Source organism: Calidris pugnax, unplaced genomic scaffold (genome assembly GCF_001431845.1).
Source record: "Calidris pugnax isolate Ruff unplaced genomic scaffold, ASM143184v1 scaffold11, whole genome shotgun sequence".
NCBI lineage: Eukaryota > Metazoa > Chordata > Aves > Charadriiformes > Scolopacidae > Calidris > Calidris pugnax.
In genome coordinates this window covers 394,591-466,679 of record NW_015090803.1, presented here as the reverse complement: position 1 = coordinate 466,679, position 72,089 = coordinate 394,591, and the positions used below count along the sequence as shown (strand labels likewise).

The 72,089-nt window shown below is 41.4% G+C and overlaps 2 protein-coding genes and 1 long non-coding RNA gene across 4 annotated transcripts in view; all 3 read right to left on the bottom strand.

Moving 5' to 3' along the window:
• Window positions 1-22,661, bottom strand: part of LOC106885508 — a 34,968-nt gene extending 12,307 nt beyond the window's left edge. Inside the window, exons 1-7 of the long non-coding RNA XR_001411454.1 lie at window positions 21,877-22,661; window positions 17,494-17,640; window positions 16,513-16,743; window positions 15,616-15,826; window positions 13,911-14,070; window positions 10,260-10,433; window positions 1,084-1,344 (exon numbers count right to left, since the gene is read on the bottom strand). This is a non-coding gene — a long non-coding RNA (uncharacterized LOC106885508). The remainder of the gene's footprint in view (window positions 1-1,083; window positions 1,345-10,259; window positions 10,434-13,910; window positions 14,071-15,615; window positions 15,827-16,512; window positions 16,744-17,493; window positions 17,641-21,876) is intronic.
• An 8,720-nt stretch (window positions 22,662-31,381) lies between these two features.
• MRPL3 (mitochondrial ribosomal protein L3) lies at window positions 31,382-62,168 on the bottom strand. Of its 2 annotated transcripts, none has more exons than XM_014937743.1 (10): window positions 62,053-62,168; window positions 58,897-59,075; window positions 57,593-57,684; window positions 56,674-56,772; window positions 52,758-52,857; window positions 50,818-50,878; window positions 45,099-45,207; window positions 43,070-43,147; window positions 41,993-42,070; window positions 31,382-32,466 (listed from the first exon to the last, which is right to left on the bottom strand). In XM_014937743.1, exons 1-10 carry the CDS (start codon window positions 62,148-62,150, stop codon window positions 32,317-32,319), a joined length of 1,044 nt encoding a protein of 347 aa, XP_014793229.1. In that variant the 5' UTR covers window positions 62,151-62,168; the 3' UTR covers window positions 31,382-32,316. The 2 variants fall into 2 exon arrangements, with proteins under 2 accessions (XP_014793229.1, XP_014793228.1); XM_014937742.1 differs by lacking the exon at window positions 62,053-62,168 and adding an exon at window positions 60,970-61,093 and having other exon boundaries at window positions 31,907-32,466.
• Window positions 62,169-67,639: 5,471 nt separating this feature from the next.
• The window catches only part of CPNE4 (copine IV), a 235,656-nt gene continuing 231,206 nt past the window's right edge, over window positions 67,640-72,089 (bottom strand). Inside the window, exon 16 of the mRNA XM_014937914.1 lies at window positions 67,640-68,240. Coding sequence (XP_014793400.1) covers window positions 68,109-68,240 — 132 coding nt within the window. The 3' untranslated portion in view covers window positions 67,640-68,108. The remainder of the gene's footprint in view (window positions 68,241-72,089) is intronic.

Here is a 72,089-nt window from a genome sequence, read left to right as displayed (position 1 = left end):
TCAGGCTTCCCCTGCAGGCTGCCTTTTGGGAATGGTGCATTGGCCAGGAAGTGTTTTCAGAGAATATCCATGATGATTTCCTGACTTGTCAAGAAAGATTTTAAACAGTTACTCATGCAAGACAAGACTGCTAGGAACATTAAAGCCTGTCTTTGGTCTTTCCAGGCAGTCAGTAGTATGTGTCCACAGAAATTCCCTCACATGTGGAGAAGCAGAAACATGTTTTTTAAACTGATTAATCAGCAAAGATTACTGAAGTGTTGGCCGGATTGGGCAGCTGGTTAACCTCTGCAACAGCAAAGCCCAGATAAAATGCACCCTCAGCACTTGCAGGCCCATGGACACTGTGGTTCATGGGGACTGTCATCCTCCACTGCACATACATGGACATCTGCTGGACACCAGAGCCAGGCTGCAGCTTGTCACAGTGGGTCACACTGACCTATGCTGATGGACCCATCCTGTCAGTTCTGCCCAAGGATACCTCAACGTATTTGGGGTTCTCAGTGGCAATACACATATTTTTCTCTTTAGTCTGCTTCCCCGAGTCACCGTGGCTTTGAAATGTGACATTATTACAAATGAGAAGGCATACCTGCTCAGGTGATTTTCTGTATCATGTATCATATGTCCCTACAGGGAAACGGAGATAGATACATGTTTGGAAGATACTTCGATTTGTGTGAGTGAACCAGCTACTTAAACCAGGTAAGCCAAGCAGTGTGTTTTTAAGTAAATCCATGAAAATCACATTACTGAAACAGTAACATGGGTGTCAGAAAGCACATTTCAAGTCCTCACAGTCAATGGTAGTGTATGTATCTTAGTCCTTGGGAAAACAACACCAAGTCAACGTTATTAGCTGTCTCAATCAGCACAAGAAGAGCCTAAACTTATGTCTGAAAATATCCTGGTCTTATCCTTGACAAGTCCTGCCTTTCAACCATTTAAAAGTGCAGGATCTGAATATCTTAATTCCATTTCTAGGTCCCCTGGTCTATCAACATATGTGTATTCTGACAGTAGAGAGGTAAAAGATTATACAAAATCTTTCATCTTTTCTATTTGAGTAAGAGAACTTACCTGGATTGTCGTGAAGACTCTGCTGTGCACAAGGAGTCAAAGGCAGAAAATGAGTGCAGAAAAGGCTGTGTCTGTCTTTACAAGTAATGCAGTGCAGTAGGAGCAGATCTGTAGAGGGACGGAACCGTTAACCCAGGACCAAAGTCGGCACCGTCCATGAGTCAGGATGCTTTACTTTGAAAAGCTCCAGTCTGGTCCTGTCAATGGCTATTAAGGCTGTAATTCATTAGCGACTTCTCACATCTTCCAGGTTAGTTTAATCTGAAAAAAGAAAACAACAAAAAACCACTAGTTTGTGCAGTTTGTAATCATGCTGCAATGAGAACCAATGAGTGGGAAGCGAAGGTGATCAGGAGATTTGCTTTAAAAGTTCTCTAAAAATTGAACCAAACCATGAAAACCCCCACACTGGTTAAAGCAGCTCATCACGTATTACCAGTCCATACCCAGTTCTTGCATTCAGCAAAAAAAGTGAGGAAACAGAAAATTCCCAAGTTTGTTCATCACCTGTTGCAGCATCTTCTGTGTTTTCTGATGTATAAATGCAGTGGGAACCCTTCCCTTAAAGAAGTCTCCAGGAATTGTGCTGCGTACTGAAGTCCAGGAGCTTGTTGTGACAAGCAGAGACAATCTGTGATAGTGGCTTTTTAGCTTAAAAGTATGACTAATTACTAAACACTCAGGAGGTCTTACTCTGTGATATGAAAAGTGCAATTGAGGTTCACTGTTTGTTTTACAGTTTTCCCCTTTGCTTTATATTCCCATTCCTGTTTCCATCCATCTGATCTCCAAACTGAAGAGCTGAGGTTGCATTCCTACTTCACAAGACTAAAGCAACGCATATTGCACTGGTGAGCATTAAATAGCAATCTTTATATGTCCTTGAAGAAACCTGGAAAACCTATGCCTGTAAGGACATGAAAAACTGTTAAAACAGAGAAGATAAATTGTGGCTGACAAGGGGCTGTACGATGAGGCTTCTCTTTGAGGAAAGACCTAATAAATTAAAGGTGACTTACAAAAGCTTTCCTTTCAAAAGGAGATAAATTCAGAGATCTGTCTCACCAGAAGCGCGAGTATCAGGGAACTCAAAGAGCCTGCCTGCTGACGAGGGCAGAGACAACCTGTCTCCATCTTCTTGCACTGAAATGTCTTGTAATAAAACTAGGCTCTTGCCCTCATGAATTTGCTTGTGTTCTCACATTTCATGTGACCCCGCTCTCACGAGACCCTACCTGGAGCACTGGACATGGACCTGTTGGAGCAAGTCCAGAGGAGATGATCAGAGGGCTGGAGCATCTCTCCTATGAAGACAAGTGACGAGAGTTGGGGTTGTTCAGCCTGGAGAAGAGAAGGCTCTGGGGAGAGCTTACAGCCCCTTCCAGAACCTAAAGGGGGCTTACCAGAAAGATGGGAAGGCACTCTTTATCAGGGAGTGTAGCAACAGGCTGTTAACAGTTTTCAACTGAAAGAGGGTAGATTTTGATTAGATATTAAGAATAATTTTTTTTTCCCCAGTCAGATACTGGAACAGGTTGCCCAGAGAAGCTGTGGCTGCCCCATCCGTGGAAGTGAACAAGCCCGGGCTGGCTGGGGCTTTGAGCAACCTGGTCTGGTGGTAAGTGTCCGTGCCCATGGCAGGGCAGGTGGAACTAGATGATCTTTAAAGTCCCTTCCAACTCTAATAATTCTATGATTGTATGACTCCAAGATAAAAGATCCCTGGGGGAGCTGGCTGTTTCTCCAATGATGTAATTTGTGCTGTAGCAGCAGCTCCTGCAAACTGGGTGCTGCTGGGTGCTCAGGCAGCCTCACATGCAATGGGGACAGCAAAGCCAGCCTGAGCAGTGGGGTCAGTGCATACCAAGCTCGAAGGGGCTAAAAGCAGTTGAATTTTAAGATGAGCCAGCTGAGGTACAATTTTGTGTCCTCAGCCACTGGAAGGTAGGTGTCTATTTTGGTCAAAACCTGTCCCAAGCACTTAGGGTAAAGCTTGACTCCCTGCACAGCATGGCAGAGAGAGAGGGGAGGGAAGACAAGAGGAAGGCTGAGCTTGGCTGCAGGCTGGCTGGGTACCAGGGTCTGCCCCAGTGTGTGCAAGTACTTTTAAAGCAATCCTGCAGTGAATAACAGAAAAAATCAGGCCCTGCACATGTTTTATGGATCACAGAATAACATTGGTGGGAGAGAAGCTTGGGATCATCTGGTCCCACTCCAGTCCACAGCAGGGATAACCCCCAAGTCAGAGCTGATCACTCAGCACCCCATTCAGTTAGGTACTGAAAAATCTCAAAGGCTGGAGGCTCCAGCACTTGATCTCTCACATGGTGATTTTTTTTCTCTGTCCAAAGTTCTCCTTGCTGCAGCCTGTGCCCATTGATCTTAAATTTTGCAAGGATGCAGTGATTTCTCACACTCAGCTGCTCTGTCACCGCAGAGCTGCTCCTCACAGTCGGCCCCAGCTCCAGGGCTGTCCCAAGTACAGGACTTTGCATTTGTTTTTGCTGAGCTTCAGGATGTTACAGCCAGGATGTGGTCCCACGGGTCTCCAGCCAGCCTTTTTTAGAGCAGACCTCAGCTAATGAAGGCTTACCACAATCAGCAGCAGAACCATTAGGATTTGTCTCTGCCATTAGTACTTTCTCTTAAATTCAAAGCAGTTCGCTCTCTAGAGGATTAACAGAAAGATAAAAGGGATGTGAAAAAAATATAAGACTGTCCCCATCCCTTCAGTCTTTTCTTAGGTGGTAAGACCTCAGAACTATGTAGAGCTTATCTAACAAACTGGCAGCACACAGCTGCACCCTCTGCTTCAGGAGGGCCTGAAGCTGTGACCGCTGAAGCAGAGACCTCTAACATCTTGCCTGAGAGAAAACCACTTGTGCTTTGACACACAAGGAAAGTTGTCCACTCTCTGGGACCAGCCACTTGAGGGAGCCAAGATGACGTGCGCTGAGAGCCAGCAGATTATATAAGTGTTTTAGCTGGAATCACTCTCTTTTTCTAAATCTTTTGGGTCAGAAAGCTCTAAAAACTCCTGTCTCAGATTTAAATGATTTTTAATTTGGCTTTCAAAGTCTTGCACAGTTTTTGTATTTAGTCTGTCACCCTTGATAACTTTTGATGGGTTGTGTCTTGGTTTCCAACAAATTTGATAGCTGTTCAGAAGTCTTAACATTAATTTCTACAAATTGCATGAAAACAGACAGAAAATAGTAATGAAAATAGGTGAAATGGGGTCCTTTCAACAACTTCTTAGCCCACAAAATTTCCTTCACGTCCAAGCCTATTGTCTCTATTTTAAACATTAGAGACTCTACAGAGGAAAAAGTTATAGGAGAGTTGTAGGAAAGCAGTTCTATACCACAGGAAATCAGGATCCAGTTGTCAAGGAGATACTTATTTAGATATTACCCAGTGACTTTTTCAATATGGTTCCCTTCCCCCTATCACCCCCACCCCACAACTCCCTCTCCCCAAGACTCAGGTACTATTTTCTCCTATTTCATGAAATCCAACCACTATTTTAATGTTGAGCCAGCATTTTGAGAAACATTATCACTCCAAGGAAAAAGCTCAGAGACTTTGTTTAGTTTTTTAGCCCATGGAATTTACCAGACAGTGAAGATTTCTCTAGGAAGCCAAGAGGTTTCTTCAACTCTTTTGTATCCCATGAGAAATCCTGCCTGTCTTAATAAGACTTCGTACTATCTGATTCAACTGTTCCAGTCTGAAGATATCCGCATGCCAACCACCTCAATGATCCTGTGTGGGGGTGGTGGGACCTTGTACCTATGGAGATCTTGTCCCTGAAAGCTTTTGCAAAGCTTGTTAAAGGAAAATAGTAAAACATTGTAAAAGTTTTGTAAATCATTGTTCAAGTTTCAGAAATGATCACTACGAGCCTATGGAAAGTGTCAACACAACCCTTTGATTTTACTTGTAATTAATCTCCATGCATGCTGGGGAATAGCGTTAGCATTTTGGCAGCAGTGTTACATTATGAGCTCTCATTTGTGTTTCTTTTTTTTCCCCCAGGTGGATTTATTTCTTGTCCACATCAAAATGCAGAGGCTGCTCCATCCATCAGGTCCATGACATGCAAAGGCGATGCTATCAAAATGCATCTTACAGCCTGGCAAGGAAACCTCAGCGTCAGCAGAGGCATTAGCAAGTGGACAGAAACAGATGCCTGAAACAAAGTTTTCATATTAGCAGTTACTGTATCAAATAAATAAAAAAATAATAACGAATGACAGCAATGACATCATTTCTCTGCATTGAAACATAACAGGCACAAGTCCAGCCTGTGATGCCACTCAACTGTAAGAATAACCTTAGAAAGACTCCACCTGGGACTAGGGACAGGATTAGCATGTGCCAGAAGGATGATAATGAACATCGTGCCTCTTGCCCAGAACAAGCCTTTCTTCTGAATAGAATATGTCAATTTAAGAGCATTAAATCCACGCGCTTTGAAAAAAGACCTCATTTTGAATTGAGTGTATGTGTGTCTCCTCCTCTCTCTCTCCATATACCTATATATGTAAACACAAACACACAGATATTTCTTTCCTCAGCCTCATAAAAGATTGAATGGCCTTTAGGTAAAATGCCTATACATGAAACTTCATCATATACAAATCTGTCACCTCCCAGAAGTCCCAAGTATATATTGCAGGAGCTATTGCAAAGGAGTAAAAACAAGTATCAGTACCATTCACCTTCTCTTGTCTTGTCCTTGTGTTCAGGAAAAAATGTGCCTATATTTAGAAAATAGAATTAGCACTGAAGCAATTTTCACATCACTGGTCCTTCAGCCTCCTCAAATATTGTTTGTGGTATCTGCTTTCATGCAAGAGGATGGGGCCACATAAAAGCAATCACAAGGATGGAAATGTTCTCAGCAGGAGGAAAAGGGATTAGCAAAAAGCAGAGGAATAAGACTGAATGTTTTGTAGTCCTGGCCATTCATATGCCATTTGAGCTATGTAGAGTGTTAACAGATAGGTCTAAAGATAAAGAATACATTATTTATTAATTATTAGGCTTTCAAAAAAAGGACCTGAATATGTTTGCTAATAAACTACATCAGATCACATCCATAGGAAGATACATGGATATAAACTGGCTGAAGTGAACATTTACAGGTCTTTGTGAGACCATTGAGGAACTTAGAGATAAAGTTACTTTACTTCTAGGGAAAACTACATAGAACAGTTTAATAAGTTTGACAGCATCTATATGTCATCCTATTCCTGCCCATCCCCAGCTTCTCTTGGGTAGGTATGTGTAACTCCAGATTTATTTCAGAACAAGATTTCTCCAAAGGAAAATATGATCCAAGGGAAATACAACACTAGAGAAATTAAATGGAGAAAACAAGCCACTGCTAACATAGCATGAAGGCTGTCTGTTGGGATTGCATGGCCTTCCAGGCCTTTTGGATTAGCAAAACAAACTGCTGAATGCACCAGTAAAGAATTAATTTACAAGCAGGACAGCCTGGATCAACTTTCTGAGGCCACTTTCTCACCAAGTCTGCATCTATATTTGCATCCCTGTCCAGCTCTGCTGAATGGAGAGCAATTAGCAGGGGAGGCTGGAGTGATGGTGACGTGTTCTGTGGTCTGGTGTCTTTTCATGGGCCAAGGAAAGAGGTACACAGGTACCTGAAGAGGTCCAGTCTATCTCCATGCTGCTCTGTATGGCATTGGCCATGTTCAGGGTCAAGACATGGGCCTTGAACATTAGGATGATTTTTGTGGGAAGGAGGTTATATAAAAAGCATTAAGAGTTGAGGACTTCAGACCTGCCAGATATCAAAGGAATTAAGGCCAGAAAAGATGGGAGAACAAAAGTATATATCAGAATCATGTCTAAATCTTTTGCAAAGGGAAAAGCCCTGATGGAGAAGGAAACCCTCAGACCATTAAAAAGTTTGTTTGGTGATGAAGTAGGAAGGGAAAAAATTTTCTTCTCCTCAGCCCTTGATTTCAGGACATGCATTGTATATTGTTTATTTACATATTTGTCCACTGCCTTTTGCTGTTGCTTTTCTTACAAGCTCACCTTGAAAACCACGCTGTGTTAGCCTTAGGAGACAATCTGAATGCAATATTGCTGTCTTAGTTCCTACCATTAACTTCTAAAACCACTGGTCAATGTTAATTGCTATTGGCAGGCGGAAGTTGCAGAGAGGAAGTCTCTACCAGTTATATTACAAAAAAAGAAGGGAAAAAGTGACAAAGAACACCAATGGATGTTCCAGGCTGCAAGCTAAACTCAGCTCATCCTAGAGAAAAGAGGGCTTTACCTCAAGGCACAAGGTCTTAGTACAGGCTTCATATTTTTGCTCATATGATTACTTACTTGTTTTATGGCTTTTATTCCATTGTCCTCAGATGGCCAGAAACTGGCGTGAGATGTAATTGAAAGAACAACCATTACCTGTGTTTTAAAAGGAAATCCTACACAAAAAAGGGGGGTTGTTTTGAACTAACAGGTTTTTTATATTCAAAGAGAAAAGGAAAAACTTTTTTTTTTCTGTTCTACCTGTAAAATTTTATTACTTCTTGGTTTTGAAAAGGTCACATCACCTGATGCAGTAATTGCATGCAGCTGTTATGTAATTGTTCCTCATATTTCTATAAAAAGGCAGTAATTGGAAGAGTTTCTTGGATGTTATTATGTGGCAGGTACCTCCTGGGGACATCAACAATAGCTATTCATCTGGAGGCAACGGTCCCCCATGGGGAGCTCAGAGCTGCCCGCAGGAGCTGGCGTGGACCCGGGGAAGGTTTGTGCTCCGGCTCTTTGCCGTGGAAGGCAACAGCGGAGCGTGGGCAGATGAACTTAGTGGGCTCCATCTGTCTCACCAGCTCAGTGAGTCAGCTTGGAAAGCAGCACCCCCATGCAGGCACCGTTCCCCACCCCAGGACCAGAAGCAAAAGTCCTCCACGTGTAAGGGGTAAATTCTACCAGGAGCCAAGAAATCCAGAGCAGTGCAGCTCTTGCTGCTTGGTGGTGGAGGGGAGCAGAGCAGGAGGGGAAGGCTCCTCCATTGTGTGACAATGCACATGATCAGGCGTGAGCTTGCTAGGACCTACCTGCTTCTGCCTCAGGCATCCATGGAAATGCTCCAGCTTTGATACATAGAGAAGGATTCAGAGCATTTCCCCACAGCCATAGAGCAAGCAAGGCACTGGCCAACTCCTTGCAAGAGAGACTATGCCCAGACTGAGAGCTCTGATTGCAGCAGTGTGTGAACCAGAACCCAATGGCTCCTGGCTCCCTCCTCCTTCCTGCCAGACACCCTAGAAGGGTCCACAGAGGACATCTGTCTCGGCAGGATGGATCAGGAAAGGTTCAGGGCTCCCTGTTTCCTGGAACACCCACATTGGGAGTAAATGCCAATATAATAGAGGGGAAAAAGGGCCCCTCTTTATTCCCTGCCACTGGCTGCAAAGCCCTCCTAGGGCTAAAGGTATGGACCACTCTTCCTAAGCCCACAAAACTGTTAAGTCTCCAGCTTTGCCTGGGAGGGATGACAATGGCTACACAGTAATGCACACTATTTACATATTACATTTACATCAGAAAACTACCTTCAAATACAGCCTCATACTTCATAACTCAGTGTTTATGAGTTTCTGTTCATAGGGGTTGTGGAGAAGCAATACATTTCCCCCCCCCCCCCCCGTGAGGCTGCAAAGCCCTCCTAGGGCTAAAGGTATGGACCACTCTTCCTAAGCCCACAAAACTGTTAAGTCTCCAGCTTTGCCTGGGAGGGATGACAATGGCTACACAGTAATGCACACTATTTACATATTACATTTACATCAGAAAACTACCTTCAAATACAGCCTCATACTTCATAACTCAGTGTTTATGAGTTTCTGTTCATAGGGGTTGTGGAGAAGCAATTCATTCCCCCCCCCCCCCGTTGACTGAACTGGGTGTCACTAATTCCCATATCCTGCAGGTTGGCAAGAACAAAATGACTGATACATACAGGACTCCCTCCCAAAGGGAGTGAGTGCCAAAATAACTCCTGTGAGGAGCTCCCCCTCGCTGGAGTGCCACCTAATGCTAACCGCCACGCCAGAGTTAATTGCAGCAGTCAGCTGTTGCGTTTCATCTACGAGTCCCGCTCAGTTTAATTAACCTTTGGGGAATTAGCATTTTGTTGACTTACGGTACCTGCTTTGAATTCCTGGCAGCGTTATAGAAACGCTGTCTTGATTGCAGAGTGACTTGTTTCACTCAGAGGGGGGTGATGCCTAAAGGCAATGCCTTTAAAGAACGGCCCCTGGCAAGCAGCAGGTTGATCCCGGGCCAGCAGAACCTGGAAGGAACAGCCTGTACCTCTACTGGTGCCTGAGTCATGCCCTACCACGCTGGAATTGCTCATTTGCCCTCTCCATTGGGTCAGGTGCAGGTTCCTTCTCTGCCCAAAGTTTCCTGAGCATTCTTCGTGCCTGTTCATCACCTTGCATTTAGTCATTTCCAAGCATCTGCTTCCAACTGGCAGCTGCTCTGCCTGCATTTACCAAACATTTGTGTTCTGACTGAAAAATCACCAGGCAACAACCTGCTGGTTGCAAAAAACAATACCCATCACAGGCAAGTGCAACTCACTACCTTACCTGGGACAGATTTCTCCCATATGCTCTGTCTCCTGGTGCACCGAGATGTTGGTAAGTCCACGGATGTGTCTGGCCAGGAATGAGATCAAAGTTTGGCTTGTGGCTGCCCAAGAACCAGCCTGGCCTTGGGATACAGCTTTGTTCAGGTTCCTTAAATCACACTAGCAGGAAAAGCTTCACCAAAGCAGCTATGTTCAGACACTGAAGAGGACTGTACTGCCACCTTCTTCCATGCCTCACCTTTATGACCTACAGCTATAGTAGGACTGTGGCTTTTCCCCCCCTTTGCTTATCTCGGTGACATCTGAGGAACCTCTGAGAGGGAATGACAGTGGTGCTGCAGCAAGTCAGGCTGGACGGGAACTGCTGCAGCACCGGGGTGCAGGAAAGGGAGGTAAAGCTGCTGTGGCACTGGCTGGTGGCAGGCTGGAGACATCGGGAACAAGAGGGCACGAATGACTGCTCCCAGTTCTTGCTACCACTCACCTCCCACCATTCTCCATGCCAAATAAATCCCATGCTTCTCACCTGAGGATTAAACACCACCCGTCTGGACCTCTCCTTCTTCCGACCAGGCAACATCTTGTTAGGGCATCTTCAGCACGGCTCAGCACGCTCAGCAACTCCTCCTGCAGCAGGTTGACTCTGGCTTCCTACACCACCTGCTCTCTGCTTGACTTTTTCCCCCGCCTTTAGAGAGTGCTGAAAACAGAGGAAAATCAATGTGGCTTTGTCAAATAATTGTGGATTGTGTTCTGCACAGAGAACTGAAAAAGCACACTAAAGATATCCTGGATCGATAGGATTCATGCAACATTTGAGTTTCTGTTAGCTCTCATACCAACGCACCTTCATCTTTACCTTTGGCTTGGGGGACTTTAATGGGATCTACTGTAAAAACAGTTTTCTGTGGAAAGGGTAAGAAGGGTATAATCTGTGAAAAACAACAGGAAATGCTGGTTTTCCCATAATCATACATAATTATAAAAAAAATACCACTTTTCCTTCCCCACCAGACATCTATAAACTTCTTACTCAGAAGTCTGACTGTAATTTAAGAACATAAATAAGAAACACAAAAGACAAAATATAAAAAAGATGGATCCAGGTCATTTAGAAACCTAATGCACAGATATTCAGCCATTTTCCTGGTAATTTAGCAGTCACTTCAGAAGACAACGTAACATTTACACCCTTTGCAGCAGAAAAAAAGCAAAGTAGATTGCTATCAAAGGAGTTCTCTTCAGCACATTTTCTGATTGAGGTTTGGCGGGTTTTTTTATCCCCTCTCCAGGTGTATCAGTCTTGGTGTGAAACAGAATAATTACTGCTGGTTTGTAAAGAAAGGTGCTAATTTGAAGCACATTCTGGGCTCTTTTCTTGAGGATATTTAGTTGAAAACCTATTCTTTTCAACTGCATTTTTCAATATTGCTAAACTAGTCTGCCATTCAATGCAGGAGTGACTGATTTGCTGCCATGTTGTTTGAGACTACAATTACCTGACTGCTTGTGTATTCCCACTTCTTGGAAAAGTCTTTGGTAGAAAATGATATCATTTATCTCATACCAATTTCCTATTTTATGAGAAAGTGAATAAGGCTCAGTTTGACTGTTTCTGTTCTGCATTTACAAGGGATGAGGGATCAAAAGGGCCCTTGCTTCATCTTGCTGATATGTTTCCTATAAACAGAGCTAGTCGCAATTTCAGAGGCTGAATTTGCAGTAGTTACTTTGCCAGGGAAAACATTTTATCATTTGGTTGTTTTTATAAATAAACACAAGGTTTGATTCACCAGTCCACCTACACTCAGTTTTGTCAATGGAGTTACAACAGAACAGCATTAGTTTTATAAAGGGAGAATCACGCTTGTGATAGTCTATTACTAAGTAACATATTTTTTTCCCTGTCCTTCTACCTAATAATATTCTTTATTTTAGGGTATTATTCACCCCTCCCTGCCCACCTCAGTGCAGGATATTCCCCATATTAGCCAGGCTAAGAGCAGAGGTTTGCATCTTAACAAAAGCAGTGGGTCAGTTCTCTTCCAAAATCCACTGGATGAGCTGAGACATCCCAACCCATCCCCGTTTCTTAGAAAGAAGCATTTGGCTGGGCTGTTCAGGGTTTAGTTTTTCACCTAAAGATGTAAGGAAACTCCCAGCTAAGATAATAGTGCCATCTACATTAACTATGAACCTAATTCTCATCTCTCTGCGAGGAGAGACAAACCCCTGAGCTCCCTGGGAGGCTCACTGGCACTGGATCCTTCTGCTCAGGTCACTCCCTGCCCGAGCTCTCCATCCCACAGCAGGGGCCTGGCTTTCAGGAAATACCCCCCTGAACCTCAGCCATAATAAAAAAAACCTCAACCATTAGCATCAGCCTTGGCTGATGCTGCTCGGATTAAACCTCTACCTTCCTGAAACATTTTATTTATGACCTTTTTGCATTTTATTTTACATCGTCCTTCAGTTAAACAACAGCAGAGAGTATGGAAGTGAAGGCTGCTCTGGCGATGATGGATGAGGCTCCCCAAGCTCCCCCTGCTTTGCAGCCCATGAGTCATTTGCTAATTTCCTCAGCTAAAACTGACAGACAATTACCAGGCATTTCATCACAGCCAACCAGACTTTATTTTTTTTTTTCCAGAGCTCGCTGTCTATCTTTTGATAGCAACAACTAGAAAAACTGCTGCCTACCACATTGTCTCTCAAAGTTTTAATATTTTATCACTGTGGCTTTGAGTTCTAGCTCTCTTTCCTCTCCTAGGGTTAACATCATTTAAATACAATATTGTACAATACAATGCATCTTTGTACAATACATCTTGCATCTTTGCTGCTCCAAATAGTTCTCCTGTATCCGCTTCTTTACTGCACATTACTGAAAAACTATTCTGTTAACTGTCTCATGGAAATATGAGAATAAATCACATTATTGGTGGGTATTTTTCAAGGATTTTTGTAAAAGGAACTCAGTGGATCTCCCAATTCTTTATTGCGGATTATGATGTTTAATGTAAATTTAGTACTCATAGTTTAATGCAATATCTAACAAAAATCCCTGAGATTTTCCCCCATCCTCCAGCCCTTTGGCTGGACTCTCAGCTTCACTAGACAGTGTTACACTGCTTGGCAGATCAGACCAAATGCTGCAGGGTCTTTCCACCCCTCAGTAGGAAGCTCCTTGGATGCTCCAGACCTTCAGTAAAACCCTCCTTGGTGCGCGGGGTGCTAAGGGCAGCCCTGTGCTCCACAGCCTCTGGCTGTGACCACACTCCCAGGAGATCCTGACTGCCTTGTCACCGAGACCTCCTGCTCCTCAGGTACAGGGGCTGTTCTCCACTGGCAGCAAGGTGACCAAGCGTGTGCCTGGGACCAGCTTCAGAGGCTGCTGCCCTGAACTGAGCAGCCTACCTAAGCAGGGCAAGGAAAGGACCCTGTGTTCTCCCAGTAGTTGATATAGGGGAAGCTTTGTCAGCCCATGATCTACTCTAACAAAGGGTGCAAGATGTTTCATGCTCATTCAGAAAGCCCTCAGTCACCCAGTCCTTGTAAGAGCTTTTAAGAGATTTTATAATGCTTCTAAAACTGGGACATCCAAGCCAAGAGGTAGTTTTGATTCTTTTCAAACTGCTCAAATGCCCCCTTTTAAACCACATGGTCTTCCCTTGCAGAGGATGCCCCAGCTTCAGAGAAATGGTGTACCACACTGCTTTAAAAGGCAACATCCTCTTTGGTAGGACAAACAACGTACATCTGTGCAGCCAGTCGAAGCTAAAACGATCTTAGGATCTTCTGTTCCCAGGAGAGCCCCAAGAGTACTGGTGTTTAAAAGAGTTCTGGTGTTTCATTTCATCATGTTCTCTGAATGCTGCCATCTTCCTCTCAGCTTTTTAACTGTTTTCAGATGCTAAATCCCCATTATTTATACAGAATAAGTAGCGTTAGCTCCGAACACAGGAGTGGTTAGCTCTGAACACAGTTTGGGAAGAGACCACAGAGGCCTGTTAGCCATATGCTGAAAAAAAGGCAGCTGAAAAGGGCAAGTACTTTAGTCTCTTATTGCTTAAGCCTGTTTCAGGCTAAAATTTATCCCTGGCCATCTTAAAGCCATCTTTCTTTCCCCGTGTTTATTTCCCCACCTTCTAGCATAATTGCTAGAGAACAAGCATACCTCCTTGATGAAAAGGCCCTTCTTCTCAATGGCAATGTCCCCATCCCTCTGCCTGTCCTTGTGATCCCGTCTGCACCTGCATCCACTGAACTGCATCTTCAACACCAGCAATCAGAGCTGCAGAAAATACTCCAGGCTTTGGTCTCCCTATTGAAAACACCTGGAAGTTAAATCTTACTGTAAGGCATAAAATGTAGAGGAGTGCAAAAATTAACCAAAATCAGGCATACTTTAGGAGTAAAAATATGACGTTAATTAATCTAGTTTCAAAACCCACACACACCTCTTGCTCTTGGCTGGATCTTAACAGCTGGCAAGAACTCAGACGCTAGAAATGTTTCCTGTTCTTATTTACTCAACTAAAAATAGCTGTCAGTGTTAAAGCATCCTAGCACTTCATTCTAGCACTTTTGCATTCTGTATGTGTGCATATATATCTTTCTCTAAAAAAAACAAAGGTGTGTATTCATATATATAGTATATGTGTATTCATATATATTCACACATATGTAAAATGCATACAAAATATGTACATGGGCATATAAATGTGTATGCACACATACGCATACATGCACGTACATATATCAATATGTAAATAAGCACACATAAGTGCTTCACTGGTATTTTCTATGAAGTAGAACATGCAACCAAGAGCAGCCGTGCAAAGAAATTCATATATAATGCGTCTGACACCTGGAAAATTCCTTGTGGGAGAAATTATTTTTCTGTACAGTGTTCTCACTCCAACTTCTGTAACTTTAAAAAACTTGAGCTGTCGCTTAAACTACCTTAAACTAAGGTGATTCAATCATCTCCCTCCACCTGCAACTCTGAAGCAGCACTTGGTAATCGCACATGGTTTGTTCTCATAAAGTATTGATGTCACAAGCACTTATTGCTAGGGTAATCAGAGGAGGAAAGGTTACTGTCAATGTATGTGCACATTCATATGCATGACTTCTGCCTATTCTTTGTGTCTCCCCCTTTGATTCCCCAATACATCAAAAGGCTTGTGGAGGACCCAGCTGAGCAGCCACCCGTGGCGAGGAGGTGCTCTGAGATAGTTTGCCATCTTATCACAATGGCCCAGAGAAGGCAGGTGGTCTTCCCAGCTGGGCTTTCTGAAAAGGCCTGCCTGAAAATGATTGTTTAAATTTCAGTGCTCTCCGGGAAAATGTTGTGCCCTTCCTTTAATGTGTCTGGTTTTGTTAGCACGTTGTCCCAGGCTGGCAAGCGACGCCAGTGCTGTTATTTTGTACAGACTCGGTGCTCTCGTACGCCCGCTGAGCTCAAGGGGTGGCCAACGGCAGTAGGGAGGGAGCTGGATGCGTCCCCCTGGTCCTGTGTGAGCCAAACCTGGCTCTGGCTTAGAGCTGTTGAAGGAGCTGCCCTAGCTCACAGCCCTGGCAGAGTATTGCAGTGGATTTCCACCACACTTTGCCTTCATTTGTCCCTTACGTTTCTGGCCTTTGAGACACACACTGCTGAGAACACCCTCGCCCCTTCTGACCAGAATTGGGCCGCTTTACCTAGCCAGAGAAAGACAACCTCAAGCGTGATGAATCCACCCACACTCATCTCATTTTGCTGCTATCCTAGACCAAATACAGGCACAAAGATTTGGGGGGCATGAGGGTGACAGGGAGAACAAGGGAAATAGGAGGATTTCATTTCTCCATGGATAACATCAATCAGCGCAACTCACCCTTTCACATGATGTGGTCCTATGCAACCAGTTGGTCACCCCAGTGAGGTGGGGACTGCATCCTTTTCTGACTCTTTTTTTATTCCTGAAGCTTCTTTTCATCTTTATGGGGCTGTCTGCACAGTTGGGTCACTTCCATAAGGATTGCTGCTGATCCTGGCAGACTTGAAGTGGGAGTGTGACTGCACTCCAGGGTGAAAATAAACCTCGCCTTGACAAATGCAGCATAATGAAAGAAAAAAACAAAAACAAAAACAAAACCCACAATCTTGTGAATTTGGGAACTGGCATTTATTTGAAACTGATCTTGGAAACAGCTTCAAAACTACCAGTCATCAAATCCAGTAAGTTTGTGACTGTAAGTTATGAGAACAGAAAAATACTTTGTATTTCAAGAAGCTCCATTCTCTATAATGGCCAAAGGCCCCAGGAATCAGAGGGAAGGTTTTACTGACTCTCATTAGAGGAAGGCAGAGGCACTGAGCGCTGTAAGATAATATTTTCTTTATTTGCCCCAATCAAGTTATACAAACAATTTTTCTCTGCGGGAGGAAAATGTACCCATTGACTGTGAACGCAGAGTCACTATTATCAGAACCAGTGCCATTATTAGTGAGATGAATAAAAATCAAGAGCATGAAGCAGAGACATTATGCTCAGTGTTTTTTAAAGGCAGCTGTAACAACAAATGTATGGAGAGAAACTAACCAGATGGGGTTCAGAAGTACCAGAAACAAATAAGTCCTGTAGAAAAAAATGTTATTATATTTAATAAAAAAATAGTAATTTTTCAGGTTCTTTGGAGGAAACACACAATAGCCTCCAAAAGTACACCCTCACTATAAAAAAAAAAGATCTATGAAATAGTTAAGAAACAGATGGAAGCACTAATACTACCTTCATGGACGTTGTGTGGATCCATAGGGCCCTTGAATAGCAGTTTTATATACCAGAACTCACTCTCTTTCAGACCAGTGGGCATTGGCCGGGCTTTGTGCCCATTTGGGTGACGCTCTTCAGCAAAACTCAATTTTCTCTCAAACTTCTGCCCTGAGTGGGTGGGTTCCTAAAACAGGGCTGTTGGAAAGAGATCTCCTTCATCTGTGTTTCCCAGCTGGCTCCGCAATACTGGGGTCAAACACCAGTTGTAAAAAGGGAAAAAAAGAGGGCAGAAACCTATTTAGAAACACCCAGGCTCCTTAAGTGCTGCGTCTGCACCAACACCAACCCCAACCCCATCCTTTCTCAGTGACCCAATAACATTTAAAGAGTTTTCACTATATCCTTTCCAAATGTCACAACATGGCTCTAATTTTGGTTTTGATCACAATGACTTCAGCTGCCATTGAAAGATGAGATAAAATCAACCCCCACACCAAACAGGCCCAGTTCAGCACAGCTAAAACACCAGAAGGGAACATCACCCATCACAGAAGACACACCACAACCTGGCTTCCCCACATACATCTGCATACAGAGTCCTCCACTGACTATGGGTACAGATTTTAGGCATTTTCAGTGCACAGAGGTGACAGCTGCTCATTTTGGGATGGATGGCTGAAACCCTACTCTCACCTAAAGGAGCCTGGCAAAAGCTTTGTAAAGATCCTACAGAGCATTTCTTCCCTTAAGGCCCCATCTTGAGACACTTCCTCATAAGGAGAAGGTGGCTCACGATGGGAGAAGAGGAAAGGACAAAATCCTTGAGAGTACACAGAACAATGTTAATTAAGTGAGGCGCTTACTAGCGATGACAAAAGTAACAGAGAAAATTAAAGACACCTCTTCAGAGAGTTCTCTGCAGTGCAATTTCCTACTAATCAATGCAGCAAAAATGCTTTCAACATCAGGCTTTGAACACAGCCACAGTTTACCAACCTGTTGTTGTGTGTAAGGTTGCAGAGTGTGTAGAGAAGTCACTGTTCCACCACGCCAGGGCAGTGAAGAAGCACAAGTCCTCTGGGGTTTGCTTATGTGTTGATGAGCCTCTTGTTCATCTTTCTCATAAGGGTAGAAGGAAAATTTCTGCACAATGGAAAATTAGACTATTTACTCAAATGTCTACCTCTCATCTAGAGCTAATAAAAGGTCTGGCAGTGGTACAGACACAGCAAATCAAGAGTATATGTGCGGGGGCAGAGGAGGGGCAGGGATCAGTCAGCTCCATGATTTCACCCTCACAGTGGAGTAAAACTGCACCCACAGCCCACATAGCCCTGATGCACGGCCAAATCATGGTACAAGGCCCAAGTGGCCTCAGAGGGATGTCTCCTTAGGCATCACCACACTTTCCTCTCTGCTTTGTCTTGGCCCCACCTGATGCTGGTTCCTTCTCCCTTGGTGCAAACACAAGAGAGGGACCAACTCACCCCTCAGGTAGCTAAAAATCTTCCCCCAAATACCAGGGCGAGTTGATGGAGGTGGTCATCCCCAGTGACCGAGCAGACCTGCCAGCTGAATTGGGCTGCTGGGTTGCTGCGGTGGGTTAAGGTCAGCAGTGCATAGCCAAGGAGCATCTCCCTTTCCCAGAGCCACACCGGGTCCTTGCCCAACACCCTCACCTCAGGCATCCATCCTGCCAGGCACAAGCACTTTGTGTTCCCTCAGAGCTTCATTTGGGCTCTATGTAACATGCAGAGAGTTGCAACCCCCTTCAAAATCCTCCATCTGGACTCAGCGGTAAGTGCATTCTCCTGCAGGACTTCGCACCAAGCACATTTCTCAGCAGGGCCTAAATGTTACTCCTATTTACAAAGCAACCAAACTGAAAAAGGGTTTTACAAGCAACCAAGAACAAAAATATACCTACCCCAAAATGTTTATGGTTTCTGTAAAAAGAGAGAAGCTGTCTGCAGAGGTCAGCCAAGGTTTTCCAGAGGGAACTAGTGCCCCTCCATGGGGGCATGATATTTTGGTGTGCTGCAGAGAGGTGGGTGGACCATGGCACTCAACCTATGAGATCTTTCATACAGCATCCTCTGGGGATGCCTGGCTCTGCTCTGTGGGCCTGAAAACAGTCCCCACACTTGGGCTGCTCCTTTGGTCTCTGCAGACAAGTTGTGGGGACGGGCATCGCAGCATCCCCAGGGCTACCTCCACCCCCCCTCACCTGGCAGGGTTGGCTTTTACTGAGATGTTAAAAGCATTTTTGGTAATAGCAGGCACAGCACCAATTTGGACTTCTCTTTCTGCACATCCAGATTGTAAAGGCTAAATTGTATCTCGTTCCCCCTCCACCTCTCCTCTGAAAAGAAACCCAGCAATCATCAGCACAATGGCACTTTCTATTTCTGATGAGCCTGTGGAGAAAGCTAAGCTGCAGAACGAATGGAAACCCAGCACCCAGGCAGAAGAGTTTCTCTGCTTTTTTAAATATTAACTGTGCTCTGATTAATACAAGTCGATCTGTCCCCCTGATCGACAGGGGGGTGCAGCACCACACTGATGGAGCCCACGTGCTGCAGCTGCCTTCCTCTTATTTTCACCTCTTTAAAGCCTCCCACCACCTCTCTTGCAGACACTCATTTAAACTCTTGCTTAATTCACAAGTATAAAACGGGGGGGGGGTTTGGAATGGACTTAGATTGATGCTATAAATAACTCACAGCCGGTTTTATCTGACATGGGTGAAAATCAGAGAGACTGTACCCCCAGCCTCTGTATGTTAAATTGAATTCATCTATCGAGAGAGGGAGAAATAGATTATTTTTTGGGGGGGTGGAGAGAGCAGAGAAAGATGGACCAGCTTGATAAAACCAGTTCACTCTTTACTAAAGAGGCAGAGACAAACATCTGGGGCTGGAAGCTTTATCAAGGGATATTCTCACTTGAAGGCATTACTAATGTCCATCCTGAGCCTCCCAAGACACAATCTGTGGACTTCATCCCAGCTCATACAGGAATATGAGGAGCAGAATGCAAAGATCTAATTTCAACAGAGCAGGTCAGCGCTTTTTTCAAGACTGCCTTAAATTTCTTATATCTAAGTACCTAAATAAACAGCCAAATAATTTGAAATACCTAGCAAATGAGAAATCCATAGTTGGAAAATAAGCAAAACTGATTATAGGAGTCTAAATTTAGGCACTTATTTTTAAAATATTAGTCACTACAAGCAGAACATGAAGCCCAGTCAGGCTCTTGTTTTTTTTTTTTTAAGCTTTCTGTTTCATTTTCTTCAGTTTTTTCATTCTCCTGGTTTGCTTCATTGACATGGGTTTAACTGTAACTACCCAGAACCCGGAGAATGCAGCTCTTCCATAGAGGCCACCAGCCTTTGGGATCCTCCTTCACGGATCAGAGGTTCAGCCCAGTTAGTTCCACTGAGAGGGGCCAGCAGGGAGGCACAGTTCCCCAGGCTCCTCTCCTGCAGACTGTAGCTCTGCCAGGCAAAGACCACCCCAGAGGTACAGCAGTGGAAGCAAAGGAGAAAGCCAGTTTGCAACTGGAATCCTTAAGGCCTTTGGTAACGTAAGCAGCAATTGTTACTGTTACTCAGCTGCTGTTATTAATGGCAGTAAGTAGCAATATTAGACCCTGAATAAGGATTTCCAGAAACAACCCTCAACAAACAGCCAGCAGATAAGTCAAATTAGCATAAAAGGAAGAGGTATCCTCTTTTCTCTAAGGGAAGTCCATTCAATCTAAGTAACAAAAGCCATATGAAAAGTGAGTATTTGAAAGTATACAGGGGCCACCTTCTCCACCTTGTTTTGCACCTTAATTAGACAGTGATGTGTAGGATGGTAAGAAGAAAAGAGTGGTGATTATTAAGATTTGGTGTGACAGTGAAACTTGCAAATACAGCTTGTCTCCTGCTCTCTCATTTTCTTGGCTTGGACACTTGTGGGACTGTGGGACTCGGATTGGATATAGATTTCATTTAACAAGATACTTCATATGCTGTTTGGATTTCACAATGTTTGTGCGAACATGAGACTAATTAAAGTGAAAGACAGCAAGAAGCTGCTAACAGTTTCCTTTTTTAAAAAGAAAATAATTATTAACTTCTTATTTTTACTTTCTGGTTCTTTCAAAGATTAAAATAAATCTCTTTATATAAGTCTATAGCAGCTTCAATGATATGGCTTTGCTAAAGCATCAAAAAAATCTATCAGCTTTTCCTTGTGTCTAAGAGGTTGCATCTCTCCCTGCTCTGCTGAAGGAATTTGGGGTCCAGGGCATGAACACAGAGACCAGCACAAGCCATCTTAGCACAGGTAACGCAGGCTGAGCTGTTCCGCCATGCCCACAGGGAGCTCCAGCCTCCAGTCTGGCCTGGAGCTGCTGCACAGCCAAGATAGTTTGGTTGCCTCCTACCTGTTCAACGGCCCCAGTAAATAAGATGGTGTTTGGCTGGTGTAATTTGCTAGAGAGCCTTCAGACAACCTCCAGGGCTGTGGGAGGCCTTTGTGGGCTGCAAGAAAGGGAAACAGCTCTGGGCTGGGGGCAGAGTTGCCAGCACTCCCCATGAAGTCAATAACTGGCAGCAGCTTCACTGCAGCTCATACCAGCTCCTGTGTGTCCCTACTGAATCACCACACTCTGAAGCACCAGGCAAGACACAACTCAGCTCAAGGGGTAAAATGGAGGTGAGGAAAATTTTCCAACAAGCACTCAAGGTTCCTACTGTCGCTGCCAGTGGCGCACACCCCGTACTTAGGTGACTGAAAACTTTTCCACACTGAAGAATAGCTTGGTCTGCCTTCCTGAATAGTAATTGTAAGCCCCTTAGGACTCGCTTGGCTTTGTTGCTTTGCAGCCTGCGCCACTGCAACTCATTTGAAAACTGTGCTACATCACCCCAGAACACAAAGGAGAGCTGAACTCCATCTGGCCATGCAAAGTACATACATAAGGTCTCCTGCTTTTGTTAGTAATGTATTACCAGCGAGAGAAGCTCGTTCTTTCTTTCTCATAAAGGCCTGGCTACTTTATAGATGGATGAACTTATTGAAAACCCAAGCACCTAAGCCCATAGTTCAAATTAATATTGTAGCCTACGGCATTCTGCCATTACTGCAGAATGTAAGAGCAGAAACTACTTGCAGGAAGGTAGAAAAGTATTGAATTTTTTAACATTAGAGCTAGGTAATTTTCTTAGATAAAACCAAAACTTTACCAGGGTTGATTTTTTTTCCCAGCCCAGGTTTTTTTCCAGCCTGCATTTAACTCAAATTCTCTCTTGCATATGTACTTTGGGGGGCATAATTACTGTCATTTAGGGCATAGACTTTTCCAAGGCACTCAGCATCAGCTTACCTGTGTTCCCATGGGAACCAATGAACATTTACTGACCAAACAGAAACAAAGCAATGCTGCAAACTTTCCTGAGATGCAGCACACGGACATCCATGTCTCTCATTGCATCTCTAAAATGACTCCTACAAGTAAACCTGCAAAACAGGAAACAAAAGGGGCCAACATGTTCAGCTGTCCACTGGGAATGAGACCAAGCAGATGCTGTTATATACATTAACCTTAGTAACCTGAGTATGGGGAGCTGCTGGGGAACAAAATGCAGATTTCTACAACTTGATATAATGCTCACTGCATTGGCAGAGCCCTCAGACCAGAGTTATATTTAGGTCCAAAGGCTTCCCTGTGCCAGAGCAGGGATGTGACAAAGAGCTGGGACATGATATTGGGCTCTGCAGAACTCACTGGAGGTTGCAGCACTGGGATCTGTTTTGAGGTTGGAGGAACAACCCTGCTGTCACCTCCCAGTGACAGGAAAACATTTGACTGGAGAGGAGCACACATTCTCCAGAGCTGGAAGCACAAATGGCCCTGCAGTCCTCCAGAACAAGCCATGTCTTACAATCACTGCCCTCTCAGTCACCCTCACTCATCCCAGTCCTCCAGGTGAAGAGCTGCCTTGGCAAAGCCTGCCCTCCATTTCTCTGGAGTTTTTGTTGCTGTGGAGATGGTACACCCACATCCACTCCTTTCATGCAGGTTCCCTTGGGTCAGGCTTCTCAGCAGAACATGCAAAAATGTATATTTCTATATTCAGGGATTTAAAAAAAAAAAAGCATGGCTTTGCACTGAAATGGCATGAAATTTAGAAGCTATATCTATACAGGCCAGATCTTAGTTAACTTTCAGTATTTCATTACTTAATCTGTGAACCTATAAAATCTGGAGCCAGACTTTATGGGATCTGATGTATAGACTAACCAACCTTGGAGAATTTTAAGTTTTGGTATCGAATACTTGCACCCATAAAGAGCAAAAATGGTCAGATCCTGCCCTACTGTTCCCTATTTTAAATGCAAAGGAAAACTGAACAAAGCAGAGAGGAAAAGCAGGTTAATGTGAAATAAAATCTATCTTCCATCTCTCTGTAACGAAGGAGCCAAGCATCCTCTGTTTCTCACAGGAGACTGGTGGACTTCCACATGCAGAACCCAAGCACCGTTGCTGTCACACCAAATCTGCAGTGCCTGATAACAGATGATCAGGGCTTACAGAGCTGGCTGGTAGTTACACTGAGGTACTGAAGGGAAAAAAAAAAAGAAAAGAAGAAAAAATAAAAAGGGAGAGAAGAAAACCTAGCTGTTATTAAGATATTATCACCTTATAGGATTTTGTCTGTCAACAGCTTTCTGGAGATGTTAACATAATCTGTGCTGTGTAAGAACCGCCGGGAAGGCACAGATGTGATCAGTCACAGAGCCTGTCAGACACATGCTAAATTTCAAGTGAATCTGTAGAAGTATCAAAAGTGGGACTATGATACCTAATGTCACACAGACACCAAGCACCAGAGGTGTAGTTACATCTAGGCCTGATCCTGCATTTCTTCTCTACTCAAAAATTTCTCTGTAGCTATTTTTGGATACATACAAGATGCAGAATGAAGTCTTGTCTCTATTCAACTCCTTCCACAAAACTTTCTCTTCCTCCACCCATCTAACAAATTGCATCTTTTTTATCTGTTGTTGGCTGTTGCGGTAAGTTTACTGGCCACAACACACCAAGAAGTCACTGGCAGTAATTAAGTTTGTTTTTAAATGACTGACAACCACTGCCACAGGGAGGCAAACAGAGACAAATGAGAGGAGGACAGAGGGGCAGAGGCCGATGGACACCTCAGCACAGACCATCCTCACATTGTGCTCAGCTTTTAAAATGGGATGTCTGTAGGTCCTGCTGGCCCTGTACCAAAATACTCTCGGTGCTGAGAGTGCACAGCAAGCAGGGGACTACTTTAAGACAGCTAATAGCAATCACCAAGGACAGGGCCTAAATTTAAATCCTGCCCTTAATCAAGGAATGAAAGCCTTGCTGCGGGTGACTGGCACGTACTTTCCTCACAAAATAACTCGGTGCGTGGATTCCCCCTCTGAAGATTATGTGCCTGAATTTCTCTTTTCCAGAGAGTTGCTTATCTTTTCATCTGGCTTAAAGCAGGCCCACTGAGGGCATGGTGGCATCTTTATTCCGTCATCTTCCTCCAGCCTTGCCCTTCTGAGAGTTTATCTATCCGATTCTGTCAAGTCATCCTCTCAGACGGTGCCCAGGCCGATTCTTTCGACGCAGGCCTTAGTTACAAACACTTTTCCTAGATTTACTACCCAAGTCCATCTTGGCTTTACAGTCCCTTCCCTTCCTTCCACCAACCTGCAGCACGAAGCCAGGTTTCTCTCCTGTCAGCTGAACAACTCCTCTGCATGGTCCTTCCCTGGCCCTCGGTGTCTCCTTCCTCAGTGTCTCCTCACCACAGCGCTTCCTCAGTGCCCGCCGTGCTGGGCCCCTCACACACCTTGCTCCTCACTCCCTCTCCAGCAGCTTTTGTGGTTGTACACTCCATGCAGCACAGCTGTAACGACGTGCCCAGTCCTCAGCTGAGACATATTTGCTCTCTTCTCCTCCAAAGCCCTCTTCTGGGAAGTCCCCGCTCCCCCAGGACCTCACAAAAAAAATCGCCCTGTTTCATTTAAATTCCACAGGCTGTGTGCTGGGAGATAAATGTTGCATTTTACTGAGATCTGACAGACTTGTGCTGTCTTGAAGCCACTGCTTAACAGCATAAATTTAAACACGTGTAACACCACTTGCAAAGGTAAGAATCTGTGGTTGTAAAAATACTTTATAAATAAAGAGTTAGGCCCTAATAATTCATTAGGTTTCCTAAATGTGAATAAACAGATGAGCTACTTGTATGTTTATAATACGGCAATTATTTTAACTTGATGCTTAATAACTATGAAATTGTTTTGTCAAAATCTCTTTATGCTTGCAAATAAGCAATTACTTTTAATCATCCACAATAAAGCTCATTAAGTGATTAAGAGAAGATGACCAGTTAAAACACTGGCTTCAACCAGAATAGATGAGACCACCTGATGGTATCTCTGGTACAGGCTGCGTTTCAGGCAAGAGCAAGTTTTGTGTTCCCATCAAAGCACACATTTTGGACATCACTAAACATGATAGATCCGATTGTGGGGGATGCACAACAGGGGAGAAGGCCAACGCTTTTGCCTGCATGAAGTTTCAGACTCCATTTGATTTTATTTTTTTTTCTTCCTTCAAAGAGCGCAGAGAACAGACTGCGTTGCCAACTGGAGCAGTTTCACTGAACCGTAAACGGGCGATGCTTGAAAGCCTGTCACTGAGTCTCCTGATCAGAAATGAACAAACAGCAGGCGTCGGAGGACAGGCACATACACAGACACAGTGTATACATCGTGCTGTTGGATTATTCAGCTACCAACTTAGAGCTGGAGAGGTTCACAGCTGTAAGAAGAGCCACACAAGGGTACTTAGCAAACAACATTTCCAAGAGCACTTCTTGGCTTTTTAATAGCATGAGAGGACAAAGCCTCCCTGAAACTCCTTCCACGCCATGTGTGTGACAGGGGTGGGCAAGTGTCCTCAGTGCACCTCGTCACAGGTCAGCTTCAGGGCTGCACCATTACATTGTCCAACACCTTCGCAAAACGAAGCTTGAAACATTCTGCCTCCGGCACTCGCTGTGCCTGCAGGCTGATAGCCTTTGGGCTCAAAGCCGTGGCCTTATGGATCCAAGACAGGGTGACAAAGAGCCAAAGACATTTCACAGTATCTTCTCTACGGGGGTGAAACAGCAGTTTAGAAATCAACTGGCAATTTCACAGAAAACAATTGATTTTGTCTCTTTAAGTGACATATGGGGAAAGCAGTTCACTGTTAACCTGTGATCTAGGGAAATGAAGATCAGGAAAGAGAAATCAAATCTGTTTCTTTTCTATCAGGCTATTTCACCATATGCAGCTCTAAACTTTCAGGCCAAATAGAGAAAAATTTCAGGCTAGCCTGAGGAAGTACATGGAAGCTCCTGAGGAAAATCTCTTGGGAAACAGGTGGTGCTATATAAGAACAAACTAGCAGACAAAAATACCTTTCTTGGTAACTGCAGAGGAAGGTTATCATGATTTTGAACTCTCTGCACCACGTGGCAAGTCTCATCATCCACTGCCAGATTCTCTCATGTATATTTTTTTGTGTTATGCTGGGCAGATGCATTTTAAACAAGACTGAGGCACCAAAACTGTATTTTGTGCTGCAAGTTCATTCCTGCGCGGAGCGACAACACATTTCAGGCAGGATTTGGTGTGAATCTGTGGAACATTGATTTCAGAGAGGTCACATGCAGAAAAGCCTCTGCTTCAGCAATGTTAATCTTTCCCCTTGATCTTCAAGAAATGACAAAAGGAAGTTTTATAAAATGTCTGTCTTGCCTATGAAAGATGAATCATACTGCTTTTCAATAGAGCCGCAGGTTGCCAAGGGACCCTCTTCAAGGTTACTGAGTACCTGCAAAAAAACCCCACATTTTTTAAGGTTTTCTACTACTTAGAAAGGAAATGAGGAAGAAGATGAAAACAGACAGATGAAAAGTTGACTTAGCTGACTGGAAAACACTGTCACCCTGGGAAATGTGAAGCAAATTATGTAGCACAATTTGAATGATGAGAAATTGGTTTAAGCCAATATTTTGTTAACCACCTCCTCTTGCAATTCCACCCCTCCCAAATCCCCAAAAGCTGGATTCAGCCATAGTTTGACTTCAATATGTACAGCTTACGTCAGAAGATTTTACACACTGGAGTTAGAGACACAGCAGTAAGGACCAGAGCACAGGAGGCTCCATCACCAGCATATATACATTAGATTACAGCAAATAATTCAAAGCCATTGTCTGCATTCGCACTGAAAAGTGCACTTGCTTTCTCAGCTGATTGCCTCTTCTGGGTTCTGTTCTAGTGCTCAAAGTTACCGCCATAAAAGTGAATGTTAATTTAACCCAAAAATCAAATTATTCACAAGCAGTGACTTTCAATTCATCATGGGCAGCAGCTAGGTAGGAGTGCTAATCCCACAAACTACTGGTTGCCCCACTTACTTCAGAAAGTAAGAACACACCACGGGCCTTTGGTATGCAAACAGAAAAGAGACAACAGCATATCAACCATACACATAGGTGGGAACACCCACCTGATACCCTACGGGCATGAGGAAAGTGGGACAAACACATCACAGGTCTTTCTGGGTACTTCATGAGGCGGGTCAGCAGCTGCAATAATTTGGAGACTACCGGTCCTAATGCAGCCCTTTTCTACCTGACACCACAGCTTGCTGCAAACATGCTATGGCACAGCCCCCAGGAGCATCTGCCAGCTTTCTATCTGTTTTGCTGCCATGCTGCACAGGCAGTAGAGCTGCACCGATTGAAATTAATTCTGTCTCTGGTGTAAGGCTATATGTAATCGACTTAAATTCCTCCACCAGAAATTGCACACTTTCTCCAAAACCAATAAATACCCCAGACAGAGGCCAGCATTTTTGCATGTTTTTACAGCTGTTAAGTGCCATCAAGTGTATAACACAAATAAATCATACTATGCTGTTACACACTAGGGTGTGTAACAGTGCAGAGCAATTTGCTGCAGGTGAGAGATGCTCATTAAATACAATTAACAAGCACTATCTGTGTACTGAAGGGCACAGAAGCTAATTATTAGAAGACATGGTGTACAAGTAATGCTTACAGTTAAGAAACCGAGGTATTCCCACATGAAATTTCAAGGAGATGTGGGAATGACATAAATTAGGAAAACGATCCAAGCCAAGCAATAGCATTACAGACACAGTTCTCATAAAATGAATTAAGCCCTCCACTGTCGTTATGAGGACAGGAAACACCCTTCTGAGAGCTTCCAGTCTTTATGAAGCACCCTAGGACTTCATAAAGCAATTTCTTTTAAATAATAATTACCTTGGCATCACATAGGAGCCCTGTGTGCTGAAGCACACAGGTACAGGGCTTGCACCAGCGCAGTCCCCTGCTCTGCATGGGGCTGCCAGTGCAAAGCCACTGGCTGTTGAGCTCTCTGCTGCCGGGCATGTTGTAATCAGTTGTCTTTCAGTTCTCTAGCATTTTTAGAGATCAGTAAGGAAACAGTGATTTCAGGAAAAGCTCAGGCCATACCAGGCTCTGAAATCCACGTGGAGGGCGGAGAAAGGTGAAATTCTACATATAAACTCCTGTCGTCTCTTCAGCTCACTAGTGTAAATGCTAACAGAGCAAACATCATTTCTCCACATCAAGTGAAAACAGCAAAGGAAAATGCTTATTGGTCTCACATAATGACAGAGCAATGGTATTTAAAAGTATGGATTCAAGGGAAATAAACTCTCCTTGTTTATCACTAATGACTGCAATTATGTTGTCAAGTGATAGATGAGTGTTTTGATTTCCTCTTCCTGCTGTCTTTTTACCTTCAACTTATATTGTAAACTCGCCACTGTTTATTCATGTACTATTACAGAACCACTGAGAAGGGTTATTAATCAAGAGCATTTACTTTTGAAAGCAGTCACGCCATGAAGCCATGGATACAGCCAAAGCTTAACCCTACATCCTCCTCCAAAACAGCGTGTTATTGATCTTAACAACACCCCACTAGCCCCAACAAACAGAAGAACCTAAGGAGGGGGTAATGTGCTCCTGGACATGCAAACCCCAGCTCAGTGCCTTCCTTACAACCCTATATTCACAAATGCCTGCAGAAAACAGTCTAAACATGAAGTACCTGCTTGGTACCTGCATTTTGCCGCATCATTACAGGCAGCTCCAGGCACAGTAAAATTCCAGAGTGTATGGGCACCAGTGTATATTACTGTTTTGCCAGAAAATACAAGAAAAGGAGCTGGTTTCCTGCTAAGATGGTAATAAAGTAGAAGACACAGTAAACCTACTTGCACTCACGGTTTAAAAGCACTTGTGCTTTTTACTGCATCCCCTTCTAATTTTTAACTTCACAAAGCAAAACAGGGAAAAAAGGAAAAGCGCAGGCCCTTTACCAGCCCAAGGACTCAGAAGGGCTGAGGGGAGAGGGCACGGCTTTCAAGCATTACACTCCCAGAGGAGACGAAGACTTCGTTCCCCCTCTGTGCTGAAACAGCTACACAACTCATCGCAGATCCCAATTCCTTCCCAAGTTCTGGCAGCGAGAGCAGAGCTTGCCAACAATTATGTCCTCAGACAGCCAGACTGCAACACTGGGTCAGATGCTGTCCTACAGGACTCAGACTCCTGGTAACATGTTCAGCTCCTTCTTTAATAATCTGCAGGTAATATGGAATAAGAGCTTCTTTTTGTTGCCGCTGCCTGGGCATATGTTCCCTGACAGCTCTAAACTTCTAGTGCTCAGGAACAGCAACAAAACACACAGATACCTACTTGCAACAGAGCTCTTGGTTTGCCTTTTCAGAAAACTGAACACATCCTTTAGCACAAGAAACTGTTGGCCTGGGACAAGAGGACTTGATATTTGCCTAATTTTGACCACTTGTCTTAGACTCTTAAAAGCACATCTGCTCAACAAGCCACAACAACCTCCAGCCCTATTGAGGGAGTGAAGAATAAATACTCAGCTCCAGCACCTTCCATAAAAGTCTAAAAATACTTCACTAAACACCCGTAGCCTTTTCTAAGAACAAACCTGTAGGTGGGCTTAAAGCATGTGGTGCCATTACACTTCTGAACAACTTTGCTCCTCGAAATAAATTCAGCACGCCTTTCTCCTGCACAAAGTCTCTTCGTTAGTCAGAAGAGCAGAAGAGAGATGGGGAGTGCATGGAAAAATAAATACAAAACACCATAAGCCCTCCCCAACGCCTGATGGAAGAACAGGTCCAATAGGTGTTTATGTTCCAACCTAGGGTGCACTATTTTGAGCTCACATCAGTAGTACTTGCCCCATCTCACCCTACAGAAAATACTTACCTTCAGGATGTCAGTCTTGAGTTATGAAAGCTCTTGTCTTTAGTGTCCAAGCACTCTTCATAAACAAAGATGGGAAAGGTTTCACCTGCACATCTCAAGAAAAATGAGATCAACATCTACCTGAATAAGCAGCTTCTAGAAAAGTCACACAGCTCACACCCAGCATGTGTTTCAAAAGCACAGCTGCAGAGACTAATCTGATACTATATATGCTTCAACAGAAATTTTAAAGCTAGACAAATGGAAGGCAATGTTAACTACAGAATTCCCTGAAGGACTACAGTCGTTTCCTGGACAATGAAGCTAAAAAGTAACATAATCAGATCATTGGAATTTCACTATTTATGCTAAAAAGGAACTTCTCTTACCAAAGAAACAGGAATTGGAGTAGGTTGTCGATTTTCCCCTCAAGCTAAAATCTCATTTGATGCAGAGTTAATTTTAATTTACTTTTTTAAACTTTGACTCACACTGGATTCTTAGTGCTTTCCAAAGCATATACTGAAAGCAAACTCAAAATATATGAACTTACAGGGCAGGATGCTGTAATTTGAGAGTTCCACAGTCCTGGAACTTCCGGCTGAAAAACTAAGTAGGAGAAAGCATCTCTCTGTGTGGTCATCAGTCCAGGATCATTACCAATTAATTCAACAAACCTCTCCCCCCCAAAAAAAAAAGCCCAAAAAAGCTCTTCAACGAAAGCATAGTGAGAATTATCCCATAAACCAGAGCAGGACACCAGGCTACCCATTTGAACACATCCTGATTTACATGTGTTTGACAGCAAGTAAACTTGAAATGCTGTAACTTTTAAAACCTGTTTTGCCATCGGGACATTGAACACCAAACACCGCTTCAGGAAATTGCAACTATCTGGAATGGGTGAGAGACTGCAGCGGTTACTAGCATCATGGACAAAACATGACATCCCACTGGATATTTGCTATGTATTTGCATGTATGGGCTTTTTGCATCCCATCTGCTGTGATGTGATCATCTGATCTGAATCGCATTTTTAATTTGATTGAATCCAGCTACGAGAATAACCTATAATTAAGATATTAACCAATTTACATTTCCATACCAGTCTGTAATGATCTCTCCCAGTCTATTACAAGCCAGTAGCTATATACAGCCTCTTTAAGACAGCATGAGGTTTCTTCAAGCTATTACAAAAACCCTTCAAAACATCTTCAATGATTGAGAGACATCATAATGACAAGGACATCACCTTTTAAATTGCATAGTATTACCAAGGTCTTTAGAAATCTCATCTTTACTTTAGATATTTGGTACCTTGTGATGAAGCTGCGAAGATGAGTAGACAGCACTGCCACAGGATGAACAGTAGCTCAGTATATGCAAATTCTTGAATTACTGCAGGGCTTGTAAGTAAGCACTCAGATGGCACTGACAGCTATACAGGTACTTGCTTCTGTATGTGAGAGGATTTAGAGTGTTCAAAAGATCAGGCTTATAAATAGTAAATTGCATAAGATGAAAAATAAAAGGAGTGTATTGATTCCAGCTATTATTGAAAGGTGGGGTAGAAGAAAAGTAAGCATCAACATAAAGACAAATCCTTCACATTTGACCTGTTTTCTTTACAATAGTTCTCCTGTAACAGCATAGGAATGCAATACAGAGACAACTGTAGGTATGGAGATATTTCTTCAGAGAGCTTGCAAGGGATCCTCGGTGAAGTTCAGAACAAGCTGACAGCGAAGGTGACAAACAGGTGGCCACTGCAGTCTTCGTGCTGCTTTGTTACTGAACATTTCCCACCCTCACTGCCAGAGCTCTCTGAAGAGACAGACAGCGGTTGGCATCATCTTTCCTCTAGAAAATTTGCTGGTTACCATTAAACTCAAAACAACATCAAAGGAAAAGGAGAAAAAGAGCTCTGGTGAAAAGAAGGGAACAAAACCAAGTAATGCTGCTACAAAGCAATGCCTTTTCCTGTTTTATTTTGGATTACTCTTCATGAAGTTGGACTCGAATCTGATTTATCCACCCCCCCAGATGCCAAAGCAGATTTGAAAGTTTTTTTGATTATCAGAGTTGGCGAGCGTACTTTCTACAAAAGAGAAACAAAGTTTGGTAGCTTTCAAAAAATTAAATGGAACCATCTTCAAAACAACAGTTTTTCAGCAATCTGTAACTTTTCACAGCCTGTGACAGAGGACAAAAGATCTCTGTAGACAAACTGTTTGGTATCCTTTACAACATGCCCCTCAGACTCACCTGCTGCTTTAAATATAAGTTTGAAATTGACAGTGGTAAATCTTATTACATGACCAAAATGACAACATCTGAAGTGTTCAAGTCAGTTGGCCAGACTGCAATTCATAGGTTACTCTTATACAACATTGCAAAGTTCGTGAAAATAACAAAACTGTGTTTTTTCAAAGACGTGAAGAACATTATGTGTATGTGACAGATGGATCCGTGAACTGGAAAATCTCCTCATCATACAAGTCTTCTGGCAGTTTTTCATCTCCATCAGCAAAAAATGTAGGGAATGGAGGGTTTTTATTGCAGTCCTTGTATGTAGGCAATTTGCTATCTTTGACCTAAAAAGCAGGAGGGGGAAGGGTGGGGTTAATAAATTTTCCAGAAGACTTTCAGGCAGTGATTAAAGAAATCACCTTGCACACATAAGAAAAAAAATTCCAACAGCATTCACATTACATTTAAGTGAAGAATTCCATATGTAATCATCAGTTGTTTTAATATCAATCCCAGTTAATGGATTTAACACTTTGTACCTGTCATTAAGGACTTTTTTAAAACAGCAAAACAAAACAAAGAACCCAAAGAGAATTTATCTATTGCATCACACTGAATCAAAACCTACTGTCATGAATTCTTCACTCAATATTCTAAAATGTTATTAAAATAAATGTAAGCATGGTTTCTTTGAATTGTTGATATCCCCCAGTACTTTCCTACACAACATACCAAGTTACATTATGCAGTGTAATTGCCTCTTCAACAACCAAGACATGTTTTTGTATTTATGATATAAACTAATGATGGCAACTAATTTTGCAAATATATGTGCATGTGCAGTACTCAGTCCCTCCAACTACTGCAGAGCTATTTAGTGACTGTAGAGTTAAGCATCTAGAATTCTTCACCCAGAAATCAGTACCCAAGTTTGTGAACATGAGCCTTATGAGAAAGTTAATTTCCAGGAACTGTAATGCTACAGAGAAATAACTTTCCCTTACTGACCTCTCTACATGTGAAAAGATTTAAAATCTAGCCCCTGAAAATCCAATCTCTGAAGAAAATTAGGAGCTAGAATTATCAGCAAAAAGCAGTTTGTCTGCAGTAGAAGATAGAAAGCTGGTATCTCTGAAGGAAAAAAAAAAAAAAAAGAGCTACAAATTCTCAAGCAATGAAGTTCTATTTAAAACAAAATTCTCCATTTCTATATTGCTACATATGATCCTCCTCCTGAACTGTAACAACCCCTTTCAGCTGCTATACCCAAGTGGAGTAAAAAAAAAAAAGTACAAATAGATTAAACAAAATTTTAGCATAGAGAGGATAAGCTCTTCCTCTCTTTTTTTTTTTGGTGGGCTTTTAAAGAACAGGAAGCTTGATTTATACCAGAAATTAAGTAAAACAAATTTATGTCCACTGACAGTTCTGTTCTGACAGCACTATATTTACCAGATTCATATTTGCTATTACTTGAGCCTTTCCTGAAGTCCATGAGGATTCCTACAGATGAAGCGCACAATAAGTTTGACATAAACTTCACCTTCTGAAAAACTAGTTATTCGGTTGTTGGGTTTCTTTTCTCCCTGAGGAAGTTCCAAGGGTTTTCTAACTGCAGGCTTGACAATGAGGGGTGAAAGGCTCGACAAGTTGTACTGGCTAGCATGGCTACTTAGCTTTTCAGTAGATCTTTCCCCTTCTGCCAGACACCTCCCTATCAGAAGTGTTCTCTATTCACTTGTAAACTGCCATGCATAAATACTGAAGCAGTTTGGGCAGAGAGCAATTTTCATTACATATCTACATAGAATAAACCAGGCTGTGGTTCAAGCCCAAAGACTTTTGTAGCAACAGTTCCAGCAGCAGTGAGTTCAGAGGAAACGCAGTCAAATAGCTTCAACAGTGCTGCCTGAACTGCTGAGGCTGAGAAGTCATCCTTCCCTTTCAATACGGTGCTGTTGTTTCTTTTTTTGTATGAAAACAAGTCTCAGTAACTTCCCCAGCTCCCTATTATTTCCTTGCCCCTTTCTCTGTTATTCCCTAATCCTATTACACACGATAAACCGCCTTTGTTAACAGCAAAAACCCCCATGGTCTCTGCATGAATTACAATAGTATTAGGAAGATGAGAATAAGAATAAATGATTTTATTTCTGATAACTTACTTATTTCATATGTATCCTATTAAAATGTTTTTCATGTCTACTTTTTAAGTTATTTTGGATTATTATTATGATGAAGTAACGTGCTCTCGCATACAGACTGTGTCATTACAGGCAGTTTTGGGCACCTGGAAAGTGAAAGGAATTTAAATTTTTTTCCTTTTCTTAGAACCACTTCTTATCATAGGACTTAGGAGTAAGACATCTGCTTTTAACTGAAGGCAAACCCAAGAGTCTAATCTTTATCCGGTATTAGTTTATCTAAATAAATGTAAGATTTCTGTTCAGCCTTAACATTGCATTTTACATATTAATGTCAAGTGACATTTTGCAGATAGTGCCTTTTGTGCGATAAGGAGAATTCTTAAAGTAGATTCTTATGAAACATTTTCCACAGACCATTGCTGCTTTCAGAGTACAATAATATTTCATTTTGCCCCTTCCAAACTCCTCTGAAGCTTGACAGATCCCACAAGCACAAGCGACATCTGATGTTAAAATTATTTTCTTTTGATACGCTCTTTCTTTTGATTGGTATAATCGACACAGTATTTCTTTTGACTGGTGAAAACTACTGCTCTCTTTCCATCCTTTTCTACATTCACTGCTTTCAAATGCAATTTAAGTTCTACTTCTGGAGCACCATCTTAGAGCACCACTACCAAACTGAATAAACATGCCTCTTTCTCACTTCTAATTTTCTAAAGTTGTTAAACAGATATTATTATTGCTATCTAAAGGAAGAACTCAATTTTATTTTACATCTGTAAGTACATATTAACAAGTTAAACCATGGAACAACTGTCCTGGTTTCAGCTGGGATAGAGGTAATTTTATTTCTAGTGATTGCTGTGTTTCAGATTTGGTATGAAAGTAATGTCAATAATGCACATTGGTTTAATTGTTGCTAGACGATGTTTATACCATTCAAGGACTGTTTTGCAGCTTCTCATAGAAGCTGAGAAGGAGCACAGACAGAACACTGGAATGGCCAGTGAAATGTTCTGTACCATAGACGTCATGCTCAGTATATAAATGGGGATTGGCCGAGGGACAGGACTCTGCAATCACTGCTCAGGTCGAGCTGGGCAACCAATTCATCAGGCAGTGAGCGTGACTTGTGCCTTGTGTATTCTTTCATCATTATTATTGTTATTTGCCTCTTCCATTACTGTTCTATTAAACTCTCTTTATCTTAACCCACAAGTACATAGACGTCATGCTCAGTATATAAATGGGGATTGGCCGAGGGACAGGACTCTGCAATCACTGCTCAGGTCGAGCTGGGCAACCAATTCATCAGGCAGTGAGCGTGACTTGTGCCTTGTGTATTCTTTCATCATTATTATTGTTATTTGCCTCTTCCATTACTGTTCTATTAAACTCTCTTTATCTTAACCCACAAGTATTTTTCCCCTTTCCCCTCCTTTTCTCCCTACCCTACGGCTCCAAAACTTGATACTTATGGGTGCCTTCCAACTTGAGATATTCTATGATTATATGAAAACAATGACTCACAGCAAAAAACACAAAACCGTGTCAAATAACATTTCATTTTCTTCCTTCCCAGTTATTTGAAGCTCATAAGATATTTTTTACATTCCATGCTGAAATTGCATTATAAGCAATTGATTTGGTAACCTTTTACAGTAAGGCTGTACAAACAATCAACACACAAACTTCCCTCATAACTGCTTTTAGGCCCTAAGAAAAAAAATAATGTCTACAACCTACAGTCTTGGACATGACATCACTGAACTGTAAACATGTCTTTTTTCTGCAGGTTTCCTACTAATATAAATCCAATGTGATCACAATGGACAGCACTGATCCCATTCAACATATGACTTTAAAAAAAAAGAAGAAAAAAAAAAAAGAAAAAAAAAAAAAGAGGAACGCCATGACATCAGTATGAGTTTTAATGCTATGTGTTACTAAAATCCTACAAATTTAGCTCTCACTTACAGATGGAATCAGGCTGAAAGCCCAACTCGTTATTACAATTCATAAAAGCATTCACTGTATAACTCAATGTAACATAAAAACATTACTTGTTTAGCTACTCTGTTAGTACTGCTATACATTATAGTACACTATACTGTAGATGGTGTATATAGTAGTGTATATATACTACAGTATATTCTCTGTGAAGTTCTGTATTGGGAAAACTACTAGACAAAGCTGAAATTGGAGCTGATTGGGCTTTTGTCACTAAATCTTTAAAACAGACATATAGGATTTTGCAGACAATGAACTCCATGTATGCGTGTCCCATACACTGACAGCATAACAGGTAGTATAAACAAATACAAATTGAGAAACCTATCAACGTGAAATACTTAATACGGTCTTAAATGAGCATCAAAACTTGATGCTCAAGTCACAACTCACATTTGCAGTTTAACAGGGCTTCAGGCTGTGTTAGCAACCACAGCAAAGAATGCAAGTTGTTGAAAATGTGTTTAAATATACAGAATGTTAGAAATTATCTCCTTGGGAAATATACATTACCTAGTTCAGCTTCCATGCTATTTCTGAAGCTAGTCAGAAAACTGAATTCAAGAACAATTTTTGACCAGCCTTATTTTGTCTTGAAAAAAACCAAAGAAACCCTAAACAAGCCACCTCCACACAACTCTATCGTGGTGCCCAAGGCACTGGACAGGGAACAGGAAGAAGTCAAAGCCTGACACTACTCTGGCATATCCCTAATTTGAGCTCAGAGCACCCAAACTCTGACATCAGCAGTTGGAAACACAGACAGTAATGTTGGCAAGTGTCATACAAAATAAGTAGGATGCAAACTACTACAGACTTCTCTATGGGTTACACAGACTTGCCAGAATTTCTGGTTTCACTACAAGTGATATATCCAAAATGATCAATATTGAACGTCCTAAGAAAAATCAGGTGCCTTAAAATTGAGAGGTACAAAACATTATAATACAGGATGTTTAAAGGTTATGTTTGATAATATACCATGTTACAATATGCTCTCCATTACAAAAAGCATTTCTTTAAAAAAGGAATTAGTCTTGTGCATCTCTCATGAATGACAGAAGAGATAACTTTGCTTGGGAGAGCAATTAAGAGTCATAAGATTCCAAAAGAAAAAAATACTAACTTTTTTTCTAAATGATCAATACAACAGATGGTAACTCTAGGCCTTGTAATCTAAGAGAAACAGGTATTACCTGAGGTGGACTATCTCGATAGGCCCAACACAGTAATTTACAGATGCTTACTCTGCAATGTTGTTCTTGTTATAGAAAAATTCCACACGTTCTAGCATAGTGCTAAAGTTTCTTAATTTTATTAGACCTTGTCACTGAGAAAGATATCTATGCTAAAGTAAGCTTTTTTGATTAGTTTTCCAGTTGACTAGAAACATTACTTATGTCAGTTATTTACCTGCTTGCTTCAGTGTGCAGTATCAAACGAAAACTGATTTCTGATTAAACCAGGAATCCATCAATCATACTACTGTGCAATTTTTCTGCTGAAAATGAAACTTGAAAAATTTAAGTACTTCATCTCCGTCTGGATACAGTGCTGATGCACTAAGTTTCCAAAAATACATAACATACAAAATAAATAAATGCTTCAAGGTGCACTGTGGTTTAAATGGTTACCAAGCAACAACGAGTGGGCACTGAACACCAGTGTATCTCTTGGAGATACACACGAAAGAAAAGTATTATGTGATATTCCACTTTTTGAGCTCAAAGACAGACAGATCCACACCCCCTAGACATTATTCCTACCTAATTATAGGCAGGTATTTAGTGGAATGAAGAGTAATTCTGAATGCTAATATCCCAGAATTTCTCTCCCCAACTGCAGATCCAAACAAATATGCAACAAGGTATAGGATGTCAAAATCATCTTGCAAACAAGAAAAGCCCTGGAAGAAAGGCATAAGACAGAAGCTAAAAACACTACAGGTGAGTGCAAGGACATTAAATGGAGAAAAAAAACTTCAGAAATTAGAGAACACATACTGAATAGTATTGCTTTGCACGCATTTTTAATTAAAGCTTTCTCTGCTCCTCAGAGATACACTTGAAAATAAGGGAAGCTTTTTTTACTTAATACATGTAATTCCTATGGCTTATGGAAGAAAAAAAACCCAGAATGGATTCACTAGTTTGAAGAACTGAAATGAACTGTTGCTGATTACATACTCCCTCCAAACACCATATATGTGAGTGGAAACAAAAAAAAAAAAAAAAAAAAAAATTGTGTACATAGTAGATAAATATAATATTGGTTTCCTCACATAGTATGTCCAACAACCACTGCTCGTTATCTGAACAGGCAAAACACAGGCAAAACATCCCAGCATATGAAACTGTTAAATTGTAGAGTATTCCCTTAGCCCTGATGTTGCGTATTTACTCTGCAGCATCCTCCTGTCACTCTAAAACTCAGCTTCTGCTGAGACACTGTAGGACAGAAAGAAAGGAAGTTGAGCTTTCTGAAGGAAATACTAAGTTTCTGTTCAATGGTATTTCAGCAAAAATGGTCCTCAGCTTCTAATTTTGTACACCCCCCCAAACACCAAAAATGGGGAGGGAAAAAAAAAAAAAAAAAAAAAAAAGAAAAATCTATCTCCTAATAGTAATAATACCTACTACTGTACCTTCATCTCAAACCAGGATCATTTACTACTAAAAACCAGGAAAGCTTGAGTGTGAAGCACTTTGATCAAGACCTTTCGAATATCATATTATGTTAATCGAAGAGCTCTAAGGGATTAAATCCCTCATTCTTCCCGTGGATCCTCAACACTCATTTCTAATAAAGGAATTAGCTGCAATTCTGAAATGTGTATGCCAAAATGCATACTTGAAGATACCCGGACTTCTAAATTGCAGACAACTACGACTTGAAACATTTTCATAGATAGGTAAATTGCAAATACAACTAATAGAGATTCTACATCTTGTATAAGACTTAGTAAAGCGGTCCATAAAGTGCCTTCTGCCACTTAGTTAATAATGACAGATTAAGTTTACTTGAAAAAAACCCCAAAAACATAATGGAGCCTTTTTAACTTTTGGTCTTAGGATAAAGCTCCAATCATCATCCATGGTAAGTGAACTGAACAGAAATCACTGCTGGACATGGCAAGCCCTTAAAGGGTATGTAACAGACTGCCATGGCAATTAAAGTCCATTACCCTCATCACAACACAGATGTCAACATGGTTGTTTGCATAAGCTCAGATGGCTTGGCCCAGCAGTCTCCTGTTAACAAGGTTGTTGACTATGGCAGTACTGCTGCCTCAAGGATCTTTTTAAGCTAACAGCAGGTCTGCTTTCAGAACAAAACCAGTAAATCCCAGGTCGTAAGGGGGATGCTTTCCAGCCTAAGCAAAAGTAATGTCTGAGTAAAGAAAAAGAGCAGATGAAAGAAAAACGTGGAAGTGACCAAATCATGAGAGAATGTACATAACACTTCCAGTAGATTCTTCTTCAAGTGGAAGTGTCTGATTAGCAAGGGGACATTCATTTGTTTAAATGAAAGCTTCACAGTATACATAAGAATGTGTATTAACACATATAGCTTTGGCTTTAAAAACAGTTTATATTACAGTTGTTTAATAACTGTTTATTTCCTTAGCTCACTTAAAAACAGAAATAAAAAAATAATTTAGTAAGTCTAGTTAGAATAAAAGTTATGAGCTGGTAGAAATAAGTACTGTATTCAGAGTCTCAGTGGCTTCATAAATTGTTGTATCCTGGCAGATAAGACATCTGAGAGGTGTACATGCAGCTGCTACTGAACCATGTAAGTGTGGATTTTAACAGCATGACTAGGAGAACAAGATGCAACCTTTTGCAACAATTAGCTCTTGCTTAAGAGTACTATTAAGATCAAAGAATAAAGTCTGGGCCTCAAACATTGCTCATTTTTTCAGCTAAATTATGATGCTTGTATACATATGCTATAATTTAAAAATATCATTCTGCAACAATTTCACACTTAATTAAACCTAAGACTGACAGATAGCAATCAGGTTAATGGCTCAGGATTAGAAAAAATACTTAGAACACAGTTGAAGAAAAGATCATTCAGTCCCATTTACAGGTAAAAAGCCAGTCAAACTAAAGTCTTAATTCTATGTCTAGTGGGGTTGCCCTTATGTCAGGTCTAACTAGATGGTCTTTAAGGTCCCTTCCAACCCAAACTACTCTATGATTCTATGTCACTGATGTCACGCCCAGTAATTTTGCAGAAGTTATCCTGAAAACTACTTCTCCTGGACACCTGTTAACTTATCTTTTTCCTGGATGTCATCTCTAAGCATATAGAAGGGAAAAAAAAAAGGTCGCTTCCAACCCAAACTACTCTATGATTCTATGTCACTGATGTCACGCCCAGTAATTTTGCAGAAGTTATCCTGAAAACTACTTCTCCTGGACACCTGTTAACTTATCTTTTTCCTGGATGTCATCTCTAAGCATATAGAAGGGAAAAAAAAAAGGTCGTCAGGAGTGGTCAGCATGGATTCACCAAGGGGAAATCATGCTTGACCAATCTGATAGCCTTCTATGATGACTGGCTGGGTGAATGAGGGGAGAGCAGTGGATGTTGACTTCAGAAGTCTTTTGACACTGTCTCCCATAACATCCTCACAGGTAAGCTTAGGAAGTGTGGGTTAGATGAGTGGACAGTGAGGTGGGGTGAGAACTGGCAGAATGGCAGAGCTCAGAGGGTTGTGATCAGCCGTCCAGAATACAGCTGGAGGCCTGCATCTAGCAGTGTTCCCCAGGGGTGAATACTGGGTCCAATCTTGTTGAATATATTCATCAACAACCTGGATGAGGGGACAGAGTGTACCCTCAGCAAGTCTGATGACGATACAAAACTGGGAGGAGTGGCTGACACACCAAAAACCTCATAATCACTCATAAGAAAGATGCTTGATAATGTGTAATCTATTAAGTCAGAAAGTAATCAACATCCTCCAAGTAATTAGTGCTTGCAGATATGTAGCATATACCTAAATAGGAAGAAAAGGCTATTTTGAAAATAATCCTTAAAAGCACTTTTTTTGCTTTTATGTGGATTATTTACATTGTTAGAACACATATTAGACTCTTCACTGCTTCATGATTGTCTATGAAAAATGGAAAAAATTTCCATAAAATTAGAAATTAATTCTGTAGAATGCCACAGAAAATAACACTGACACATTGCTACTGATTGCAAAGGGAACTCGTATCATTATTGCAAACTCCAGCTGCCTCCTTCTGTACCTCAAATGCACCTTGGAAAGGTAACTGCTACCGTCTATGAGAATGCTTTGAATAACCTAAATTTAAAGCAGTACTTCCCTTAAATACCATTTTGGAAATCTCACCGCCATGCTAGTGACACAGGTTGGTGTTAGAGGAGATGGACCTAGCCCTGAAACACTTACCACGAGGTTACAGCAGCCGTGCTGGTTTATCATATGCTACATGGGTGCACAACCCCAGCGCGAAGCTAAGAATGAGCTGTTTGGAGCCAGCGGTGGCCCACTGCCCCTGTTCATCACTCTCCTCTATGGAACTGACCCTGCTGTCCTTTAATTATTCAATAGTACAAGATGGGCCTCTGAAGAAATGAAGATTGCATTCAACCAACGTTTTTCCATTTGTAAGAAGAGAGGTTGAGAGAGGAGTCACTAATACCAGAAAATTGAAACTAGCAAACATACCTTCACCAGACAATTTGTGTGACCTGGAACAGACCCATTTACATAAATAATGTTATGTTTTGTGTTGATCCTCCACACCTAGGAGACAGAAAAAAAAAACCCAGACAGTGAGCTCATTTTAGAGACAATTCCCAGTTTTACAAACAGTAGTCCAGCAACCTGGAGGTGATACTCTGAGAAAGGAGAATGTTCTGCACAGGCCTAAACTTGCCACAAAATTCAGTCACACACTACTCTGCACAGCTGTCTAACACAGGAGTCTATTTAACAGATTTAAAGGGCTTGTGACCAGGCTGTATTTGGTAAGGGAGCTCTTTGTTCAGCATCACACCAACCCAAGCTCCCAAGTCTCTTTTCCCTCTCAACAGCAATAGCTGTTGAAAAACATCACACCTGACAAATTAAAACAAATATGCTCATGGAAATCTTACTGTGATCATTTGTTAATTTCTTAATTCTATGAGATGCTCAACTGAACGTGCGAATTTTCTGTTACAAAACATTAATTTTAGTTAGCAGAGAGAAGCAGAACACTTTTTCTGCCAAATAGAGGCTAATATGCTTTTTGTGCAAACTGCAGAGGTTGCCTTCAGAAATGGAGAATGGTCACTGTAATAGACCAGGAACTGCTGCAGCTATATACACACCATGATCTAGACAAACTATAATCCCCTTTTTGCACATGAAAATGAAGGACCATGATAAAGTTAGGACTTCAGATTGCTCAAGTTGGGTTTGAACAAGTGGAAGGCCCGATTGTTTTCCCTTTTCAAAGGCAGAAGTCAAAGAACAGTGAACACAGTGAAAAACACATCAGCTGTGGAAGTATCACCTGAAACCCCAATTCCCAAGGTATAAACAAAGAGAGTTCAGGTAACTTATAATTTATTTGTAACCCACAAGAAGACAGGAGCATGCATTTGCTGCTCTTGTCTTTCCAGCTTGCTTACTTCAAGATGCTCCTATCTTGATTCTGTCAGAAATGACAGAGAGTACACCAATGCAAGGCTACATGACCAAGTCCATTGCTTGGCAACGCAACGGCCTTACACACATTCTAGTATACTCAGAACTCACCTTTAATCCAAAAGATGTCCTATAGATGTTACCCATTTTACCAGGCATTTTCTTTCCCCGATAAACTTTGGCAGCTTTCTAGATAAAAAAAAGCCAAAAAAATATCACGTAACTGCAAGAGGTACACTTACAAACTCAAGAAGAGCACTAAAGAAAATATGCTGGTATTTCCAATGTTGAAAATATCTAATAATGAAAATATTTAATACTGACTAGCATTTAAAATACCTCCAGCTGGAGGTTAAGTGTAACTCTCAATCATAGAATTGTTATAAATACCGTTATATCAACAAAGGGATTCCAAATCTGCTTAATACTTAATGTCTATAGATTCAGAGTAAAATCTGCACTCATTCCATGCTTTCACTTTGTGAAAATCAAGAAAAGGTTGTTTTCCTAAAACCCCTGTCAACACAAGACTCTCACCTATGTTATAGACCATAGCAACAGGAAACTCACCTAAACCACTTGTAGATGCTACCACAGAGGTCCAGAGCAGCCCTGCTCTGGAAGGCTGCCAAAATGAAGATACACTGTGGCTCATCCCCTCTCCCTAATCCATGAATTTTATACTGATGTAAAACAAATTTTTTAAAGCATGCATTTTTAAGAACAGAATTTTTAATTGCCTTCCTTGCTATTGCTTAGTTTCTGTATTCCATTTTGGTTTGGCTGGTTATAGCCTAGAGAACAACAGTGGAAAAGAAAAGGAAGGAATAAGTGCAATATTTTTTCTACATTATTATCAAGGGACTTGTCTGTTTCCTGCACCACACTATTATTCATTAATAATGTTGTGGGTTTTTTTTTAAAAAAAAACAACGAATGTGCAAATCACAATTTCACGAAATCAGCTGCAATGAAGTTCAAGGTACAGGACATTCTGTAGTGAACAATGCAGGATTACAAAAATATCTGAGGCGGTCAACACTAGACTGAAAAATAAAAATCAAGGCATTGTTTTTCCCCTATTGTGTCCTTTCACCTTGTTTCCTTATCATCATACCTATTTCCAGTACTATTTCCCATCCTATATACTTCGTAAAATTACAGCCAGCATTACTGCTTAGGAAATTCTAATTTAAAGAAAAGTAAAGAGGGGTTATTTTGTAATGACGAATACCATCTGGTGAAACAAAGTGTTGTATGTTCAAATATTTACAATCTTCAGTCTTCAGAGAAAACAGTGCCAGGTTTAGAATTCATTTTCCAGCTGAAATGAAGGACTATAAACCAGTACTGTATGATTTTACAGACTCAATTACTCCAGCTTCATTGCCTGGTGCCTTTTTGCTTTTATTATTCTCTTGAGTGTTATTAATATTTTTTTAATTTTTACTTTAATTTCACAAAGAAAATTACAGACAACTCAGGCTCAGTAGGTCTTAATTCTGTATAGTGGAGCTAGTTTGCAAAAAGCCCTCTTAGTTCAGCCTAAATATTGTGCAACCTTTGTAGGGACAAAGTTTTAAATGAATCTGTTCCAAAGAGCCTTTAAACTAATATTATTTGTAGTTTGAAACTTAATAATATTACTGTGTACTCTGCTTAGAAATGCTTAGAAGCCAACCAACTATTTTGGGAATCAAAGAATTCATTAACCAGCTACAAAAGCCAGGCAAGGTGGTAAAAGCAACTAAGGTTCCAAAGAATAGTGCAGTATCTGCAGTATAAAATAATGGGTAGATTCTTTCCAATCTACCTATAAATGCTGCGGTAAATGATTCTTAGAACTCTCTTTGAAGCATTAAGATTATTTCTCTCAGCTATTCTACAAAATACCACAATTTGCTCAGTTAAAATATGTTTGCTCACTTACCAGCAATATAGAATATTCGTAAATTGAGCTATAAGAGAAGAGCTATCTGCATTGCCCATTATACAGGTTTTTGAACTTCTTTCAAAACAGCTGGGTTTCTCTGCTACTACAGAGTAGATGGTAACAGCTAGCTATTGTGAAATTGTTCATTTTTAGTAAGCAGTTCTAAATATACTGAAGAATGTTTAAACAGGAAGTAAGAATCCTCACATTGGTAGAAATTGCTCCAGGACGTCTGTGAGTTTTCGTCTGGCCATGGCTTGCAGGCTGACCTTTAAATCCCCACCTTTTCATGACACCTTGAAATCCTTTACCAATTCTGAAAAGAAAAATAATTAAGAAACAAACCTGGGTTAGTCATACTTAAGGTTTCTAGCAATAACCAATAATTTCAGTCAGGCTCATCATCTTTTTACCTTTAGCAAAGCTGAGCAAACAGAACATATTTAAAAAAACCACCCAAAACCCGTATTTTATACCACAAATACATTCTAGTGCAATACTTAAAGGTTGCTTTACAGAATGAGAAGCACTAGAAGAGAATCAAGTAGGCAAAAAGACTAACAAGAAACGTTCCTTGCTGTGATGGTCCTCAACACACGGTACCATAATGAAGCTTTCACCAACTGTACACCAGAACAAACAAACAAAACAACCAAAAAAACCTGAATAAAAAGTAACTGTGTAATAACACTTGCCAAAACTTAACGACCAGCCATAAGCATCAAGAGAGGAAAGAGATGACTGCTTAGACTAGCATAAAAATAAACCAAGGAACATTTATTTTCAAAACTACAGTAGACTCATCTCCTGAAAACAGTTTTATGTGTAGTTAAAACACTGAACTCATCTGACAAATAAGGTCTAAACCACAATAACAAATAAAACATATTTTCAGAGCCTATGCCTTAGTCCTGGAGGCATATCATAGCGTTACTGGTTTTGGAGTTCTCCGTTTACTGCAGGGACACACTCAATGGGAAAAAATGCCTCACCCCAGCACAAAAGAAAAGCCGATTAAAGTGTGTGTTTCAACCGGCATTGTCTGCTTCCAAAAGGAAAAGTCTGACCACAGGGTTTATGGCTGCACTGATTATTTAATATATTTAACAAGATTATTCTTTTCCTCCAATTTACAGAAATCCTTTCTCTCCTAATGCACTTTGCAATGTCACAGTCCTATTAGTTCAAGCATTGGAACCTTCCGGCCAAACACAGGAAAATAAAACCGAGTATGAGCATGCGTACAGCTCACTGTACATATGGAGCATGTTTTCTGACTCTTCTGATCAGAAAAGAACTGCCATTAAAACTAGAGAAAACATACAAATGCGGAAAACACCAAACATTCACAAAAACTGGACTCTTTCCTCTTCCACTTGAATAATTATCCTCTGATTGCTGGCCTAGCTGACTAAAGCCAAGTCAAACTACAGTCACAACCAAACACAAATAGAAAGACGCTAATGGCTCAGAATCATAAGGAAACAAGACTTGTCCAACCATGGTGTCTGTCTCTTGGTTTTCCCCTTCTCTGCTCAGAATCTAGTAGTCAGTAGTCACTAAGACACAGAAATGTTAAATGAAAGGAAAATAATCTTTCTGTAAAATTAAAAATAGAGTTTAATTACACACAGTTCTAGTTTCACCTGCAGGAAAGCAGCTGTTCAGGTCAAGCACCTAATTTTGTACAAAACCTCATTTGCCACGTTTTAAACTAGTAAAATGCCAGTACCTAATGAGCCAACTTTCATTTAAAAAGCTACTGCAACGAAGCATTCTAATTAAGCAACAATTTAGTTTGCTGCTAATTCTTCAAACTTAGCTAATTTAAAAGACAATTATTTAGATGCTGTAAAGCAAGAGGATTCCAACTACTTAGTCAAATAATTCCAGGCAACTGTAGAGCATACTTTCAGGCTCAGGTTACACTGTTAACCTAGTAAAGCTTGAATAAACCACTGAATGCTCCAGAATTATCTGGAGGAATTAATTCTGAGACATTTGAAATAAAACTATTGTCGGCTTTTTCTTTAGAGTGGTAAAATTTCTCATGTTTCATGAAATAGATCGTGAAGTGGCAGCAAAAGGAGGAATAATGCAACTCCACCTCCATACAGTGTTGGAATACCACTGTAATGCCTGGTCCCACCCCTCCCCATCCCCGTGTTTTGGTCTGGTACTAGTGCAGAGGCTCACCAGCTGATCACCAAGCTGGGACATGCAACTGATCCAGCTGAAAAATAACGCAGTGAAAAATACCCATCTCTCACACCAATCTTTTCCTTCATACAACTCGAGACACCAGCACCAGCAACAGGAGGTCTATGGGAACTCTGTGGGAGCAACCACCACCTCCCCTTGGGGCAGCAGCCTCCACTACACCAGCTTAAAGAAGTCACAGAAATGCAGTCTGTTAGAGAAGCATTTCTGGATGGTACTGTGTATTTTAGCCTGAAGAACAGTTGGGCTAAACCAGACCATCAGGCCCAAGGATTTCTGAAGTTTACTGCTGTCCCAAAAAGGGCACTAAGCCTTTTGGGGCCAGGCTCCTTTCAGTGGTGCCCAGTGACAGGTCAATTGGTAACAGGCACAAACTGGAACGCAGGAAATTCTATCTTAACATGAGGAAAAACTTCCTTACTTTGAGGGTAGCAGAGCACTGGAACAGGCTGCCCAGAGACTCTGTGGAGTCCCCTTCTCTGGAGATATTCAAAACCCGGCTGGATGCACTCCTGTCCAGCCTGCTGTGGGTGAACCTGCTTTGGCAGGGGGGTTGAAAGATCTCCATCTCTCTTTGGATAATCTCAATCTCAAAAGGTCCCTTCAAGCCCCTACCATTTGTGATTTACACATTCTCGAAACATACTTCTGAAACACCAAGGGAAAGTCTTGTCATTAAAGACAGGTAAGACTCGAGGACTGAGCTTATAAAATGCTGAAAATAAGTACTAAGGAAAAAATTCAGCACTAAGGAAGATTGGCAGGATGCAGACGCGCTGCCTACTGTCTGCGCTAAAAGCTACTCACACTGTGCTGAACAAATTACGAGACTTCAAATAAAAACAAACTGCATACATCTTTAACTGAACCTTCTCATTTCTGTGAAAGCGTTTTTCTTCAGAGGTATAAATGAATCAAAACATTTCAAAAGACTTCAACAAAAGCATTTGCAAAACGCCCCACATTTTGGTACCCAAATCAAGATACCAGGCAAGCCTTTTCTGAACCATAGTGCAAATAGCTTGTTCAACCTACAATAACTAAGAAAAGCTTGCTCATTTTTAAGGGGCATACTTCTGATTTTGGTCTTGGTAAAAGGAAGCATACAAAAGGATATCTTGCTCATCTTGATCAATAAGAGTTGGTAAAAATCTAAAACATCCTTTATATTCCACTGTCTCCTCATTGAGGTGACATTAGTTTTCTTTTTTTTTTTAAAAAGGAATAATTACAATTAATCATGTCATTAAGAACAGCACTGCTATGATCATCTATATGATTTCAAACACTGCACACTTCAGTGTGATGTTTATTTCATTAAATAAAATTACTGACAATCTTAAAAATGTAAAGTACACATTCAGGTAAAAATATTTCTAAAATTTTACTAGCTGTGATAGCAAGTTTTTAGGAATTACTGGCTTCTAAGTCCACAATGGATTGAATGTGGGAGGAAGGAGAAGTCAAACTGTGCTCTGTACTGTAACCCAGCATTATATTCTTAAGTACCTTTTGAAAACACCCCTATAGGTTCGGATCTTCCCAGTGCCTACATCACTTCTGAAAATGAGCCCAAGGACCAGCCTTCCCCAGGTTCCCTGTTTGTTCAGCAGGGAGAAGCTGGCTCTTCTTGAGGTGGTTTCAGGGCACAAATACAACATGAAGTACATTCTCATTTTTCCCCCCCAGCACAGTCCAAATGCTATAGCTCAATCCTGTAATCATCCCCAAGATAACTTTTTTTGCCCTTCACTGAAGCATTTCTTGGATATTTTTGTGACATTGTGAAATCTGTTCTTACAGGTACAGTAACTAAGAATGATGGACACAGCACTCTGAAAAATAATGAAAAATAAACCCCATCCAAGTATGAGACTAAGCAACACTGGATGAAATTGCATGGAAAAAAAGTAAAAGACCCAAAGAAAAACTGAAATGTAGTCAAATAATTTAATCCTTGCCCAAGAGTTAATGTAATATGATAAATGCAGCATTCCAGAAGTAGAAATTAAGAAGAAAGCAATATTAAAAGTAGAAATCATAAAGTGAGCAAGTCACAGAAAAAGGTTAAAAAACACAGCTATAGAAAGAATGGAATTATTAGATAATCATACTGGCAGAAATAACATGATTAAAAAAAATTATGATCTTTTTCTTTTGCTTAAGAATTCTTCTCCTTTTATACACCTGTACAGTAGGATTACACACACTATGCTACCAAAGTAAGCAGTACAAACAAAAACCTAGTTTGTGAAACGGGATCATACAAATATCTGGAGAAAATAGATCAGAAATATTGAATTAAAAGACAGGAAGGATTCACTGAACATGGCCAGGAACCTAGTCTATTTTTAGCTTGCTAGTATTTTCAAATACTTATGACAAGATACAAATCAACACTCTGTGGCTCTTATCGGTACCTCTTACACTGACCAAAAACTTTCATACTTCTTGAAATACTTCTAGAAAAACAAAGCTTTTCTGCACTAAAAAAGCGTGACACTTAATCTACATGGAATGGCTGCATTCCTAATGACACTGTGCTTTGCTTCGTAAACAAATTATTGTCTCTTATAGGCTGTCCACTGCATGCAATTTAGAAGCAGAATAAACAATACACCAGATCTAAGTATTACATATAGAAGTCTGACATAGAAAAATACTAATACCAGTCAATTTTTTAACCTCTGGGTCTGAATAGGGTGCCCCCATAGGTGTAGTCAGCTGTGGCTATAATAGAACCAACTACTCAGCTGTACTAATATGGCCAGGTTCCCTATATATACAATGCTCCGTGAATAACATTAGACATTTATAAGCATTACACATATGTGAAACAATTACAACGGATGGTATTTCAACAAGGCCAGTTGGGTATAATCTCCATCACACACACACACACCCCTGCCACAAAATAGAGAACATCATCATTGTATCGTAACACAACAAAAATACACTTCTGTGAAACAGGGAGACAGGAGTTCTCGGTTCTCTTGGGCAGTGGAAATCATGGATGTAATAGAGGTATGATTAGTCTTTGCCACAAGATGCCAGTTTTTCTTTTGACACCCTCTATTACTTGAGCTCTAATTTGGCATTTGCAGCGGTCTGAGAGGAAATCATTCCTCCCACGTTGAAGTAAAAGATCATGAGCCATTGCTGGCAAGGAGAGGAGCTGAAATATGAGAGAAAACAAAACCCAGAATTTTACATTTAGCAGGACAACAGCTCTGTTGTCCTGCTAAATGTATTCACTATTTTTTTGCTTTCCTTTCAGTCCACATGACACATCTCCCTGCGCATCTCTTACGTAATCAAAATTAAGCAGTCTTTCTGGGAACTGATGCCTTTCAACATTTATTCTCTACTTCTGCACGCCACAGGCACTGCATTATAGACCTCAGCACCTCTTTTTCAAGCTGTTTGTCCAGCCCTTTCACGCTAATCATTTACGTGTGACAGACAACACAGGCAGAACCACAGCCCTAAATAGTATTACTTGTTTACCTACTGTGTTCAAAATCAAAAGTAAGACTCAGCAAAGAAAGATATTTTTGACCCAATGGCTGAATGGACTTCTATTTCTCACTACTACCCTTGCAATTGTATTTCAGCTTTTGTGAGCCACGAGTTCAAGCCAAAGTAGAGAGAGAAAAAAATTCAACCAGTCTATTTGAAAGATGAACTGTACACATTAGATACCTACGTTTTTGCAGTAACATCCACAAACTGTCCTGGGCGGAAGTGCGCAGCATACAAAGGGGTACCTTCAAAAGGAGAAGGGAGATGATGTTCAACAGAGTGGTGAAATCCTCAAACCACTCTCCAGTCATTACCATCCCGCATAGATTACAGTCACAGGAAAGGAAACAAAACTTCATTTTTATTCACATATTACTTGCTCTTGTTTATAAACCTCACTAACTAAAATAGATGCTTTGTAGCATCTCAGTTCCTAGCCGAATTTCAGAGGAGTATGAAGGGAGGGCTGGGACTTTACTCAGATATGTTGCACTTGAAAGAGACAAAGCTCAAAATGTTTCATTAGTTACGACTCACAATAAACAAACTTGGCAAGAAAACAGAACATACCTCACTTATAGTACTAGCACTTCAAAAGATGAAGGGTTTCTAAAAAAAACACCCGAACAGAATAATCCCCCAAACACTTCCTTTAAAAAATGGGGTTAAGAATACAAAAATGCTTTTCAACGCTTCCTCTTTATTAAAAGGCAGTATTTCCAAACTGAAGTGCAGCTTCACCCCCTGGGGAATCACCTATACACTAGCCTTTAGCCAAAGCAGTGCTACTGTCAGTCAGTGACATCACTTACCTGACTGCAATTACTCAGTGCTTGTACTATCAGTTTAAATTTTAATTAAAGATTTATTTTGTCTTCAACAATTTTTTTCATTGAAGTGCAATATTGTTTTATTAGCAGCTTTTAAAAGAAAAACAGAATTGATAATGTAGTTCATTATAAATGAACTTTAATCTGAAGATCCATGCAGCTGCATCTTTAACAGTTTCCAGACTGACATGTTAATTTAAAAAAATGAAATTTTAATTTCTTCATGTCCACACCCAAATCTTGTATGAATGCAAACATCTCCTAACTCTCAACTGTTAAAATTCTCATATTATTTCATGTTATTTTTATAGAATGCATGCACACCTGGGGTAAGATGCCTGTCAGCAGCACACAATTCATAGAAAATCATGTATATGAAGGACGTTATGTACAAAGTACACACAGTGCAAAATCAGTTTATTGAAAAATTGCAATTCTGTTTTACTCAAGCATTTGCTTCCATTTATTAGTCTAAACTTCCCCTTCATGCCAGGTTTGATTTTTATCAGTTACTGCACTGTCTTAAAAAGGTCTTGTAAAAACCTTCTCTAATGGCAAATCAAGACATAATACATTAGAATTTCCCACCCTACATAACTCTTGGGAAAACGCCTGTAACTGTCAACAAGCACAAAATAAAAGCAACCTAAATACACTATCTAATAAAACTGTATAACCATAAAGCTTTTCATTAAATCTCCGAACTTCTAATACTGATTTTCAGTGAGAACATTTGTTATAACATGTTTTAATGCGTTTTACTTTGCAAGCCAGAAAAAACACCATATATGATATCAGCCCTCAGTCTACTTCTGACTGCAGCAAGAAAAAACAAACCTCTGACTGCAGCAAGATAAAACAAACCTCTGACTGCTCTTTTAAGCTCCTGAGAAACACTACCACAAATCTTTTGGTGGCTCTCTCATAAGGATCATTGAGAACCTCATGCATTCATATTTATTTCCAACAAGTGAGTTGAGGTTAGACACACACACACTTATTTTTTAATTCAACGTTCATATTAGCTAATTTGGATTAGACTTATTTTATAAGTAATGGAAACATATTAAGGAAAAGGAAAAATCCTGCTTCTCATCACCTTGAAAGTAAAGCCCATTTTCTAGCTTTTCCCAATGAAAAAAGTTTGTTTGTGCTCAATGACAAAGAAATAAGAATTTAGAAATTTCCATACAAAACACAAATGAAATACACATCATAACTTGGTTTAGATCTAAAAGAAGTGGCAAACATTAAGTGACTATGCATATAATATCCATTAGCTCAAAAAGATTACCTGGTTTAATTATGGCATCATCTGTTACGTTAAACATTGAAACTTTCTGCTTCCGTGGTACTCCAGCCTCTTTAAAAATTTCCATTGCAGACTCTGATTTCTGTAACAAAGAACAGCCATGAAGAAGTAATCTTAAAATACCCAAGGATCAACCTCACACAGAAAGTGATTACAGACTGTCAACACCACTCAGAGAAAGAGTTATATCATACTGCACTTTTATCCTGAGACTAGCGTTTTAGCTCTATATAAAATTAATTTAAAACTTCTGCATCTGCATTTAATTTTCTGTCAACTTGTTGCACTACAGCCGAGAGATACATGAAGATTTCTAAGATCAGAAAAGGAAAAGCAATCATTTAGAATGTACATAAAATATAGTACTGCTTTTTCATGACTTTCAAAGAGTTTTGTAGCAATTTAAAAGCATTTTCTCTTTTTCAAAGCTTCTAATGACTTAGTTCCACACCACTGCAAACATAATTTATTTAAGTATCAAAGCCTGGTCTTGAGAAACTTCTGGAAATGCTTAACTTCCTATAGAAGAAAACCTAGAGTCTCTGATCAAAAAAGGAAAAATTCGGAATAACAAGTTCACAATTCATGCGTTTTTAAAATATACCAAGTACACTCAGTGTCAAACCACTGCTGACTTACTAAAGAAGGGCTCTTCTTTTCAGCGGAGTCTGACAAAATTAAAAGTACTTAAAATTGTTCTCAGCTGTTTTAAACAGGACAACTCACGTAACAGCTGACCGCTGAGATGATACCAAGTAATGGAAACAGTGACGCAGGAAAACTGTGGCCATAGGTAAAAAGCAACTTGGCTGATTTGTCTTCAAATGAATTCTCCTACAAAGCAATTTAAGCATCTGACAACACTGTCACACTTCAACGGTCACACCTCTGAGGCCCAATTCTCAAAAGTTCTGCACAATTCTCTCTCTCTCAAAAATAATTCTGTGTACTTTAAGACAAAATAATGTGAATACCTTTAAAATCATTACTTAGTTTATTTTGAAAATTTGCATGTTTCCCTTCCTTTTGTTTTTAACAAATCTGTTAAGTAGCATTAGGAGAACAGGAAGTTTTGTGAAGAATGAGGGAGCAAGATGATGAGTGTATCTGACTTGCACATAAACCAGAAATTTTAACTTTATAAATCTGTCCTTATTTGAGGATAAAGGGCAGATAGAAAGCCTCTGACAGTTAAGAGGGGTTTTGAGTGATTTCTTAACTTGAATTCAGAGTACAAAACACTTCAAATGTCTTTTAAAAAAATAATCATCAACTAAGTACAAAATCTTCCCTCAGACTACAAAAATTTGAGGCATCAATGGAGGACAACTGTATTAAATTGTAATACCATATGTAAGAATTAAAAACAAAGAAATCCCCTTTCTACTAAATGCCTGCATATTAATATTTTATTTCCACTGTTACATAAGACCGCTGACTTGGATGACAGCAAGGGGAGCTCTGTGCTCAGCACAGGTGCATGGAAAAAGCTACCACAGTTGAAGAAAAACACAGTGAAGTCAAAGGGTAGAAATCGCTTACATCTCAAGAGTCCTACTATAGCCTTGCACTCTTCCACTTCAACAAGTTTTCAGCAAACAGTCAAATCACAGAGGTCTATTTCTACAAACAAAACACTGCAGTCTTTACAAAGCCTTCCTAAAAAGCAATACTGAGTGAATTCGCAGATGTTCTTAGTTTTAAAAAGATCAGCAATATCTTCCAGTATCATAGGAAAATGATCTATATGTTCTCACCTAAGGAAAGCATATAAAAATATTTTTGACAAAAAAAAAAATTTTAAAACAGTAACAGAATTGTACTTTTGAGAATAATTTTGCATTAAAAAAAATCATGAAAAATCTGTTCACTTGCAATAGACTGACAAACATCAAGCTAAAAAGGAAAAAAAAAAATCTTGCTAAAAATGCGATACCCCTTATTTTTAAGCAATTTGACACCCAAAAGAAACACACATAACTCTTTCATCATTAGATGGAATTAATTAAAAATCAGTAGCTGTGAGGAAGACAGATGTTCCTATGAGGAATTAACAGAAGATAAACTGCTTATGCTAATACAATAGTGTCATTCAGTTTTCTTTTAATTATCACATTCAGACACTTCAAAGAGAAAAGAAACCCATAAAAATACTGATAAGCATAGGAGAACAATGATTCAAACCTGCAGGAAAACCACAGAAAGGTATCATTTGTTAGTACCTTAACAAGTAAAATTGTTCAGAATCTGCATGTCAAATTCTTAGTTTATAGAATGATGATAGCAACAACAACAGTACAAGGCTCAGTCTCAGGCCAGGATCTCACCACAGAGTTGTCTAAGGATATTTAATCAATTTATTTATTAAAATGAGTTTACATTTAACCAAATTAATAGGAGCTAACTTGGAAAAAATTCTGTCCAAGAGAACCATTAACGTAAGTCAAACTACTAAAAAATCCTTGAGTTGACTTTTTAGGTAGTTCTGCTTTGAAGAAATTTTCTCAGTTCACAAGAGCTATTTAAATAGAAGTTTTCTGTATTCCTCCTTGTGTCCTGCACATTTTTACCCTGACAACATATTCAATGACTATTAACACCATCTTTATGAAAAGTTCAATTGTAAAGAGTCTAATGTGCATAATCAACTTGAAAATTATTATTCACATGATTCTTGCATGTCTTAAATCAAGGTAACAGGAAAGAAAAAACACAGCTGTAATTTCTCCAGGAAGAATGTCACACATGGCAAGTGGAAATGGACTAAAGTGACAGGATAGATACCTGAAAACTAGAAGCAGTGATGGTGAAACATGGCCTAAACCCACTGAATAGAAGAAACACGTTAAAATATAATCTTGTTCAAAATCTGTAGAATATACTATAAAAGCCAACAGATTTACCAAATGAAAAAAGGTCCCTCTTCCTTCACCTCCACTAAAGCAAAAACAAATACAGATTCATTTTGAGGCTCTGGGACAACCTTGTATTCGAAAATGGGAAATATAAGTCCTCAAAACGCCATGATCACCAACTGAGATAATCTGCTTAGTAATCATGAGTCTTTTTTTTTTTTCCACTTGCCTAAAAATAAGTGTCAGGATACAGCAAGAAGTGAAAAGTGATTTTATAGAAATAATGGATCATAAAACCACAATCCTTTAAGGGAAAGCTTTGTTCCTGCCTTGATCTATAATTCAAATTTCCTCCTCAAGAATGACAGCTCTGCTAGACAACCTTAGCCATTGAAGGAGGTTGGGGATTCCACATCAGGCATTTGGGGTGTCTAAATAAGTGAGTGGTTGTGATATCATTGTTGATGAGCTATAATTATGAAGCTATCTTCCTGAAAACTTAGGTCTTCAACTTATTCATCAGTAAAACTATATGCAAATTAAACAATCTCAACAGACCTGTGGAAAAATTATAACTAAAGCTAATAAAACAGTATGAAAAAGTAAGCTAGAGAACAAAGTCTTCTAAAGAACTGATGAAGCTGGATAAGTTTACCACAGGCCATGAACACGGGTATCCTGCAGTCCTGGTCTTGTATCGCATCTCCACGGATGTGGTGAACAAACATGTTTCTACATTGCTAATGGCCCTTCGGACCCTTCCATCTGCCTGGGACACTGCACCTCAAAGTAACTTCCTAAACCCACAGCTTTCCTAGAGAATCAAGAGGCAAAACTTTCAAGAAGTTCTTCTTGTTATTCTCATAACCAAGAATTGACACTGGAGTTAGGAAATAAGTAAGGGTGGATGTGACAAAAAATCAGTTCCAGAACATGCATGTCTGTCAATTAATCAGTTAGAGAATTGTACCTGTGCTACTTTCATACTGTAATCACAACAAAAACAACCGTTCTAACAAAAAAACCCAAAGTGGTTCACTTACAAAAAAAGGAGATGCGTTTTTGCCTCCAACAAGTAGCTTAGATGTTTTTGCACCCGACTCTTCCTTTGAAATGTATCTTAAAACATGGCAGTCTTGCACCTTAAGTAAAGAAAAATAGTGTTTTGAGTATTAGCAGATGTGTACGCTTTGAGACCACAGTAAGAGATTAACAAAACAAGTGAAACAAGGCAAGTCATTTGTATCTATATAACAGGAGATACAGCTTACAAGTAGGGGAGTGTGTTACCTTTTTACCATAGACATTATTTTTCCAATCAATTAAAGGCTTATCTTAGAAAAAAAAATATTAGTAGAATGCAAACTATATTTTCATAAATGCGCCAGAAATTGAATAAACTTCTAGAGCCATCTTTTGCCTGCAAGATATGCAAAATCCCTACTGTATGCAGCAGCAAAGTATATAGTAAGAGCCAACATTTTAGACTCCTGCTCCTTTGCCCTGTAAACCCAACATCCTTCACAGCCCCTGTTGGCACATGGCAGCAACAGGTCAGTGAAACAGCTTCCTCACAGAAGTATCTGCCAGAGAATATGAAGCAGCAGCCTGAGGGCTGCAAAGGCTCAGTAATCAAGGTGAAACTAATTCCAAAGTGCCTGCAGGTGGCAAAAAACCAAAGTGAGGCAGGGTAGTTAACCCCAGCTTTCTGTTGCCTCCTGTCTCCCCTCACCTAAGTAATACTAAACACAGTTCTACAGCACTTGAATAACTGAGGCGAAGACAGACTGCTCTGAGAAAGCTTAGAATATAAACAGAGAGCAGGCAGAGCTGAAAAAAATCTTTCCTTTCTTTAGAGATTTCCCTACTCTGTACAAGCATTAAGTTTCACTTTTGCCTGAAACTTATAGCTCATGACCTGAATATGGCACAGGAGATGAAATTCATTATGATTTATTTCACCTTAAGTAGCGTGACAGCATGTTTTGTTCCTGACTTGGTCCATATTGGCATCATTCCCAGTTTCACTGCAACAACACCAACTCTGATGGAATCTGTAGATCAAAACAGAACATGGATGCAACTTCACGCTTAATATTTAAGAGTCCATCTCATAACTTGCAAAGTCCCATGCAAACTCAAACCTTTCCTAAGGAGTTGAGCAAAGAGAGAAAACAGCGCTGACTCCCTGCATGTAGGCTGGGAACAACCTGTTCGCTGTCTTTAATTTCATTAGCAGAAAAGTTCTATTTGTTTCAGTTGTGTTTGACAGAACATGCAAAACAGTTCCCCATTAAGTTCAGAACAACCAATGCTTCAGACTTTTTTTTTTTTAAATACAACAGTCACGTAGTCAGTTTCACTAGAGCCAAACTATGAGGCAACCTGTCAAGTCTGGCTTCTGACAACCCATGGTGTGAAAAAAAGAACGCTTAAGATGCGAGAATAAAAGCTTTAAAGTTTGAAAAATGCTCTTTGTTCCAGTTTCCACTGTCATACCCAAGGATATTGTCATGGATTTGCAGACTCTGCTGTTTGCTGTCAAATGATGTGACCCTTTGGAAGACTCAAAACCTTTATGCTGTCTTCTAGTCCGTAAGACATTAGATTTTCCTTTGGTTCATTAGGAAGAACCTTCTGGTTCTTCACTGAGAGGGTGGTTGGTCACTGAACAGGCTCCCCAGGGAAGTGGTCACGGCATCAAGCCTCTCACAAGTTCAAGGAGTGTCTAGACAATGCTCTTAGTCATACGGTTTAGGTAGTCCTGCAAAGAGCAGGGAGCTGGACTCAATGATCCTTATAGTTCCCCTCCAACTTGAGATATTCTATGAATCACTGAATAGAAATGGAGTGCATTATACACTTTGTTTTTTCTTCAATCCAGCAATATTTACAAGAACATTTTCAAGTTCCTATACTTTTATATCCTAGTGAGTCTTCTTCGATTAATTCATAATTTATTATCTTGTCATTGTGGAGCCAAGTTGATTTGGCTAAATGCTGATTTGGACTAAAATCTAAGTTTTAGGATTTAGTTGCAGTTTTAGTTAGTTGCAGCACTCTTAACATCTTGTAATATTTTAAATGCTTTTTAGAGAACTGACATACAACATTTACTTATTTACTAGGAGATGTGTTGGGATGACTGAGGTAAAAGCAAAAAGGAAAACAATTTACATGACACAATTCTGAGGTTACTGAATGCAACAACACAACAGCAATAATTCCAGCATGAGTTTGTTATTTCAGAAGAGATACTTTCTCACCTGGTTTCCACTCATTCAGTGGCCATGGCTCATCTTTCAGAGGGCAGAGCTTGCTTGCTGTCTGAGCCTTGTATTCCTCCGCAGTTATCTTCTTGAGGAACTCGACATTCTCTTCAGAAAGATGCTCATGCCACCACGTCGTATTGTTAACATGCCTGACTACAACGCCCAGCTGCCCCCTTTCCAGTGGTGGGAAAGAGTTTTAAGTGTCTTATCAGTTCAAATAATGTTACATAACATGTATGTTTGCAATGTAATACATACTACATATTTATATCACTACATTATACACATCATAAAGACCAAAATTATACTAGCAATCTATTCAACCACCATCACTAAAACAGGCCACCCCTGACCAACAGCACCTAAATACTTGTCATGCTCTCATCTAAATTTTAAAGTATTCTAAAATACACCAAAGTGGGGCAAGTAACAACAAATCAAACAACCACTCCTTCTAGGATAAAAAAAGCTAGATCTGTGAATGAAGAGATAGCAGTGGGTGTTGTTTACTTTAGTTTTAGCAAGGCTTTAAACACAATCTCCTGTGGCATCCTTCTGTCCAAGCTAAGATGTTATGGCGCAAATTGCAGGGGTATTAGATGGGGAAGAACCTGGCTGGATCATCAGGCTGAAACAGTCACGGTTAATGGTCTGCACTCTACCAGAACGCCAGTTACAAGTAGAGTTCATCAAGAGTCTATTCAGGGACTTGCCACGTTTAATATATTTATAAGTAATCTGTAAGAAGGCATCAGTTTGCCTTCTTATATTTGCAAATAAAACTGAAGGGAGCAGCTGATAATAATCAAGGTTGTCCCTCCACCAGTCAGAGGAACAGGCCAACAAGGAACCAGGTGCAACTCATAAAGGAGAGATGTAAAGTCCCACACCTGGGATGCAATAACCTCTTGCCAGGGTAAAGGCTGTGACTTCAGCAGAGCTGCTCCCTAACGAGGCAAAGCACCTGGGAGTTCTGTGGGGGCAAAAGGGTAAAAAAGGGGCCAGCAGGCTCCTGGCAGTAACGAAGGCTGACAGCAGCTGAGGCTGTATCAACAGAAGCACAGCTGGGAGATCAAGGGGAACAGTTATCATCCTTTCCTTAGCACTTCTGAATAGACCACATCTGCAACACTAAATTCAGTTTTGAGTTCCCAAAATAACAGGGATGTTTATATAGTACAGCAGTGGTACACAAAAATACTAAGGTGAGTGGGCTTATTTAGTCTGGAAAAGAGAAGGCCTAGGGCAGACCTGAGAGCAGCTAAGAAGGTTCCTGACCAGATAGAGCCAACCCATGTTTACCGAGGTGTATGCCAGGAGAAGGAGAGGACTGCTATAAACAGAAAAAGGGGTTTCTGATTTGACATGAGGAAAAATCATTCAGCCTGAGGACAGTCACACACTGGGCGGCCTCCGGCCCTGGAGGCTCTCAAGGCCCAACCTGCCAAAGCCCTGACCAACCTGGCTCACCTCAGAGCTGGCCACACCGTGAGCAGGTTTGACTAGAAACTTCCCGACCTTCCTGCCAGCCCCAACTCTCGGATTTCACATTCACTGCTAAACACCTCACTGTACCGCCACAATTTTCATGAGGGCTAAGAAAAGCCTGAATGTTCCTCAATCCTCTACAAGTACAATGAAACAGAGTGCTGAGCAATGGCTAGCAAATGCACGGGGCTCAGCGTAATCGCTGGCTAAGGTGACCCAAAACACAGTAGGTCAAGCGGCTTCACTATAAAGCAAAGGTGCTTTGGTTGCAAATATGCATCTCCTGCCGTAATTCTCGCGCAGGTTCGGACTGTTACTAAGGCCTAAGCCCCTCAGCGCTAAACCGGGGCCCTACCGCCTGTGCACATGAAAGCTTTCCGGGCGCCAACGGGCAGAGCCCTCTCCAAAGGGAGAGGCTCCGCTGAGGTAAAGGGGCGGCCGAGGCGTCCATCACTGCGGGGCTGCAAGAGGCCGGCTCCCCCTCTGACCCCGCTCTTCCCGGCCCTCTCCGCCCGCCGCCCCGCGACGCGCTCCTCCCCGCAGCAGCCCCTTCCCCAACGCCCCCAGCCCCTCCGCTACCTGTCGCTGGGAGCCCCCGCCGCCGCCAGCAGCGGCCTCCCCGGCGCCGCCGCCCACAGCCGGCGCCCCAGCCGGCCCAGCAGCCCCCAGCCCGCCATGCCGCGACCGTTAACGGAAGCGCCGCCGGCTTCCGGGGCGGCCGGGTCCGACGCTGAAAACCTCCCGTTGCTGCCTCGGAAAGAAGGTTCCGGACCGCCCTCCCAGCGGCGGGAGGGGGTTTCCTCCAAAGTTTTAACATAAAAACTCCCGAACGAACCCAAAGGCGTGGTCGTACGTCAGCCTTCCTCCCAACCCCGGCCCACGCGGGACGGGTTACCCCCCCACTGCCCGGCGGACGGTTGGGCGTCTCCGTGCCCGGGGCCAGCCCTAAGGCCCCGCAGGTCAGGGCTGCAGCAGAATCACAGAATCATCTAGGTTGGAAGAGACCCTCGGGATCATCGAGTCCAACCGTCTACCCTACTCTAAAGTTCTCCCCTACACCATATCCCCCAGCACCACATCTAAACGGTTCTTAAACACAGCCAGGGATGGTGACTCAACCACCTCCCTGGGTCTCGGATTTCACATTCACTGCTAAACACCTCACTGTACCGCCACAATTTTCATGAGGGCTAAGAAAAGCCTGAATGTTCCTCAATCCTCTACAAGTACAATGAAACAGAGTGCTGAGCAATGGCTAGCAAATGCACGGGGCTCAGCGTAATCGCTGGCTAAGGTGACCCAAAACACAGTAGGTCAAGCGGCTTCACTATAAAGCAAAGGTGCTTTGGTTGCAAATATGCATCTCCTGCCGTAATTCTCGCGCAGGTTCGGACTGTTACTAAGGCCTAAGCCCCTCAGCGCTAAACCGGGGCCCTACCGCCTGTGCACATGAAAGCTTTCCGGGCGCCAACGGGCAGAGCCCTCTCCAAAGGGAGAGGCTCCGCTGAGGTAAAGGGGCGGCCGAGGCGTCCATCACTGCGGGGCTGCAAGAGGCCGGCTCCCCCTCTGACCCCGCTCATCCCGGCCCTCTCCGCCCGCCGCCCCGCGACGCGCTCCTCCCCGCAGCAGCCCCTTCCCCAACGCCCCCAGCCCCTCCGCTACCTGTCGCTGGGAGCCCCCGCCGCCGCCAGCAGCGGCCTCCCCGGCGCCGCCGCCCACAGCCGGCGCCCCAGCCGGCCCAGCAGCCCCCAGCCCGCCATGCCGCGACCGTTAACGGAAGCGCCGCCGGCTTCCGGGGCGGCCGGGTCCGACGCTGAAAACCTCCCGTTGCTGCCTCGGAAAGAAGGTTCCGGACCGCCCTCCCAGCGGCGGGAGGGTGTTTCCTCCAAAGTTTTAACATAAAAACTCCCGAACGAACCCAAAGGCGTGGTCGTACGTCAGCCTTCCTCCCAACCCCGGCCCACGCGGGACGGGTTACCCCCCCACTGCCCGGCGGACGGTTGGGCGTCTCCGTGCCCGGGGCCAGCCCTAAGGCCCCGCAGGTCAGGGCTGCAGCAGAATCACAGAATCATCTAGGTTGGAAGAGACCCTCGGGATCATCGAGTCCAACCGTCTACCCTACTCTAAAGTTCTCCCCTACACCATATCCCCCAGCACCACATCTAAACGGTTCTTAAACACAGCCAGGGATGGTGACTCAACCACCTCCCTGGGCAGCCTGCCCGACCACTCTCTCTGTGAAGAATTGTTTCCTAATGTCCAGTCTAAACCTACCCTGGTGCAACTTGAAGCCATTACCCCTTGTCCTATCATCTGTAACTTGGGAGAAGAGACCGACCCCTGCTTCTCTACACCCTCCTTTCAGGTAGTTGTAGAGAGCGATAAGGTCTCCCCTCAGTCTCCTCTTCCTCTCCTTTCTTCGGCAGCAGCCGCGGCCGATGGGGCTTCTCTGACATGGGATAAAAGACCTCACCCAGGGTGGGCAGTGGGAGAGGACACGCAGAAACAGCCACGGGCAGCCCTTCCCCTCCACCCCGGCAGCACTGCCATCACCCCTGTGCTGCTGGGTGGGCCATGAGCTGGTGGAAGACAACAAACTCAGGCCTTGGGTCTCTTCTCACAAGACCCAGGAGATAGGACAGGAGGAAATGGCCTCAGGTTGCACCAGGGGAGGTTTAGATTGGATATTAGTCAAAATTTCTTCTCAGAAAAGGCTGTTAAGCATTGGAATGGGCTGCCCAGGGAAGTGCTTTGAATCGCCATCCCTTGGAGGTATTTAAAAGCTGGGCAGAGGTGGTGCTGAGGGACCCGGTTTAGTGGTGGTTTTAGCAGTGTTATATTGAGGGTTGGACTCAATGATCTTAAAGGTTCCTTCCAACCTAGACAATTCTATGATTCTATAAAATAAGGGTCAATAAGGGAAAGTGTCAGCAGCGGGTGAAGGTTATCTCTGGCAAGCATCACTTAGGCACACAGGGTCCAGGACCCTTGCATGGATTCAAAACCTCCCTCCTCTGTGCAGGTGTCAAGCAGACACCTGGGGATTTTGGGCAGAAGCCTCCTTGCTTTATCAAATGGCAAGGGATGGGAGGGAAAGGTTTGTGGCAGGTATTATATTTAATGTTGTAGCCAGTGGCGTTACTGGTAAAGTTAATGCAGGCGGGCCGGGCAGAGGATTTCTGAGCAGCTGGCACAGGGCTGGTACCTCTGCCTCTCTGGCTTCAGTGAGATCTGGCTTTTGTCTGTATACAGACACCATTTTTTCTGAGCAGGGCACCAGCACAGCTGACAGTGCGCTGCGGAGGACAGTGAATGGGTATGAACCCAAGACTCTCTTTTGGTTTCAACAGAAATATCTTTTTTAAAGATACGTGACTGCTCAGTGTGGCCAGCTGAAGCCCGTCATTGCTTCCCCTCTTTACCCTGCCTCTCTGTTTTCTTCTCCACTGTGTGTGTGTTGCACTCAAGGCTTGTGGCCAGCTAACCAGATCCAAGAGACGCTTGGTAGGCACCTCAGAGTGGGTAACAGTGAGCAGAATTTTGGTGTTCGCATCCAAAACTGTGATCCAGAAAACTACAAACAGTTTTCACACGCATAGACTCCTGTATTTTCTCTGTGGCAAATGGCACTTCTTGTAAATAAAGGGGAAAAAACAACCTGAGAAATGTAACCTCATCCTAGGGGTCCTCCAGCTTATCCTTCCCACTACAAAAAATGTTATTGTAAATACACTAATGCTTTGTGTCTGAAAAGCCCATGCTACTGAGGAGTAAAGGTAGTTTGTCTGGTACCTCTTGTGCTCTGGAAAGGTTGGAGACAAATTTGGATTTACATAGGCAGGCATGACCACAAGACCTGTTATCCCAGGTGAGAAAGGTCAATCTAAATAACCAGTTGGCTTCTTCCTGGGAGTAAGCGTGTCCTGTTTGTGCAGATTGAGGGCTGAGCTGAAAGAGACAGCTCTGTTTAACTCATCAGCAAAGATCTTACTGCAATACAACGATTGTGAGCAAAAGCCAAGGGATGTACCTGAGTGTTGCAAACCTGCAGGACTCTGCCATGCAAATCTGCTCGGAGCCAGGGCCTTCCACCAGTGCATTTTGGAATGTCACTTCTGCAACCTGCAGCAAGCTTTGGCCGGGACTGCTGTTCTTTATTGGACTCAGTGGGCCTCTGACGATCAAACTGTAAATATTTTGGCTGTCATCAGTTGTGTACCTTTGATATTTTAAAGTAATGCTACTATTATAATTTCATTTTCGTTTCATACCTGTACATTCTTTCATCAAATGCTATAGAACACTATATTGCTTACCATGGTAAGAACTTTACACAGGTAGGCTTTACCTTAGGGTAACAAGCAATTAGCAGTGTATTAGCACTTTTTAAAAAATTATTGTACACCATGTCTCCTACAAAACTAAAAATACAACTCAGCTTCGTATCTGGCTCAAGAACTATGGGTGTTAATTAGGGATCATGAATATCTTAGAGTATTCACAGACTGCGGTTTTGAATTGGATTTGAGAAACTGTAAAAAAGAAGACAGGATTGCAGTATGCAGAGAAGACATTTTAGATCATCAATTACCTCAAAAGGACAAGATATAATTTATTTTAAAGGAGTTTTCAGAATTTAAAATGATCCATCAAAAGGCAGCAGAACTTTAAATTTGCATAAAAAATCTCTGAGATAAATTGATGGTAGTTCAGCCTAAAGGCAGATGGCCTCGCTGAAACCCTTAGTAGATAAAACAAGAGAAAAAAAGTAATTTCAGAAATATATTCCTATACTTAATGATATTACCCTGCACAAAGCCCTTACTATCTTATTACACTGAGTAACTAGGAGCAATGAAAATAACATCCAAAGCCTCATTAGAAAGCTTTTACCATATGGCTAGTTTTTGTATTTTGTGAATTCTCCTACGCCAGCTCATCACGCTATTATGTGTTTGATTTATATGCTGGAATCTGTATAAATTGAAGGAGATTTCCCATCTATTTTTCAGTATCATGGAGGTGACTTTTCAAATACCTTGAGGGCTGCTACAGAATTGCAGAATTGTTACAGAATTACCACTGATAATGATTTGTTTTTAAGTAGACAATATTTATACTCTGCATTGTGTGAAGTGAAGAGAAAGATCTGCAGCAACTGTGATTCTCTTGAGACACTTATATGGATTACCTAGATATATGAAAATGACTAATAATTTATATAGCTCAGCACACAATAACCATTGAACCATCACATGTTGATAGCTGCATTTTACATGCTGCTACATAGAAGCACGTAATACCTTGTAGTACCATTACAGAAGCACAAATACCTTGTAACACCTCTGCTAATGAAGAGCTCTAACTGCCCAATTCCACATAAACATAAACACTTAAAAAATCAGTTTAGCCGAAGAACCAGAACAACAACTTATCTGATTCCTAATTTTTCTTGCTGAAAGCTTTCTTTTACTTTCCTTCAGTCTGGCAATAATAAAGAAAAGGCTTAACCCCTTCTCAGCTGTATATTACATCCCTAAATCTATCCCCAGAGTAAAGTAATACTCCTTCTGTGGCAAGAGCACCATCATGCCTCCGAGAATCTGAAATCACTTTTCAAGTCCCCAGGTACCAATTGTGAGATATTTGTGAATACATGGCAGTGACCTTCATTTTACAGATGAGGAATTTGAGGTCCGGAAAAGTTAAACAACTTCCCCAAGATTAAAAAATAAGATACTGGAGGAGAAAAGAACGTACAGTCATAGATTTTTCAGTCATGTGCTTTAACAGCTCGAAAATGTTCCTTCTGAGAATCGAGAAGGAAAGAAAGAAGGGGAGAAATGGGAATAAGAAACTAGAGATGTTTTAGATAAGAATTAAGATATGTTGGCATAGTGGTGTAGGAGATATAAGGGAAAATCACAGTAGCTTCCAGCTGAAATACATTCATAGAGGAAGAGATGTGCAGCCTGCTGGGGTAAGCTCTCAAATGAACAGCCAACCATTAAATAGAAATGTGGATTTGAGATCTTTTAGTCAGGACGCATTCAGACAATTTATACCTATGACCAAGTAATACTGGCTGCTGTTCAATCGTCGATCAGCTGAAGGAATCTTTACTAGCAAGCGTGAACGATTGCGCTGCAGGATATAGATGGAGCAGAACTGAATGTGCTGGTAAGACAGCCCCATGCACCCTGGCTCACCATTGCTTTCATTTTATGGTACAAAATCATCAATCAAAGCTGATCCCATGGAAGTCACTTCTAAAGGAGAATCAGGGAGCTAGAGTTCTACACTACCTGCAAACTCATTTAAAATGTATTTCTAACCCTAAATCCCCTTGTTCCCAGGTGAGATTTTCTAAAATATTCAGCACTGGCCCAAACCAGCCTCTTCTGGAACTTGCAACAATATTTTCAATTCAGTGGTAGCACAACTTGTCTGAAGTCATGCCCTTCAGACTATCCCACACAAATTATTTTCAGACAGATTTTATCCTTAACTTTTCCAACAAGTCCCATCTTCCACTACTGTCTTTTAGCAAATGAAGAAGCCAAAATTCAAACACTGAGAATAACAATGACCTAATTTTTTCATTTATATGCATAACATAAATATTTCAATGGAAATATCAACCTACTGCCAATCCGTTCTTGTCTATCCTCTTTTTAAAAAAAAAGGTGGCTTGAATATCCTTTTGGTACAATACCAGTTTTTCTATCACACAAGATCAAATGATCTGTGTGTGCACGAAGTTACAAATCACTGGTTGTCATAAAATCAGGCCATGCAAAATTTCTTTTGGAAAACTTCATGAGATTAAAAAATACAAAACAATATATGAAACAAAATGATCTGAAACAAAATAAGAATTCCCAAGCATAAGAGATTATAAATTTGGGTAGCCAAAATACAACCCATTTGAAAGCCAGCCAGATCATTTGGATTAATTAGGCGTATTTTAAGACATGCAATCCTGGTGGATCATGCCCTCCAAGCCAGATCTGTTTACGGCTACAGTCTGAGCCCTTTGTAAGAGCTGGATGTGTCAGGCTTTTGAAAAATTGCTGCTCAGGCCACCGACTGCGTGGCATGTTTGGGTGCCAATGTTATAAACTTCTAACATTAGAAATGCCCATGCTTCAGGCCAGGTATTTCTTGAAACACTTTATTACCCCTTTCTTGGAATATGGAAGCTGAAAGCAGGCAGCCTTGTGGCAGAGAGAGAAATAAAGACAACAGCTGCAAAACTGTGTTGTTTTTATTTTAAACATGCAAAATACAGTTCATGCATCTGCCATTTTGAAAAATCTCTCAGTTCACAGCAGATTAAACCAAAGACATTTTGGCTATCGACTCTCAATAAATATTTCAAAATGCTTTACAGTGTAAAGATAAGAAATTTAGCAAAATTTCAACAAACCTGTATAAAAAACAGATACAGATAACTTTTTATTTCAAGGCGACATGCTGTAATGTAAAGAATTCACTTCTTTTTTTTCCTGGATGTTTTTTTCCTCATAAAAAGTTTTCAACAATACAACCGCTTAACAGATTTAAGCCTTTAGGCTACACATGCAAAAAAAAAAATGGTTATTTTAGTTAAAAATCACCAAAACGTGCTATTTTTTTTTTTTGTTTCATTTTTAAGTACAGTAGTTGTAGATAGTAGCATTTTTCTTTTTTAATTTTGTAAAAGAGTGCAGGCAGGTTCATGGAGCTAGTGTCCTGGAAGACTCGTACTCTGACATACATTTTGGTTTTATCCCTTTGCCATTGTAATAGTCCACGACTTGGTTTGGAACTTCGGCCAAAACGCTTTTTGCTAGAGCAGCTGGGGATGCCTGCAGGAAATGGTAGAAAACACAAGAGTTAACCTGTCTCTGTGCTAGAAGTGCCATGGCTTTTAGAGGGATTGGTGCCATGAGATCAAGGTAGGAAGGATGGTACAGAAATGGAAGGCAAAAAAAGACTCAACTTGAGTGGCACTATTGCTGGAAGCTCATTTCGTGAGTCAGTTTGGGCTTAAGGGATAGCTGCCTGAAAGTACGCTAAAGCCAAAAGTGCTCTCCGTGTGCTCAGGTCCATTTGGCCTATTTTAAGCTGAAGGTAACTGAAGTTCCCTGCTCTCTGGAAGAGCACCGTATCCCAATGAAAAGGGCTGGAAAGGCTTCATTTGTCAGTACTCAGTGAGGAACTCTGCAGAGCTTCAAGTTGAACATGAACGTATATCGCTGTAAAAGGGAGGCCTTCATCACCATTCTGCTTTTTGGTATCTGGCATGGTGTTTTAATGGCTGGGGAATTTTTTAATTCATTAACAAGTATTTGTGTTTTCATTGGAGTGAAACCATGGTCATAAGAAAGCTTCAATCCTAGGCTTTGCAGAGGCTTTAAAGCTCTTCCTGTGATGTACAAATGGTGGATCTCAAGCAGACTTAAGAACTGATGACCCTGAAATGTAGAGATGGATATAGAGATAGCCACTGGCTTTCACCACGGGCAGGGAGGTGGGATACCACTCAGTGCAATGAGAAGCCATGCCCTCCACTGACAACACACAGTTGGTGCCTCACACTCAGACAATCTTCATTTTAAACAGGGAGCCTGTGGAAGTTTTGTGGGCAACTGTCACCTGCATGTGATTTTCTTCGGCCCTTGTATTGAGCAGTGACAGAACTAGGATCCTGTGCTCCAGTGCAGCTCAACAGCAACTTCCTGCCCTCTGTTTTGGGTTTGCTTGTATTTGGGTAGAGCTGATTGCAAGTATTTGGGTAGAGCTGATTCCAACCCCTCCAGAGGCAGCCTGCCTGACCGTGTTCCCTCTGCGCCTACCACAACAATGCAGTAAAAATGCAAATGCTTAAATGTCAGTTTGAGAAGTTTAAACTAATGTGTTTATCTCCAGACAGAGCACACATGGATCACACATGGCAGCTCAGTTGATGCATGGGAATTCATCAACTGGTGGCTGGATGACACTTCTTCTGCATACGAAGTACTTTTTCCCACACTAACGAACACTTTCCTCCTCACTGTCTGTAATATTGCCAGCCAGTTTCAAAACCACAATATCACAAAGTGGTTGTATTGGCTGTTTATTGCCCTACTCTGTTTCATGGGGCAGGATCCTTGTGTTTCCAGAGTCTTAAAATTAGGCTTACATAGGATGTAAATGGTAAACTATTCACAGGCAAGCTAATCCAGGGGTGCAGAGAGCTCCTGGGCTATTATAAATTCCAGTATCAAATGTTACAATACTACAAATATAAAGATAATGCTAGCAAAGCTAGAAACAAACTATTTTGGTATTTTGAGTCACATACGTGATTAGTAATGAATGAAACGAACTGCTGTTTCCCTACTGTGACATTTATACCAAAATATTTGTGCAGGCAAAAAAGCCTGGAACATTTCTGCATGAAGAAACTGGCAAAGCAGAGCCCGTACTTTGTGTGACAGCGCAGCAACTGTTCTCAGGTGTTATACAGTAACAGAATCCATTAATTTTAATCCTTCAAAGTGAAATGCATGGCTTTCCACGGTTCCCCTGTTCTTGCCTCAACCTGTTTTCACTGAAATCAGCAGAAAATACCCCTTGGTGTCAGACAAATGGCTGATTTTGACGTTGCTACTGAGAATTACTGTTTTTTTAATCTCCGTTCCAGTGTGCCAAAGCTGTACATACCTTAACCTGTCTCTGTGCCATCTTACCAAAAATACAACCCTAACTAAAGGGTAAAATCAGGGAGTAGGAGAAGACTCCTGGGGCCATCGCTGCAAACACATTCCTGGCAATCAGGAAACTTCACTCTTCCCTATTTTTATAAAATGCTGGGCAGGATCACTTGCCAACAGCTTCTCTCGATCACGTGTAGTCCACACATCAGAAAATTGGGCCAACACTCGTCTCTCTGCGTCATCCTCCTGGCCACTTCTCTCTCTTCTGACGCCACATCCATTCCTCTGAAGGAAGGGTCAGCCCTTCAGAACAGGCTCTGCCTGGGCTCAGATGCACGGCTGAATCACCACCACTTGAAGAGTCAACTGCGCAACAAGCTCCTTGCCCAGCATCCACGTGAAGTAAAAAGCCTTTCACTGAGGCTTAAGCTAACACATTTACTGCGCCCACAGGCTCACAGGCTACGTCCGGCCCAACACAGAGTTGCCCTGGGCTGGCTTGACTCTGGGACAACTGTTGCATTACAGAGTTTCATCGTGCCAGTGATGTCTGTTGTTCCTGGGGGTCTTTGTCGTAGGAAACATCCCAAAATTGGGGTTAGGGGTGTCTTCCTGTCTGATGGTCCAGGCCACCTGCACCTTATGTACTTCTGTGGTAGTAAAGCACTCTCACTTCTAGACCAGACGGTGCAAAGCAGCATTTGTATAAGTAAGAATCAGACCCAGTAACTTCTGAGCTAAAACCCAGCCCCAGTTCAGCAGTGCTGTGTAAGAGTCACCTTCACTGGGTTTTTAACACAGAACATACATTAATGTTTTACTGTACTGTTTTTTCCGTTGTTTAACTGCTATGTTTGAAGAGCATCCTAGCAATAAACACCTCAAGATGAATAGTTCTCAGCTGATGGCTAATACACAACAATCAGACCAGCCAGCAGCAGGAAAATAATCCCCTATGATGGTAATTGGTGTATATTAGAAATTACTGTTGACTCAGTTCTATAGGTTCACAACACTTAATCTTTAATTACAATGCACAGTGCAAAACATTGCTCCTTGCAGTGGTTAAGAGCTGTGCTTTCCACACTCATTTGTGATGTATGTGTTATTAAGTCACAGTTGCTGGCTTTTATGATTAAATACAATGCAGGGTGGAATACAGTCTACCCGTAGCATCAGATTTGTGCACAGTAAATATATCGCACATCCTAAAGGCAGTGAATTTCAGCTCTTAAAATACGACTGTGAATGGACTGAGACAGGTGATTTTCTTCAACTACATTTCAGTGATTGTGAGCATCACCGTTCTGCAGTTTCAGTTGAAGGGCACTCACAATCCTGGAGTGGTGATAATTATAGAGAGAAGAAATTCACTTGGGTTCAGGGAAAATATTTTCCCTTTGTTATGTTCCCCTGTAATGAATCGTGGATGTCACCCACTATACAATGGGACATTTTTTTAAACACTAACGGTTACCTTGATTTTATCATGCCTTTGCAACTACAGGATTTGCCAAGAATCACTACAATTGTTACTATTATTTTGATAGCTTCAAACATATCCCTTAAAAAGAGAGTAAGAAAGATAAGATGCTTTACTGAAGTACTCCTGATACACTACATCAGGTAGGAGATTAAACCCCTACAATAAATATTTCTGTCTATGTTGGATCTTGAGCCAGTAAAATACTGAAGTGGGTATGAGGTTTTAGGTATGTGAATAATTGTAACTAATTGAAATGTGTTAAATGCCCCTATGAGTGCCATGCAGGATCAGAACCTTCTCTGGAGTCAAACTTATAAAATAAAAGGGATTCACTCTATAGGTTATTTTTACAAATTCCTTCTCTCTCCTTTCAATTTTCTCACAGGGGCAGCTTATGGATATATTATTTTTGATCTCCATGGATAGATACGAGTTTTTGATTTCCAGGCTGACCAGGCTGCGAATTGAAGTAATGGAAAAAAATATTGTTTGGGTTGATTCCAAATGAGTTTTGGTTGACTGTTCCA

What these genes read in the sequence shown, in the direction of transcription:
- MRPL3 (XM_014937743.1), bottom strand. Translation starts at nt 62,150, where the DNA reads ATGGCGGGCTGGGGGCTGCTGGGCCGGCTGGGGCGCCGGCTGTGGGCG. An exon ending in ATGCTGTCACGCTACTTAAG is followed by an intron (nt 56,773 to 57,592) that starts GTGAAATAAATC and finishes TCTTTACTTAAG; the next exon opens with GTGCAAGACTGCCATGTTTT. An exon ending in GTGGATGTTACTGCAAAAAC is followed by an intron (nt 45,208 to 50,817) that starts GTAGGTATCTAA and finishes TTTTCTTTTCAG; the next exon opens with AATTGGTAAAGGATTTCAAG.